The sequence below is a fragment of the Thunnus albacares genome, chromosome 16, assembly GCF_914725855.1.
Source record: "Thunnus albacares chromosome 16, fThuAlb1.1, whole genome shotgun sequence".
Lineage (NCBI taxonomy): Eukaryota > Metazoa > Chordata > Actinopteri > Scombriformes > Scombridae > Thunnus > Thunnus albacares.
Window position 1 is genome coordinate 17104469 of NC_058121.1, and position 57862 is coordinate 17162330.

The following is a 57862-nucleotide window of genomic DNA, read 5'->3' on the forward strand; positions in this document are numbered from 1 at the left end:
CACAAGCAAAACTGGCATATCTTAACAACTCCACAGTCCTGCTGAGCGCCACACAGTTCAGGTTTCTTACATTACAGTCAATTCACCAACAAGACCTCGCCATTTGTACAGTATATATAAAATAGTTTATTTGGTTTGATGAGGGTCATGTATAGTGGGATAATTTAGGGTCCAGAAGAGGAATGAAGGGGGTTGAGTGAGAGGGGGAAATGGGGGTTGTGATTTGTCTGGAACATAAAGAAACCCAGGGAGCGAGACTCAGCATGGGGGCATGTCTTGATGAGCTTCAGCTTTATCATCCCTCTGTGGTGCCTGTATTGAGAGAGAAGAAGAAAATTGTTTTGGGGGGGAGGGTTGTAAGGAGAGACAAACGAGAGAGAAAGGGCTTAGTCACACCTATAAAGGTAGACACAGATTATTGAAATAGGGAGAGAGGCGTGGTCTTGTTCCTGAATCTCAGTTATAATAACTCCATGAAGTGAGTTGATCTGATTTAGCTTGAAGGCTCAGAGGTGCACTTCTTGAGTACTCTCTCACTAAAACTGTATAAAATCTGTTTCCATGGAAATATTAAAAATAGTCTCATTAACCGTCTGTACAGGGATGCTGGTTAGGAGGATGAAAAGGCAAGTCATGCTGAATAAAACTGGTAAAGTTAGCGTGAGTGTTTGCCTTTAAGGATTGTGCTGAGAGTTGCTGAGAGTTGCTGACTGTCCTCCCTCACCAAATAAGGATTTGTCACCACTTGGTCTTTCTGACCCTTCACTCCCTACCATCCTCTCAGCAGTGTAAACACAACCAGAGTTGAGTTGTTTCCATCTCAGCTCAGCAAGTCGCGATGTCAAAACACATTCAGGTCACCAAGATGTAGTGCAGTGACAACGCCGGTTAGAAACCATTTTCCATCTTAGTCAGTGAGTCGACATCCTGGGCTCATTTAAACCAAATAGTGTTCATATCACAAAGTATTTACAAGAAAATGGCCTTTAAAGTATTTAAGACCTGACCTTATGGTTAAAATATTCTAAGGGCAACCAGTGTCTCTCGGAGAGTTGGCTGGTAGTCAAATGTGGTTCGTAGAATACAGTTTTAGAACATTTTTTCTGGGAAAACAGCAGATGGCATTTGACTCGAATTAATGAAATTGCTCTTGGCAAGCTATAAATCCATGTAATGTAAAATGTACTTCATAAATGCTTTAGATTACTGGGTTGGCAGACATAAAATGAGTATATTTAGTTTAATTAGTTTATACAACCATAAAAATATACTTTCAAGTATGTGAGCATATATGTGAATAAAGCATTTGCTGCTCTGGTGGCTGAGACTTCACCATCATACTATCAATATCATATATGAGTTTGCTCCCAGTTAATGATGATTGCTGTTTTATGTACTCATCTCTCATTCTAATTTAATTCACCTCTGCTTGCAGAATATTATCTAATAAAGCAGAAATTACATTAAATGTCCTCATGCAGCCAGCTGAGTTTCATATCATTATTTGGCCGGCTCCAACTGGTTGGGCTTTGCCTTTGTGTTATTATTGTGATGTATTTCAGTAATTGCTAAAGCTGAGAGTCACTGGTTGGAAACACAACAGCGCCGCATGCTGGCTGTCGAGGTACATCACAACACACTGTGGGCAACTGAAAAATAACAGTTGGAAAAAGTGTGTGCGCAGGATTTTCTGAGCACAGACCCAAAGTATGGCAGTCCAGAGACAAAGAAGATAAAAGTACGTGTCTATCCACATGCACTCACCACTCACTTGCCTCTGCGTGAGCACTGGCACGATTCATTGGCCGGAATAATGAAGTACGTATGTGTACTTTGGTGAATACTTGTGTGAGTGTGCACACATATTTCCCAGGCTCTCTACCACTTCCTCCTCTCCTGGCCAAGGCATTTCTAAATAAGGAAGACAACCTCTATCTCTCTCTCACTACTGTATTTTCTCTTTTTCCTTCTTCTAAACACACATTAAAACTTCTTAACTTAATGGCCAAGATACATGGACGAAAGTTGGTAAGATATACATTGAGATTTATGTTTTTCTGCAGCACATTTTTTTCATGTCTTCAAGAGCAACAGTCATAAAAGTATTGAGACCACACACACAAAAAACACAAAGAGCCACATGACAAGTATAGATCAAACATTTACTCTTTTCCATACAATATCTTTATCACAACTTTCAGTAAAGAATGCATTTTGATTAGAAAATTTAAACCATCTTTTCATCAAGTCTTGATATGAAATACAAAGGAGAAATTTCTACCCTCACTGGCAACTACAGGCACCTCAGTTTTTTTGTTTTTTTCTTTCAGCTTCACACCACAGAGACCATTAAAACTGTATTCACACAGCAGAGTAGAGAGAACTTTCGCAGTCACACGCGCGCCAGCCAGGTGACAGAGGATTTCGCACCCGAGAAGGCGCAGAGAGAGAGATTACCGACTTGCGGGAGCGAGGAGAGCCCCAACGAGCCGGGCTTGTGCGATATCAGGATGAGCCTCTTCCATCCCGGTAGTTCATTAACATTCATGACAGGCCCGGTGTTCCTGTCAGACTTGATCTTCTTTCAGAGAGCAACAAGGATCCGTGTGGTTTCATTTCACATTTTACAATCACCTACTACAAATCAGGCTTTGGTACTAGAAGAACTGAATCTTGTTATTTCAGACAGAATTAAAACCGTAATTCTGAGTCACAATGTTATTTTTTTTTGTTATTCATCAGCTGGAATTCATTGATAAGTCTGTACCATATGTTTAAAGACATCATCAGATGCAACCGTCGACAGGACAAAAAGGGGAAAAAAATCTATTAACAGACACTGAGTAAAACCATGCTTCAACCTGAGGTTCGTCAAAACATACAGATACTGGAGGTCTTGTTAACGGTCACTTGAAACAAACTGACGGTTTAAATGTACCACAAACTTTCTACTCAAAAAGCTAAAAGCTATCAAAAGCAACTAGGTGAATGGCAGCATTCAGCACTGTAAATCTCAACGGCTACACTGATACAGAAGATACACTACACATACATGACTTAAAAGTCAGACCCTTCTTGTGTATAAATGTTGACAAATCCCAGTTTGTCACATTTTCTACCATTAATGACTCTGGACTTGATCAATTGGCAAAATGTCGACTTCAACACTGGCTCTGTCTTTTGATGCTACATCTCATCTGATTTCTAATTTTACAACCGAGTCTGAGTTATTCATGTCAAGAAAATCTAATTTCCTTTGACAACATCCAGTATTCAGACAGAAGTTTGAAAAAAAGCAATAGAAGTCAGACATGTTGGCCGACACTAACTGTGACTGATACTGCCCATATACAGTAATAACCCCATTGTTTCATAACTTTGGGTTTACAGTAAAAGTTCAGTCCTGTTTCTTAATACAGTCAACATTTCATTTTACCTCCTATGATATTTTTGGCCAACCAGACAGTTGATATGATTATCCACAAATCAACAAAACACAGCAAAACAAAACATCAGAGAAGAGATAAAATTCCTACCCTTTTACATTCATTTTACACCTATTCAAGGCTGTTTCTCGCTCTGCTTACATCCACCTCCCACCTTTTTTCAGTCTGTCCTCTCAGGGCCATATATAGGTAAGAGTTTAAAGCACTACTAAAGCCGTGCTGCTGCTCCCTCTTTCAAACTAAGAAACGGTGACTGTAAATATGTATGAGTGCCTTGCAAAACCTCATTGTAGTGGGATGCCCAAAATGGGAAAGATAAGCTTGTGCTCAGTGACAGTTAAAGGTGGGTAACATGGCCTCCTCTTGAACTGTTTTATCTGCAGCTCTGCAGCGTCACACACTTTGACCTTGCCGCCTTTGCTGTTGGCCCCAGGACCTGTCCATCAAACCGCCTGACGATTGGGACTGGCTCAGGCTGAACGAGAGGGCGGTGTGCGGCCTTCCCAATACTTCTGATATGCCGCTTGGAACATGTCCTTGCATCGCAGCTTTGCATGCAGCCGGGAGCAGATGAGGAACGAGCCGCCCATCTTGCGGTGCAGTGAGTACGTCTCCTCGGGAGGCGGCGTTAGCCGATGCCTGAGCATCACAGGGATGAGGTTGTGGATTCTCTCGGTGGTGGACTGGGCACCAAAGTCGAAGGGCTCTTCAGAGGCGAAGGCCTCACCAAGGATCATCACCGCATCCACATGGGCGTTCACCATCGCCTGAACATGGAAAGTAGAAAACACGCTGCATGACCAACTACACTAAAAGGTGACACTTTTATGGAGTATTTGCTTCAGAAGAAGAGCCTCACACATAAAGGTTATTGCAGCAAAGCAAACAAGTTAAAAGATTTGAGACACGGATGTTTTTGTTGTGCGAGTTTTGTCACCACCACATCCTATTTCACAAGCTTGTGGTTGCCACTTTTAATTTTCAAGGCAGCCCACTGATATGAAACATAGCCTTGACATAAAACAGACAGATAAAGTACAAAGAGATGTTTACCTTGGACTCATACCCAGTCAGGAACCTCATCTCAATAGATTTCTTCAGAACTCCCTCTCTGTCGCCCTCAGCAGCTGACCGGATAAGCTACAATCACAGACAGGTCATGAATGTCACTAACATTGTTTTAATCCCTTATCCAAAATTTGGTAATTTATAGTTTTTTCAAAAGTTTTGACTTGACAGTAAGATTTTCACAATGACGGTTCAATGTGAGACAAACTACACTACAGCATGTTTCCACCTTAGATTACAAAATGTCTTTTTCTGCAACAAAACAAAAACGAACAACAGCAGAAGTGGCAGTAACTTCCCAGGCAGCTTGTTTTAATTACAAAATACAGATTTAACACAGAGAAAAACTAACCTTTTTCGGTATTCATTATTATACGGTAATGCTGGAATACATGAAATTACATGACAATAAAGCTGATGGGTCTTACCTCTATGTAGACATCAGTGAAACTTTGATCAAATCCTCTGGTGGCTCCAAAGTCCAACAGTGCCACCTAGAGAAAAACAAACCAATGATCAACTATCACCTTCATTACTCTCAAATCTCGGTGTTGTATCTGTATTATTTAGACTGAAGACAGACTCACCTTGTGTGTCTGTGGATCATAGAAGAAGTTGGACCAGTTCGGGTCGGTCTGCATGTACCTGAACTCAAACAGCTCTCTGAGGCACAACACCAAGATGTTCTGACAGATCTGAAACAGAGACAAAGATATATAGATCCTATTGTTGTTCACTGGTATTAATAATATATTAATTTGGGGACATTTTAAAGCTGCAAAATGCCAATGAAGTTCAATGCACTGAGGTCAACTAGGAAACAGAGAAATGTTAAGGGGTGAGGGGAGCAGGGAGATATGGGAGGGAACAAGACAAGAGGGAAGAAAACTGTGTAAAAGGGATGCAGTTCTCTTTCCCGCCACTAGAGGCCCATCTTTCTATCCAGATATGAAAGTTTCTACAAGGAACATTCATTTTGTGTTGATTTTAGCAGCCCCTGCTGACAAAATCGGTGGTGTTTTCCTGGAATGAAGACTACATTTCCCATGAGCACCACTGCCTCATGTCATAAAGATCTTGGGTAGCGCGTGCGTTTGTTTTGGAAGTGAGTGAAAGAAAGACACTACTTGCTTTTAATGCTATTTTTCCGCATAGTGACGAGGTAATATATCTGTTTATGGCTATGTAAGATTAATAATTGTAATATGATGATGGTGACGCAAAGTAAACTTTGTTTTAGTATCATTCATACATCTGTAAGGCTGCATTCACACCAAATCCAGCAATGCGGCATCTTCCCGGAAGCTTGTGCGGAGGTGTGAGCGTGTTTATTTGTGCTTTAGAGCGTAACTGCTGTGAAACAATCAGAAAGTAACGTGTCATTTCTCTGATTTACACCTTTGCTCTTGCTACATCGCCACTCACTCTCTTCATTCACTCTCTAGCTTGCTCAACCACCACTTCTCAGCTCGTTCATACTCTCTCTCCTTTTTCTCTCATCTTTGTTAATATGAGTGAGGAAGCCAACAACAAGTCTAACTTTACTTTTAACGTTATTAAATGAAGAATGATGCCCTCCCCTCGTCCTAGTAACGTCTTTGTTCTCCCTCATGCTAATGTTACATGTAATGTAAACATTGGCTCTTCCAGTCTGCGTGCCGTTAATTGTTTCATCTGATTTTGCGGGGAATTTAGAATAACTGTATGGAAAAAGCTGATCTTCTCGCTGATGGTCTCATTTGCTTATGTTGGTCATATAGAGGCATCAGAGGCATCATGAGACTCTCTCAAAACCAGTTAAAAGCTCCTAGTAGTAACTTTAATTGGAAAAAAATATTTCTTTGTCGTCACACACATCCCTCTGAACACATTAACTGCTGTGTTTATTCCCAGCTCACTGCACCCATTAGTCAGCTAAATTCCTATCCATGTGTATATTAGTCATACCTCTTCCTTCAGCTCCTGTGTGAGGTTCTCCGCCTGGTCCAGAGGAAACCCAGAGACAAGCTCAGTAGTCAGGACATGGCTGCTGCTCAGCTCCTGGATCACCTCTGGTACATAGAAGAACGGATGGTCCTTCAACAGCTCCCTGGATTAAGGAGATGAGGGTAATCCGTAAACAGTATCAAATCTATATGGTTGATTTGTGGTAGCACTAAAGAAACTAATTTGGGAGACTTTCTAGATTGTGGCAGATAAGCACTCAGACACTTGCAACATATTGCTCACCTAAATTTATTTGCACACTTGGCTTCTCTGATATAGTCGCACTCCAGTGCTAGCTCCTTTCTCATCACATCTATCATGTGCTCTGGAAACAGACCTAAAGAGACAGAAAGACACAAACAGAAGGGGAGACAGTGAAAGACGAGCCTTCACGTGCCAAAAACAGGTGGAAGAAGATAAGAGAAGCGTACAGGACAATAAAACAGGAGCAGATGGAGAGGTGAAGGCACAAGAGAATTGAAGTGAATGAGACAAACAGTAACAGGCAGTGTTGAGTAACACTGAGTGTGTTTGTGCACGTGTGTGTCGTCTGTGTAGAAATAAGAAGGTGGAGCATGTTTGTGTTTGCATACATGTATGTGACTGTACCTTCAGGTAGGGCATTGCTCATATTTAACACCGTCATCAGGTTGTTGACATCACTGTTGATACTCTGAGCCACACCGGGATACTGGCGATGAGCAGACAGAACAACAGAAGAAGAGGAAAGGAAAGAAAAACCTTTTTTAAATTTAATTGTAATCATAAAATAAGGGGGAAAAAAGCTGTTAGCATTTTGTTATTAATGTCACTTGAAGGTTTTTCTAAATGTCTTCACAGTATAATGAAATCATAACTTTGGGCTGTAATTATCATCTATAATGAGATAATTATAATACCATTACAACACATTTTACTGGCATATCCTTTATAAGATCTAAAAAGATTTATTTCTAACAACTGAGATGGCAATTAGACACATAAATTCTGTAAAGTCATAAAATAACATTTGCTCAGATGTTTCTCAGAGAGAAACCACATGCAACTGATTTGTCTCCGTTCTGATCTGTAAACAAAGTCTATAAACAGACCAGAGAGATCAGATTCTGCATGGTTTCTCTCTGCATGTGTGTATGAGCACATGAGAAAGAGAGACAAACAAATGTGAGACACACTCTCCGGTTACAGTGTTTGTCTTCATAACATGGGAATGCTCTGTGTACACACACACACACACACACACACACACACATGCTCAAAGCCAACCTGTATTTTCATGGCCACCTCCCTGCCGTCCTTCATCCTCGCCAGGTGAACTTGGCCAATGGACGCCGCTGCAAACGGACGCTCTTCAAATGACTCGAGCTTGTCTCTCCAATTAGGACCCAAGTCACTGTTTAATGCTTTCTGTAGAAGGTCAGACACATGAACAGAAGAGTGTAAATACGGGTACGTTGACAGGTGTTTTATAATTTTTTTCAAGCCTGGCCAACTTGGATTCAAGTCAGTTGTTTTAGTATTATTTTTAGTATTGACATATTCAACTTAACAACAATAACAACTTAATTCAATAACAACATCATCAACAACAGTCCACCTTTAGAGATAGATTTTCAGTTTCTAATTTCATCTTTTAACTGATGTTGTTATGAAGTTAAACATGAATTCAGTGTAATAATGATAATAATAATAAAATACGCCTTTATCAAATGACAACTGCCAACTGATGCAAAAGAAATGAAAAGAAAAAATCCTTACCGTCATTTGTTTGATTGGCATGAAGTCAGCACTCTGTCTCACACGCTCAAAGATCTTGGCGAGTTGAGGGTTGATGAATGCATCATCTGAAACAGGAGTGGGTTAAATAATGAAATCCTCTTATCATGTATGTGTTATCTTGTATTATGATATCAATATACTGTATATCATACTGTAATTATCTGGAGAACAAATTCAAAAACAATTTATGGAACATGAATGTCTGTTTTTGGCATCCAGTAAATTAAATAACTGACAAATCAAATTTAAATCATATCACCCAACTCTAATCTCAAACACAGAAACACACAAGGGTTTATTGAACTGAGCTGAATTAAATCAGACCAAGAGACTAACTAAGAATATCAGTCTAAAGTCAAGTGAAATCACTAAAGACTCCATGTTTAAATAATATCTTAAGAAAAAGCTAAAAATATGAGGGAGCAAAACTACAAACTGTATTCTCAGATTTAAAATAGTTTGCAACCTCTAAAGGTTAACACTATGGTAGACATGTGCTAAAGGGTACAATGGTTGGACGCATAATCATCCGGCCTATCTGAAAACAAACCTCAACTGCATTCCTGCCATAACGGATAAATGTCAGCAGTGCATATTGAAGACCACTGCAGGGATTTTTAGCCTCTAGATTTACAGCCATGTTTCCGTGTTGCCAGTTGTTGCCTATTATTAAGTCTTTTTCAACCTTTGTCCATTTCGCGTTATGTGGGAGGAGCAGCGAGGTTGTGTGTGTCCAGCTACAGAGGACTGCTGTGACCCTTTTGTATAGAATTTAAGGATCGACTTGTCACCACCTCAGAGAGAGTAAAGCTGTGACACCCTCCCCCCAAACCCAGTCAATCCACTGTGCTGAAACCTGATTATCAAACATTCTGCAGCCAATGTCCTTTTCTCCTCTACTCATGTTTTTGTGTTACATTTATCGCACTATAATGTCTGAATGCCAAGGGACAAAGGTCGCCTGCCAAAGTCAGGCAGCGGGGTCCGTAGTGATAACCAAAAATAATGATATGTTATCCGACCCGGCTGCTTTACCTCTGTGTCAGGATGTTTACTGCCATCGGATTTCCAGTCTTTGACTTCACCAGTTGTATAATCTGTCGTACGGTATGTTCAGCAACGCAAACAAGCAATAACTTACACTGCAGTTTCAAATATAAGCTGTTGCTGTTGCTGCTGCTATCTGTATGTTTGACACAGAATACAGAAAACAATCACCAGCTCACCAAAACTGTAGCATCAGGAAAAACACTGTATCCGTGCTTAGTAAATCAACTGCAGCTTATTGGCACAGAACAGCTGACACAAACTGATAATCACTGACCAGCAAAAACCAGACTTCTGTGCCAGCTTTCTTCACTGATAGTTGTCTGTGATGCAGGGTTTACTGTGCTGTACAATTTCTGCTTGAAACACAGTGCAGGGATAGAGCACTTTCTAATTATACATGAGGATTAGTGGCCTCTACGGCTGGTGGAAGCAGTACGTGTATGTGTGTAATTTTTTGGACTGTGTTTCCTCACTGGATGGTTGGCATATCAAGACTGTTGCTGCACAATATCAAAGTAAGAATTTCAGAAGCTCTACCGCAACACGCATTAATGAATTTATATGCTTCTTCTTCTGCTTTCCTTACTTTCTCCCTCACCACCCTTCTCTCTTTCATTTGTTTCCACTTTGACTCTCATCTTTTCCTTTTCTTTTATTTGTGTACGTGTGGGTTCGTCACTCACCTTGAATGCTGAGCATCTGTCCGAGTTTTAATGCCGCTCCTCTGACTTTGCACAAAGTTCTGACGATGCGTTCGGCGTTGGCCTCGGACAGAAACGGGCTTGAGTCCAGAACAGACTTTTTATTTTCACCTGCAGCAGCATAAAACAAGCGCAGGAAAGTTTAGGTTTCATACAAAATGGTTCCTGTTACATACAATGCCTGTTTTTAAAGCACCATCTCAACACTCTGCAGGGTGTTTTGACATCGAAAACAAACTTTTTTCTGTTTTATGTTTGTGTAAAGTCTTTTAGCATCAATCAAAATCCATATCAGTAGTTTTAGGTTCAGGTTCATATACAGCATGTGCATGTGCTTACGTATATAACCACAGTGAGCATCTGTGTGTATATGTGTCAGTAGGTCGTCAGGTAGTGTGGTTGGGTATGTCTGAAGCAGACTTCAGAGGCTTTAACAGAGATTTACCACACACACACACACTTATGAGTGTGTTCAGAGTGTCCCTGCTGGATTAAAGCACACACACACACACACACACACACACACCAGCAAACAGACGCACAAATGCCACCGATTTACGCCTGTACGCTCTGTTTCAGCTTAGCTCCGTTTTTTGGATTAGCAGGCTCAAAGTGCAGAGCAGGAATGTCTGTTTAGGTGGCAGGTTGGTGAGGGAGGCATACAAAAAGAATGTAGTGGCTGCATGTATCTGCCTACATGTTACGACAGGCATGGAGGATAGTTCTGCAAACAAATAATGTTCACTTGCATAATAGCGCTATTAATCAGGAGGCAATTGCAAAATATCTACTTGTTCTTACCATCTTATCTTATCTTACAGACACAAAAGTATTCTGAATTTATCTCTCTGATGAGGCCTTATTACTTTAATAGCACATTTACATGATGATCCTAACATTTCCTGTACACGCAAATATATTTCAATGCACTCAGAAAGAAACAACTATAATCTCAGCAACATAGTATCATAACTAGCCACATGATTTAGCACTAAAGAGAATTAATACTTGAGTATCACAAAAATACCTGAATATCAATGTTAACAGTAAACCTTGCTGTATATTTCTTCTATACACAACAAGATAAGGCTGTAAAAGCTATTCATTGTACATAGGCTGTGTGTGTGCAAGTGTGTGTGTTTGTGTGTTACCTGCTGCAGCGGCACCAGTGTGTCTCATGGTCTTCTTAGCGACTTCTGCCAGCGCTCCAATACCCAAACCTACAGCTAAACCTGGAGCAAAAACACAGACAGACCAACAACACAATTAAAGAATATTATAAAAACTCTAATGTAGCAATGTGCTCATCGTGTAACAGGACATTAAACTTTGTAAAATGGTGTATATTTGTGAGTAATATCACAAAAACTTAAAAGAAACATAAAAGCACACAGTTGCACAGTGAGACTGTAAAAACATCCATTCAGTGAGTCAATTGGTCAGTGTGTGTGTGTGAATGTCCCATTCAGGCAGCTGTCTGAATGGGACATTCACACCATAAACTTGTCAGAATATTCCACCAGTGCTCGGCGATGTCTCTGTGTGTGCATAAATAAATATATGGAAGCCATCTGTTGTCTCTGAAGAACATCACTTGCATCAACATAACATATGCAAAAGATAATGTGAGACAAATAAAAGATAAACACTGATTAACTCAGCATTGTGTGATGACAGAACTGTAACAGCTGCACTTCTGCCATTCAAACAGAGCAGAAGGAAATTAAATCATGTGGCAATTAGTCTTCTGAAATACTGTCTGAAATAAATATTCTAGCTGATGAAGAAAAGGAAAAGGGCAAGACTGTGAGAGTTGTTGTCTGTAAGCGAGTTCCTCAGATCCCCGTCTCCACCTTACATAACTCAGCATTACATAATCAGTTAGTCAGCGGTCTCTGAAGCCACAAATCTGAAATGCAACAGCAGACGGACAAATCAAGACAGTGTGGCTCTGTGTCCTGTATACAAGTTGACTAAGCATTCCTTCATTGGTCAAAAACACGTTGGAGACGGCTTGGCTCCGAAGGAACGAGGCAGTGCGCCACACTTTCCGGAAAATGTGTTGGCATCTTTGTTCGGTATACAGTATGTGTGTTTGTGTGTCTGTGTTTCCTTCTGTAACCTGACAAAGTATAATCTTTCTTTTCCATGACCCACGTACTTTGTCATCTTACAGCATTTGTGTTCCTGCTTTAAGTGGGGATTTCAAATGTGCAGCAGTTGGTAGCAACTTGCACACATAAACACTTGCACAGCAGATGAGCCATCATCGTGTCACTCTATATATATAAATATATACAAACTAGCTGCCAAACAGAGATCAGCGTTTCCTGCTGAATCTCTGAGTGACACAAATTTTTTTCCAGACCGAGCACAAGTGTCTGTCTATCATTTGAGACAGCCGTGTGTTCAAACTGTGGCTGCTGGACACTATTTACACAAGACTTTTAAAAGAGAGAGTTCTTTTTTCCATCATTTGGTATTCAGAACCTCAGCAAACCTTTGAAGGCAGTGATATGCATGACAACAGAAAGGACACACCTAAGCAAGGTTGTTGTAATCTGTTGCCAGAGAGCCTGCCAACAGATTTATGATACTATAAATCACTTTTGCTGCTTCTTCTCAAACTTAAGTGTCTGAAATCTGCATTCCTTCTCTCCACTTGCAGCTGTGAATAAAACATGACCAGGCAAAAAGAAAGAATAACCTGTATAACTTTGTCAACAAACATTGCAGGAGAGTGAAGGACAGACCGAGGCCACATTCCTCCACCCCCTCTCTTCCCCTCCCTTCCCCTCTCCACTCCTCTCCAACACCTTCTAAATATTACAACTGTCAACATACAGAACCAACGCAGCCCTGCCCTTTGCGTTTCACTATAGCCTGTATAACTCATAGTCGTTTGGTATGTGCTGCGGCTTAATTCTGCTGCATATATTTTTGTTGGCAGTCCAGTATGACTCATCTGTTCTGAGTATACTTTGACACACAGTTATGTTTTTCCTCTCTCTGTCCTTCTCTGTCCCACTTTATTCCACCTGTTAACTGATCCATCAACCCTCTGTAATGAGGCTCCAAGCTGCTGATCTACGAGCTCTGGCGTGTCACATTAAACTACACCCGAGGCAGGTTGTGAACATTTCACTAAGCTTGTGTGACCATTTTCACACTGAAAAAAAACAAAAACAAAGACACATCCTGTCTAGATAAGACTTAGAGACTAGAACATGCTTTCATCAGATAAGATGTCACCTTCACACTAAATATTTTGCAATGTTAAGCAATACACACTGTAAATTATACCAAAACTAACCACAATGTACAAGGCATGCGCGGCATTGCTAAGTCGGCACCATGACTAAGTTACAACTGCTAGTTTTCCTACAATTGAAGGCTTTGTTGTACATTTATTATTTAAGAAAATCACTGCAGAGACCTTGAGAGGGTCATTCAGTGTCATAAGACGAACTACCTTAAACCCAGTGACCCCGGCTTAAAGGGGGGTGGGAGGTAACAATCAGAGTGAAGATTACAAGGTTAAGATAACTTTTCAAATCCTCAACAAGTCCATTTCATGTCACATTACACATTATTAGAAATTTAGTTGACTAGTTGTAAAATGTGATTCAGTGGTTGATTATTATTCATCACCATGATGTAATATTATGTAAACACAAATAGTTTTTCATGATTCGCATATCCACTGTGTTTTGCTGGCATTACTTAAAGGAGCAGTGTGTGGGATCTAGTGGCATCTAAGGCATCATTGCAGATTTTAACCCCTCACCCCTCCCTTTCTAGTGCATAGGAGACTAGCGTAGTGTAGGAAACTCGTGGAAGGCCCTCTCTAGGCCATTGTTTGGTTTGTCCATTCTGGGCTACTGTAGAAACATGGTGGTGCAACAAGGCGGCATCCATGGAAGAGGACCCACTCCCTTTGTAGATATAAAGGGCTCATTCTAAAGTAATGAAAACACAATGATTCTTATTTTCATGACATTATACACTAATTAAATGCTAAATGCCACTAAATTCTACACACTGCACCTTTATGGCTTATCTGTCTGATTTACTAGAACGACCAACCAAACAAGGCTTTATTTTACAATGTTATACTGTTTGTATTGACAGACAGAAAGACGGAGAGGTGTACTTGCACACAGGCACACATACCTACTGTCACAGACAGACAAAGAGCCAAGATTCAGTAAGAGTAAGAGTTGTGTTACCTCCAAAGTTGGCCAGTCTGCTAAGCCGGGTCACTGGTACTTTCCTCTCTCTGGCTCTCTCGCTCAACTAAAGAAGACAGAGCAGTAAAGATTCATTTCTATGTACATGTCATAAGTGTGAACAGAAAGGTATGTGGTTTACGTCCGTGTTTATGCGTGTGTTTGGGAATAGGAACTGAGAAATAGGAATTACCATCTGTTTGTGTGGTTTGGTCTCAGCCCTCTTGCCCTGTCTGGCTTTATCGATGTCTTCGGCTGTCAGCCCTCCAACTGTGGACGGGTCCTGATGGTAGCTCCTAACTTGTTTGATCGAATGCTGACAGTGAAGCTGTCCCCACATATGCCTGTTCAGATTGTGGTTGTAGAGATGATGATTTCCTACGAAACGCCTGACATGCACACAGCAAAAATGATTAACTTCATCCTCGAAAGAGCAGAAAAATCTCTGAAAAAACTGCAGTTTGTAATTGAATAAGAGACTTTTTATACCTGGAGTCATGGTGGTAAGATCTGGTCTGTTTAAACTGGTTGCTAGGATCTTTGTATCCTTCAAACAACGACTGTTTCCCACTAACATGGCTCCCTTCTGCTGCACTGTGCTTGGTGGCTCCCTCATCACTGCTTCCTTTGTGATCTGTCATAAAGTCTGCACCTTCCTCCTTGAACTCATCGTTAGGAAAGTCGAAGTCTGACTCTGAGGAAGAGGCTTGCTGCTGGCCAGATAGCTCCTGGACAGAAAAAACACATAAACACTCTTACAAAATGAAAAGATACTCACAGTATACTCTTGATATTTAATGCAATATACAGCTCTTTACGACTCTGTACTCCCAATTCACGTTATTAAACATACACATAAGCACGCGCACCTGCATTTTCATCATGGCAGCAGAGAGGCCTTGCTCAGCAGCCGATTGGACGCTTTGAACAGCAGCACCAACACCTGGAACTAAATATCAAAGAAGACTCTTGTTAGCTCTTCAGTACAATAGAAACTAACTATACAGAAAGAAATATCAATGTTAGTGCCCATTATAAGTGCAAGACAATAAAAATATGGTGGAATTTATTTAAACTGCGGTATGTCAATGTATCACATTTAGCTTGCTAGCTACCATGAACTTACAATTAGGTGACAGAAGATGCTAATTTGGTTTACTCCACAGTGGCTTACTAGCACTAGTCCTTCCAAAACATGCTACAAACACTAACATTTTCATTTATAGTCCTTTATATTTATGGAAGTCTAGTATATTTGTACATTATCAAGTCTTTCATATACAAAAATAGCTTGCTAGCATTTACCTCTCAACCAAAATATAAATGCCAAAGACAAATGCCAAAACTTTTATTTCCATAATGTGACAATGACCTGTGGAAGATAAATAATTGCTGGAGAAACACGCTGTATTTTTCTAATTTAGGAAGTAAATGTTGAACTCACCTGTCCCATTGCGCAGGGTGTTGCTCTGTGTTTCTATCACTGCCTGGCTGAGCTTAGCTAAGCCTCGCATCAATAACATCATATCACCTGCCATGATGGACTAGAGATAGAGACAGAGAGAGAGAGGGAGGAAAAGAAAAAACAACAACAACAAAAAAAAACACATTAGTTACATTATATCTCCATACAAAGCAGGCCTGGTAATGTGGAGGGGTTCATGCTGTACACTGACAATAAAGAGACAGACAGAATGAGAGGTCACATATCTAAATGTGTGTCATGAACAAGCGGCAACCTCAGGGGCTGAAAAATGAAGCCAACACACAGGTGCCAAAAACTCCTCCCCAGTTCTATAGCAGAAATAAACATGTTTACAGCCTGGTCTTGTTCAGCGCTTGGTTGTACTAAAAGTACTATTCAGTTTTTCTGGTAAGTACATTTTCTTTTAATGGCTTTAAGCCTGTTTTTCAGTAGTGAAAATTAGCATTAGCATTATCACAGCTAAGCAGAGACTGTAAATGCACTGTGCTAACCAAGCTAGCAGCTAGCATTAGGGTCAGCTCCACCCTCTTGTCCAAATATGGTCACTTCTGGCTCAAAAAAATCCAAGATGGCGACGGTCAAAATGCAAAGGCTTCAAAACAGGAATCTAGAAACCAATTGGTGACGTCATGGGGGCGACGTCCATTATTATTTACAGTCTATGGTCATGAACATGTCAGGAAAGATGAGAGGAACACCGAGAGAAATATATACAGATAGACAAGAAAGCAAATGGAACGAGAAGTAAAACCTGTCGTCAACACGCTTTGCGCTGCCAAGTAGAAACAAGCACACTCACCAGCGCACAGCTGTCACATCTTGAAACGACTTTAATACTTTGTCTAAAAATACTCGTGACTTCCAATCCTTGAGTGTGCACACACATGAAAGGTGAGGGGAATGCTGTGCATGCGTGACAGCTGTGGATGTATGTGTATGTGATCCAGACCTGGATCTGAAAATATCACTGCAAACTAAGAGGGAGAAGTTCGAGAGCTGCTGGCTGTTGCCTGCTCCAGCTATTTCTGTGCACGAGCTAATGTGGGTGCACGTGTTTGGTTCATGTACCTCTCTCTATTTCTCTCTGCTGATATGACTGTGAGATTGTTTTCTACTAAGGCCAATCTAAAAATATTCCACAATTTAATTCCAAGAGTTAATCTGGTGTATCTTTTACAAATAGTTATGACAAGATGAAATAGTTGGCACTATACCCGCACATTTACTTTAGCTTGAATATACTGTTAAGTCCATTTAGGACACAAAGAGAAGGTCATTTCACTCCTTTCATCTCTCCGACATTTATCTAATCGTAGCTCCCGATGCATTCTTCTCTGTTACAATCTGTAGCGTTACTGTGGGTTTTTGTTAGTGTGTTACAGGTGTTGTTGAGTGGGTGTGACAACATGCTTCAACACAGCTCAGCTGGGATTCAGGCCAGTGGAAAAAGCTGGTGCTGAAAGAGTCAAAGCAATATGTCTGTGTGTGTGTGTGGGGTTGTGTATGTGAGCTGCAGCACACATACACACACTGAGTCAGTAAGTGGGTCATCTGTCCTCCTTCAGGGCAGCTCTGTGTTTTCAGATGGTGGACATAAGACCAGGGGTTGGCATAATTGTGACACGAAGTAACAGCATGATCTCATGGGATATATATTTATATATATATACACACACACACACACACACACACACACACACACACACACACATATATATATATATATATTTGTGGAAATAGAAACATTACACAAATTGACTTGTGCCTTATTTTTATTAATTGATTTATTTAATTGCTGTTGTTTTTTGCATGTTGTAACCAAATAAATCTATCCAAGTAGAGTTATTACTCCCAACCCCTATCTAGCAAAATCCTGCAAGATCTCCTGCTAGGCAGGAAATTTATATATGAAGTTAGTACTGAAGCAAAAATTAAACTTTCTAATGCATGCCTGTACACAAATGTCTTGGCGCACATACAGTATAAGCAACAGCCTCTCCCATCATCCCTGCATTCTTGCACTTTGATGCACGCAACTCTTCATTGACAACCAAGAAATAGTGTGATTATTTTTTATTGGGTAATAAGTTATGTCTGCCTATGTTGTGCTGCTGATACCATGCACTGATTGTTTCTTTTTCCCCACGATATACCGAACACAAACCACACCAACTTTGATCGTGTGGCCTTTAAATTGAAGAGAAAGCTGAAAAAATGCATATCAACGGTCATGGAAAATATAAAATCTTGTGCTTCATACACGGCTACAACAAACACACTTCAATCAATGCGCAGTTCTGCACTGGTTGAATAAATTTCACTTGCAAAAATCAGATACCATCAGGGAGAAGTTACTGTTTACAGCAAAATGTAATCTACAGTATTGAGCAACTTCCTATTAGTCAATGTGGGTGTGTGCTCTGTCTAGATGCTTGTATGCACCTAGACAGATGAGAGGACACAATCTCTCTGAAAAGCTAGGAATAATGTAGAGAAGAGAGGGGAGCAGAAGAGAGGAGCTAAAAATTATGATGCCCAGTGACAGAGAGATCACTACAAGGTTTTTTTGTGAAAGCGCACTGACTGTGATTAAGCACGGTATTGTATAGCGAACGCACGCACCTAATCCTCAGCTGCTGTCTGGGCTCTACTGCTGTACCTCCACAAGCTGTTGACTCACTGCTATGGAAATAGCCTGCAGTCTGTATCAGCATGTGTGTGTGAACGCTGGCTTACCGATAGGCTCTCGTCACTGCCCTTGACTACTGATCCTGAGCCAGAAAGTGGGAAATGTTTCCCTTGTTAGTGTGCAGTGGTGAACCACCACAGCAGCGACGTCACCACCGTTAACAGGGGAGACGTGAATAAAGTCACATTTCCTACAAGACTACAAAACAGGGGAGGTCCTGCCTTTGAGTATTTTACTGAAGGACCAAAAAACTTCTTGTGCCAAAACCTCTACCATGTACTGTAACCTGTAGAGTAGAAATACATAATCTATGTGTGACATTATATTGACAATGGGAAAGAAATCTTAAAACAATTACCCTTTACTGTCTTTTTCATATTTTTGGCAATTGCAAGAATACTGTTCTCAGTTATTGTAGGTTATTGAGGTGTTGGACCTGTAATTCCAGTTCTTGGTTCGTCTAATGTTTATATGTAAAAACTGAAATTCCTCCAATTACAATTCATTCATGCATTCACATACTTCCCATACTTGCAAACGGGTAAAAGAAATAGAGCCTGCAGTATAATATTAACCCTTAAATCAGCCCCGATTATATACTGGTCGATCTTAGCTATTTGTAGACATATCGGCATCTGTGCATATGTCAGCCGATAATTGATAACCAGCGTCAGTACAGAAATACTCCAGATATGTTACTTTAAAAACAAGTGTCTCCATTACAGCTTGTCCTCCAGGGACCGCTGACAAAAACATTTTTGAAACTCAAATATGAATAGTCTATAAAACTGTATTGGTCTGGCTAAAGTATACAGTTAATAAAACTCATATAACAAGGACAGTTCAGACTGATATTGATCATTTTAAACATAGACTAAAAACCATCTGTTGAGTCTGGCTTTCATGTAGTGTTTTATAATTGTATTATTATATACATCTTATTTATTATCATCATTATTATTTGTTTTGTTCTATTTTATATTATTAACATTTTCATTTTGTATTATCATCTATTTAATTTGTGTAGTATTTTATCATTTTATTGTTGCCTTATTCAATAAACTCTTTTGCTTTTTCATTTTTTTGGTATGCATTAGTCTCCAAATCCATATTTACCATCCTGTCAACAACTTGTAAAGCACTTTGAACTGCATTTTACTTCCTGATTGCTTGACTGATTGATTGATTGATTGATTGAAAGTTAGCCAAAAGGTTATTCCTCGACAGATACTCACCCTAAGGATATAAAAAGGTACAAACACAATTGGTACATATTGTAAACATGTTGTCAGTATATTATGAGAGTATTCAACGTGTTTTCAGGTAAAGTTTAGTTGAAATTACATAACCTATTGATAATCAGCCAAAAGCAGTTAGTTTATGTTTTATAGCTACATTACATAACATCCCTTCACACACAAACTTCTAAATACTCCATCATACATGCAGTTGTTGTAGTATTATTAAACTTTAAGACAGTTATGTCACAAAAATCCTCTAAATGACCAGTTTCATATATGTGCTACCAGCACTGTGTCCCATCTGAAATCTATGTTTATTAGTGAACTTCCTCGTGGGGGTGTAACCACACGGCTGCGACAACACGCGCCCTCAGCAACGTTGTTGACTGATAATTATTCAAACTAACCTCACAACTGCTAGAAAAAAGATGACTGAGATTTACAAGTGTGCAGCTAAAATACTTTTCGGGACTAATTCACTGCTGCGTTGGCGGGTCGGTGAAGTTCAGCAGAAGTGGGGCGGCCATGGACGGAGGGCGCGTCAGCACGCCGCCTGCAGAGGGTCTATTATTTATTTATTTATTTGTTTATCTATCAGCACGCTTTAAGCTAGTCTGAGCTCGAGGCAACTGTGAACAAGGCAAACTTTAAAAAAAATAAGCTGATGCACGACAATCTGTCGCAGTGTACTCACCAGCAGCTGTTATGCAGGGTCTGTCCTGCTTGTTTGTCCAACTCTGTCTGAAGAGGTCAAACGCGACAGAAACAATCACTCTATTTTATTACATCAAATTAACATCGCTCTTTTTTTTTACAGGACACAGTTATGTTGCAGCATGTGTTGCAGGTAGTCTGTCGGTCGACCTCCTACTCTTCTTCCTCCTGCTGCTGTTGCTGACAGTGTTTAATCCAGTTTGTCTCTCTCTCTCTCTCCACCACGAGGTCAAACCTTATTTACCAACTTCACAGAGCAGCCAGAGCCGTGAATCGACACAACCCACTCATCTGACCCTCACTGCTGTTTGTAGCATACACAAGCTCTCGTGTTCACACAAACATGCACATTTTGTACAATCTCTTACATATAATTGTATTTTCTTGAACTGTATTTTAATAGTTAAGTTAAATATCGTTTCTGCATGTGTACGTGTACTTATTACACCCGTTTGCACTTATTTTCTCTCTGTTTTCTATGCAATTTCCCTTTCTTCCCATCTGGATTCATGAAAACACCTTCAAAATCTAACCTGGCCTCATTTTACAATCTTTAAGTAGGCATAACAGTTTATTTCACCCCACAAACATGCACCCAGCTGCTTAGCTAAACTGGATTTATGCACGGCTCTGGTTTTGCGCTTCTGTCCCGCCCATTCTCTCTTCCTATTGGTTGTCGTCGTCTGTTGACAGGAGGTGGAGGCTGGAACGCGGTTTCTCATTGGTTCATCGCCGCAACAAAAACAAAGTGCAGGTTTTAATTCCGTATTGTTGAGAACAAATTAAACTTTTACAGAGGCTACCCTCGGTCAAGAAGCACATCCAAACACAAAGACCACACAGCTGCCGAACATAGAAATAAACTGTATGTCGACGGTTAAATGAGCCTCTGCTGCCACCTGCTGGTAGTAAGAGGAAAGCACCTATACTGCAAGTACTACTGAAATTAATTAAAATGGGTTTTCAAAGTCTGAGACTGTGGGCCTCTCCGCAAACGGCGGCAAACGGCATCCCTTCAGTCTTGGTTTACTTGCTTAGTTTCGCTCAATTCCTGGATGCCTGTGGGATCATGATTATGTTATTTGATCCCATTGACACTCAACAACTGAGCCAAGATAGCCTGATATTGCTGCTTGACATACTTCAGACTACACCAAATACATAAAAAAAAGGTTTGTCTGAAGGCATTTATTTGTTTCTGACTCTGGGAAAGTGGGAAGAACAGTACAAACTCCCAAAACTACTGTATCTCTGAACTATCTCTTTAACCAAATCACACACATTTAGGTTATTCTATGCGACCTCCTTTTGATAACTAATGTAATAACTAATGTAGTGTTTTTTCACTTCCATTCACTGAGCCTCCTGTGAAACTGTTTGGAGCCCCCCTGGGGAAGCCCACCTCCCACTTTGAAAACCTCTGAATTAAGAGAAAAAAATATAACGTGAATTATGTTATGATTTGACAATTAATCTCAAATACAAAACTGAACAGATTGTTTAATGTGCTTTAAAACAAACATTTACTGTAATACAATATTCAAGTGGACAAATAAAAACTACAACTGTTGTAAATATAAATAATTATGATTCAAAAGCCATTATACACACAAAAATATTGACAACTTTCCTTTTTTTAACTTGATACAAATTTGGGTCCTGACTTTGACTTTCTGAGACGGATGTTTTTGCAGTGTCAGTAAAGTGACAGCAGAGTGCGCCATAGATCCACACAGACCATGTTACATTATGTTTTGTAAAGGAGGTAATAAAGTTTTCCTAGACTAAACACATTAAATGGTCCTGTTAACTGAACACATTTCCTGTTAAGCAAGGACAAGTTGAAACAGAGGTCGATAGCAACCCAGTTTACATGTAAGGGATTTAAAATAAGGGAAAAAACTAACCAAAATGTATCCCTTACTTAAATTAAGACTCAAGTTTTACCATAAAGGGACCCACCAAATGCAAGGAGCAATGTGGGGGGAGCATTTTAATTATTATATGAATCAGAAAAAAAAATCCTCTAATAAAGAAATCCTTGCTTTCTAACCAAAAAAAAAAAACACACAAAAGGAAAAATGAGTGGCCAAAGCATACTGTAGCTAAATAGTTGGTGACACTTTGTAGAAGCTTCATGTTCAAAAAGACCTAAAAAACAGTAGTGGAGGAAGGATTCAGATCCTTTACTTACGTAAAAGTACCAACTAAGCAAAGTAAAAATACTCCATTACGAGTAAAAGAGCTTGATGTAGTTAAAGTGTTGCAGTAAAAGTAATGGTTTGGTCCCTCTGACTGATATATTATTGTATATGACATCATTAGACTATTAATACTGAAATATCAGTGTGTAAACAGCATGTTACTGTTGTAGCTGCGGGGGTGGAGCTAGTTTGAACTACTTTATATACAGTTAGCTAGTTTAGTTCAGTGGTTCCCAACCCAAGGGAGGGGCCCCTCCAAAGGGTCAGCAGATAAATCTGAGGGGTCTTGAGATGATTAATGGGAGAGAAATAAGAAAAAACAAAGTTCTGATACACAAATGTGTTTTCAGTCTTTGGACTTTTTCTCTTATCTTTGTTTTTTGGTGAAATATTGGATCGTTTGACCTTTTATTGAAATGAAAACATGTAAGAAGTTTAGAGGGAAAAATCACTGTTTGTCAAGTCAAGTCTGTTTTATTTATATAGTGCTAAATCACAACAACATAGAGCAGGTCAAGACCATACTCTGTAGCCTCTTAACATCCACCTTTTTTTTTTTTTTTAATTTTTTAACCTTAATAGAAAAGCTCATAACAGAAGAACTGTGAGGCCAAAAAGCACGTATTAGGTTTCATTTGAAAGGTAACACCTTCTGGTTTCTGGAAATGTACGTTTTTAGCACGTGGCTAAAACACAACCAAAACTACATCAGTTCAAATAAGGATCAAAAAAGTGTTTTTGCTCCCGGTCTATAATGAGTCATATTTGTATAACAATAACTAGGACTTTGCTTTATGCCAGAACAATGCAAATCACCACATACCTTCTATATCTTGTCAACCACAGCTGTATAAAATTCCAGACCTCAAGACCTAAACTTATCAGATCTAGGGAGTTTTTAGTTTGTGGTGCCACTGGTGTTCCTGAACTTCTCCAAAACGTCTCCAAGTGGCCAAGTTGTGTCAGTTGCTTTTACTCATTACTGTGTGATGCTAAGCTGCTTACAACTGGCTTAAGCGGGTCGCCGGCGACCCAGTGGATGTTAAGAGGTTAATTTTTGACAGCAGTAAGGAAAAACTCCCTTTTAATGGGAAGTACCCTCGAGCAGAGCCGAGCTCTAGGTGGGCGGCCATCTGCCTTGATCATAGACATCTGAAATGTGACTCCAACTACACACTGCTTTTTTTAGACATCAAAACCAAAAAGGTTGGAAACCACTGGTTTCATCTTAAACAATGTGTTGTATTTTTATATTATCCATTGTGTCAAATCTTCATCTGAAAAGTAACTTAAGTCAAATAAATGTAGTGGAATAGCAAATACAATATTTCCCTCTGAAATGTAGTGGACTGGAAGTATAAATTAGCATCAAATTGAAATACTCAATTAAAGTACAAGCACCTCAAAATTGTACTTAAAGTACAGTACTTGAGTAATGTACTTAGTTACTTTCTACCACTGTCTAAAAAGCTCAACGTCACCCTCCGTAAAATGAAAAATACATACATCTGACTGCCCTTTCTCAGCCTTTCTCTCCCACCAGCTCCGGATGCTGCTGTTGTGGAAAGGTGGGGATTTGAATGGCAAATGAGCATGATGCAAACACAGCAATCGATGTGGCCAAGAAGCAGCAGAGGCGTGGGGTCAATGTGGGATTTCTCAGGTCAGGTGAAAGAGGTTGTGTCCTCACAGGTGAAAGCAACACTCTGTAAGGATTTACTGACTCCAGCTTTGATGACTGTTTAAAAAATTTTCTTATGATTTTGAGGTTAAGATTGTTCAGACTCTTGAATAACAAATTTATATTGTCTTGACATTTAACAGATATTTAGACAGATGCACAGAAACTCAGACATATGATTTGATACCAGAATTCAAAGAAATCACACGTGGAAGCAGGTCTTTTTTTTTTTTTGTTTTGTTTTTTGTTCACCAAATACACACTTTTTTAAAAGGAACAATCCAAATAAATACACAAGCCGGCAAAACCAGAACAAATATGATACCTACTATTGTAACAAACAGCTGTAAGTGCACATTGGGGAGCATAAGCAAAAGCTAAGATGGTTGGTCTTACAGGAATGTTCAACATTTGGGGAAATACCCTTATTCGCTTCCTTACTGCAAGTTACAGAAGATCAATACAATTTTCATAACTGTACATTACAGCCATCAACTGGTTAGCTTAGCTTAGCATAAACACTGGTAAAGACTGGGGGTAGCCTGACTCTGTCCAAAGGTAACAAAATCCCCCTGACAGCACCTCAAACGCTCACTAATTAACACATTATATCTTGTTTGTGTAATCTGTGCAAAAACTTGTTTAATTAAACAAACAAGATATCACACGTTCATTAGTTAATTCCCCCGGTTTCCTGCTTTTGTGCTAAGCTAAGCTAACCGGCTGCTAGTGAATGCTTCATATTTAGCGTTGAGAGTGGTATCAATCTTCTCATCTAACTCTCGAAAAGAAAGCGAATAATTGCATTTCCCAAAATGCCAAAGTATTTCTTTAAGAAGGCACTGCATGGAATTACAATCAGTCTCTTTCTCTGTCTACCATCGCTGCAAACACCAACTGAACACTACGGCATTTTAAATATATGGTAGAGAAAAACAAGCTGTTGAGTTTTATTGATCATCAATGTTACATTATGAGTAAGTAAAAGTTTTTTGCCTTTCTCCTTCCTCTGTCCAACCAACATCTAAATAACAGCTGGAATTCCCTGCCAAAATTAATGCGTTAGCTGAACAACATCAATCTTTTCTTTAGCCATATCCTCTGGTTTGAAGACGGGATGTCCACAGTGTCAGCCAGCTGCCCTACAGTTTGACTTTCCCTCATGTTGTAACACATGCTTGAAGAAAAAACAACAACAGAACAGCCCAAAGTTCAAAATGTCACAGTATCCCATATATAATGTTATAAATAAAACAGAGTGAGCTACCAAACTTAGAGGATAATAAACATGCACCCATGTAAGACTAAAAGTAAGAAACGGACAGTTAAGACTAGCAGAAAAATCCATTGTAACATTTAAAAAGTAAGAACGTATTTTCAGTTGTCTGACTTGGCTTTGTAATGTCAAGGCACTGTATAGCTTAAATAAGATTGTTCATGGCTGTAAGTGTTCCACAGGATTTTGAGTACACTAAAATTATGTTACAAAAAAAAAACTACATAATAACTCTAGCTTACTGTACATTGTGAACTATCACACCAACAAAGTGTGAGAGGGGGTGACAAGTGTTTGGCTAGGGAAGCACTATGGACGCCATGTTAGCTGCAAATATGTCACATATGAAACAATGCCCTCCAATAACATACTGTAACTCCTGTGTGATTTCTAATTTAGCTCCACCTAACTGCCAGTTATAACCAGATTATTGTGGAGAAAACATGGCTGCCATCGAAAACCTCAATAACCAACTTACAGTTTTTAAACTCTGTCTACGGCTCTGAGTGTGAATGCTCAAACAGAAGTGAAAAACCGCTAAAAAAAGACTAGTTTTGTTTTCTGCCGTAAAACACGACTAAATAATGTTTTGATGAGTTAAAAACACACAGAAATTGTACAATCTCGAACAGTGGAAAAGTAATTAAGTGCAGACATGTTTTTGAAATTGTGATCAAACAGAAAAAAAGTCCAATAAATTGGAGTTCAGATCTGTAGTACAGAAGTACAATTTCACTCTGATTCAAGTGAGAATCAGGGATAAATTGTATTTCTTCTATTATATCTCTATTAGAGTCTAAAGGAGCTGGGAACAAGACAGTCTATTTAAAATTAAATAGGCCCCAAACCATTGGCAAGGTCAAGTACGGGAGTTTTGAATTTTTTTTTTAAAATTATATGTGTATACTTTCTATGTGATTACAACATCTTTCAAATTATGGTGGCTAATTGTTGTGCTTTAAGTGCTTATTTCTAGAAAAATTAGACGAACACAGTGTCTTTTTTGATACGACCACTAGTAGAAAATTCCTCATATAGTGGCTTTAATATAGTGGCTATGTCAAGTGATATTCTGTATTTTTCTTATTATCAGCAAATTCCATGAAAATACCAAAACCAATGATGAATGTATCCCATTAAGAAGTCTTAATGTAGCCAGTCATGTTCCTCTGTGCACCATTTAATCCTGTTTGAGTAATGTTACAGTGCCCAACTGTTGAAGAAAATTATTTAGCTTTTTTTTTAAAAAAACAAAAACAAAACTATATATTCATGACCTGAATTAATAAATTGATGGTTTTGGTCTTTTCAGGGGATTTTTTCACAATAATAAAAATATAGAATATCCCCAACCTTCTCACTTAATTTGGATTAAGCAATGTATGTTTTCTAGTTTCAAATGGAGAATTCTTTCAGTAAAAAAGGTTATAATGCATGTAAAAGAAGACCCTTTTGACAGCTGACATTTTGACGTGTCATTGCAGGAAAAGCACAGGTGTAATTAATAACACTAATGATATTGTGCATGCTGGCCCATGGCCAATTGAGACACTTAATGTAACTGAGCCCTCGTTAATGTTATTAGCAACCTGTGCTTTCCCTGCTATTGCAAGTTAAAATGTCTGCCATGAAAAAGGCCTATTATGCCCTGCCCTTTAGAGGTTAAGGACAATAAAAAGGTTATGAATGGGGAAGAACTAGCTCTTGAATCTCCACTGAATATGAAAAAAGAGACGGCATCCATCATTGGGATTCGGCCACGTATTGTTACGGAATGATGCGGTTTTCCAACAAGAGGACAAGCATCTGAGAAGAAGTCCTTGAGGAAGTCCAAAGTGTTCACCATAGAAATAAAGACTGAATTGGAAGTGGTTGTGTGTCCAAATGTTCACTTGGATTTAGAAACTCCTCAGACTTCAAGTCTCAGAGTTCACCATGCATGAAATGATGTCCACCAAACTATCAAGTCCAAAAAGGTAGCCATCTTCTCTGTTCCCTTCGCACCATGACGCTCGGTGGGTTAGTTCCTCTCCATCAGGAAGTGGAGTGGTTTTACCAAAGTCGATCATCCAGACTTTGGCCCGTCCTTTACTGTCATGAACGAATAACAAAGAGCTGCCAATCACCTGCAGAGACAGATGAAAACAATAAAAAGAATAAAAAAACAGAAACTGAATTACTAAAACTGTTTTACATTTTTTGCTGAACTATGTGCATCTATGTGTATCTTTTAAAAACATCATTTCACTTCCTGTTTTGACACACCAACTTCTTCTTACATTCACGTCTGTTTAGTTTGTTTGTTTGTGTGTGTGTGCAAGTGTGTGAGTGAGAAACTGAATGTGTGCATGTGTGGTCAGCGCTGCTGCTGTCCAGTTTCCATGACGTGAACAGCTATTTGCGTATATGTTGCTGTGAACTGGTGTGTTTGCTTCACACACCGATAAATTACACTTAATCACTACATCAATACATTACAAATTTATGCACAGTGATACCAGATAGACATTAACCAATTAACCCAATAAAAATATGTAAAACATGCTGTTTAATTAAGTGAATACAGTCTACAGAGCATAAAAATTCTGAATTGAGCCCAGTTCTGCAAGAATCAAGAAGTTGCAGTAAGGCAAATCCCAAAAATATTGTAAAAATGCTTAAAGATTGCTTAAGGTTTGTTGGTTATTTATGGAAAATCTCAACAGTTTGACTTTACATGGCCATTATGAAGCCTAAAATGCATTTTTGTGTGTATAATTTACATGCCACTAGACAATATCATTTCACCACAACGTGACACTGCAGAAAAAGTGAAAACAAAGCTGGATATGACTTTGCATCTATTAAAACCCACTCACAGACTAGTTGGTACATATTTTTCACATCATTTCTTTGTGAATAAAAGTTTTAATTGTTTGACTTTTCAGATAAATTTATAAACAACATATATGGTCAGGTTTATTTTCACTTTATATGTATGTGTTGCAATGGAACCATGATGTGCAGCAACTGTGCAGAGACCAGCAGAGCAACAGTTTCCATCACTGGAACTGTGTCTTTACCTCATGGGTTTTGAAGAACGGGGAGATCTCCAGAGTGTCTCTGATTTCCTTCAGCCGGGCTAGATAAACGTTCTGGAAAAAAAAAAAAACAACACATACGAGCTTTTATATCTTGTTCACGCAGTTCTTTCCAGTTCTGATGCAGCCAGTTTGGTTGGCAGCTGAATTAATCAACTACTCACTACTCACCAGTGTGCTCCACTTTTAATAGCTTTTACAATCAAATGTGTGATAGATATATTTCAAACACCGAATACTGAAAGTCTGTCTTGATGTTGTTATTTTATCTCTGATTTCAAATGAGTTTTCAACACAACAAACACACTCACAAATGAATGCGCATCGCTTTCAAATACTAAGTGTGGGTGTGTGTGTGTGTGTGTGTAAAGAGTCCCAGGGAGTTCCCGAGGACTTCCTTTTTCTTCTGGCCCAGGACACTTAAGGTCACAGTGTACGTATGCGTGTGTTTTCCATGAGCTTATTAACACTGTGCAAAACAGCTCTATCAGTTCCTATTGAGGCTACACACACACAGACACACAGTGAACTACAAACACACTCACCAGTATGTCTTTCTTTCCTTTGACGAAGTCGTGGAAGGCTCCAGTGACTTGCTCTCTCGTCTTTGTCTTCTTAAAATCTCTGTTCACTGTCCCATCCTCCTTCTAGAGAAGAAAGGAGAAAATCTGCATGAAAACTGACTTAAAGTGAGAGTTCAACTTGACTTTTATTTGATCTAGTAGTATATAACCATGCAGTATTGTTGGGGTCATTAGGGTGTGCATGAAGTAAATGTTTATATTTAGTATATCTTCATTCTGTCCTCATAAACTGCAACTTCCAGGCTTTTTGTACAGTAGAGACGCAAAGGGCAGGGGCTAGGCAGAGGACAGGAAAGGAACACTGAATCCAGAAAGGAAGGAAGGAGAAGGAGCAGAGGAGAGGATGGACAAGAAAACTAGAACAAACAATGGTAGAAAAAAAAGAGAGAGGGAGGGAAAGATATTTTTAGAGATTTAGCCATAAAGCAGGGAACAGTCTTTCACTGTTTATGGACCAGAGCCATTTACAAAAATCTGACTTTCTTGACTGTTTCTGCATCATTTCACCAATTTTGATTCTGGTTCGCAAGTCATTTTGAACAGACTTGTATTTCTCTTTGTTACACTAACTAGATTAAACTCTAACAGTAAATCAGAGTTAATGAGCTCATTATGTTTTGCAAAATGGCTTTAGCTTTAGCCTGCTTTAATCTGTTTTTGACATTTACTCATTATTTATGACTGTAGTGAAAAACACCAGTTGTTTTATGTTAGTGATCCTGCGGACATTTTCAGCAGAAATTTTTATAGATGGGCCTGAGGGCATCACATGACCTGCAGCTCTGGTCTTAGTTTTGCTAATATACCAAAATCAACTCAATGCACAGCTCTGTCCCTGGGGTCTTAGGAACTAGAGCTTTTAGTTATTTCCCTGTAAAATGCAGTGGAACACAAGCGGTAAGCTTCCCAGAAGGATGTAAAAAAAAAAAAATGTAAAAAAAGTAAAAGCTGTATTTAAATGTGGTAAATTTGCTTACTGTGGTTACTTTCCACCCAGAGTAATAACGAAATCAAAGAAGTAGTACTTGTAATAGATCTAGTAAAAGCAGTAGTGGAACTAGTGCCTGAGTTATAGCATTAACAGTGCATGTACAGTAGTAGTGGCGTTATAGTAGATGAGCAGCAGAAGCAGCACCAGCAGTGGTAACCAACTAGTTGGTTGGTTCAGAGTGGAATAAATGAGCCTTTCATGTTCTGCTGGCTGCCAAGCAACAAGGTATTATTTGGAGACAGAACTATTTTTCCCTTTATGGTTCAGGTCTGAGAACAGCTCGGGCTCTTTCACACATACACGTAGACACACACACACACACACACACACACACACACACACACACACACACACACATACACACCATACTGATTACCAAACACTTTTCACATACATAAGAGCTTATAAAGAAATGCACACATACTGCAGTTACAAAAACACACTAATTTGCATTTACATAAACATAGATTTAAACAATACTTCTCTCTCTCTCTCTCTCTCTCACACACACACACATACACACACACACACACACACACACACACTGTGTTTCTGGGGATAACCCTCAGTGTCATGGCAACAGACCACCGGGAGGCTGTGAATGTCCTTATATAGCCATGACCCTCAAATAAAGACAGAGACGGAGAGATTTGTGTGTGTATGTGTGTGTGTGTGTGTGTGTGTGTACAGTGTCAGTGCCAGATGCCGCGGCCTATAGAGCTGCCACAGACAGGCCTCTTGTACGACAAAGGAACTGATGTACAAACATATACTTCAGAGGAAGTTTCTGTTAAAAACAGGAAGTTAGATCATGCCCCTGAAGGACACAAACACACCCACACCCACACGGGGACGAACACATGATGCTGGAAGAAAGGAGGGAAGGAAAGCCGCGCACACACACACACACACACACATACACACACAAACACCTTTCTCTTTGTGAGTCTTACCTTGACTCCCTCTATCCTAAATCCCAAGGTGGCTGTGGAGCTTATGGTCTCTCTCCACTGCATGTATCTGGGCTTGGTCACCGCTTTCTTGTCGTTCTCCTCTGGCATCGGCGCAGCAGGATCAACCTCGATCATTTTCTGATACATGTCCGGTCTCGGAGAGGGCTTCTTACGAGCCTTGGTCAATTCCTCCTCGAGGTAGGTCCTAAAGGATAAGACAAAAACAAGTGGTAGGCGGTGAAGAACAGAGGAGGAGAAGAAAGGGTGGGCAAAAGACATGAGCAGAGCAGGTAGGAGGAAGAGGTAGAGATGAGGAGAGAACGTGAGAAAGAATGTGTGAAGAATAACAGAACAGAAACAGAATGACACAGCTGTTCACAGCGGCCTGCAAGATCTCGCTGTTAATAGTTTAATCTAGAGCTACTGGCCCTCAGTCCTATCAGTAATAATAACATTGCGCTCTCCAAGTTAACTGCTGAGATCTGGGAACGCAGAAACATCCCTAAAAAAGTCTGACTGGACAAGAAACATGAGCGGTGAAACGATCACACGACTTTTAAACAAACGCTCAGGTTAACCACACGTCTTTGGAAGAGAAAACAAAGGTGGATGGTAAAATTATTACCTGAATTATGAATTATTACAGGCTGACTTCCTAGCTCAGATTTGACTTACTGTACGTGCCGTAGTTCACGCATAGTTTTCGTGTGTAATGAGGTATCACAGCAATTACTCTGTGAGCACAATGTTATCATAACTGATATAAATGATAGGCAAAACTATGAAACAAGACCCAAGCTGTAATAAACCAAAATTATTCCAGTAGAGAGGAAGAAACACAAAACAGTCTGTGGTTTATTGTAAATGTCATTCCTTTTAGCTCCAAAATTCAGGCTATCACAATAAAGGACATTAAAGTGAATTTATGTGATGTCATGTCATGTGACGTCTTCTCACCTCACTCCCATCTTACAGTCCATCACACACGGGAAGTCGAACTCCGCCAGCAGATCCTCCATCTGGTTGTATTTCTGGCCGTCTTTCTCTACATCTCCATGGTAACCGGGGACGAACGGGCGCAGCACGTCCCTCATCAGGAGGGACAAACAGCGCTGCTCACATTCACAGTGTTTCTGAAGGATATTGTGAACATTTTATTAGTGTTTTATACTGTTAACTAGGGGCAACATTGAGAAAGTAGGTCGTGATTGTTGTGAACTTACTTTTAATATGCGGCCGTTGGCTCCTGCCTTGAAGCTCCCTGTAAAGAAACACTGTTACTGTGAAGCAGCCGCAGCACATAAATCAGAGTCACTGGTGATATCTCACCTTAGGTTAGTAAGGTACAGTCAGTACACTAGCTTTACACAAATGAACTGCATGGTCTTTGAACTTTCAAGACACCAGCAGTACCTTTCCCCATTCGTGTTGCTCTCATTTCACACACACACCAACCCGGCCTCAGAGAGCTAGCACTAACATGTGTCACCTCATATCTTGTAAAAGCCTTTGAACATGTTGAAAAGGCAACACCTGCTGACCAGCTGATCACCGATATGCACATATGTTCTGCATCTGTGTGAAAGGTAATTAGTAGTGCATGTTTCCTGCTTCTAACGCTGCTTCCACATGTTCAGACAGCCCGAATACTGCTGATTAGGGTCGTGTCAGGACTTTTAAGATCCTGCTTTGACCCCGTGTGACTTCCTGTCAGTCACACGGGGTTGACTTTATTTTATTTATTTTTTATTGGTATGAACCATGTTTGTGTGTCCAAATACCTGCGTGCCCAGCCAGTTGTATCCAGGGATATTTCTTCTTGAAGGACATGACAAAAGGCGACCAGTGGACCATGTTCTTGATCTTCTTCCAGGACTTGTGCTACAGCCACACACAGACAGATATATGTGATTAGTCTTCGCAAACATGTCTCGCCAACTACATTATGTGTGCTTTTGAGTGATGAATTTAATTTAACCACAAGCTCCACTATAATCTTCTCTGTGTGTTACTGCAATGTTGTAATTTAATCATTATCTGTATTCGTGGTCATTTGATTGAACGCTCAACCATCCATAAATAAAAAAACATTTTTTAAATTGATGTAGGTCAATCTGATAATAACGGCTGCTTCTGGTTATGCAAACAAGTTAGCCAGTCGAACTTTATGACTTCTGGATTCAGCTGAGTCATCTAGAGCTGCAACAGTTAGTCAATAAATCGATTAGTGAACTATTTTGATAACCAAATAATCGTTTTAGTAATTTTTTAAACATAAATGCCAAACATTTGCTGGTTTCAGCTTCTCAAATGTGATGATTGAATGCATTTTACAGACAAAACGATTGATCGATAATGAAAATAAACGTTCCTTGCAGCCCTACAGTTATAGAAGTGTGCGACCAGCTTACCATCCCCCAAGGAACAGAGTACTTGTAGTCTGAGTTCCCCTCTGAAGCTTTTGGCTCATCCCGTGCTTTTTTTTTTTTTTTTTTTACATGCTTTGTTTAATGGCCATGAGCAAAACAAGTCTTTAAAACACAGGCACGCACACACACACAGTGGGGCATCCCTGACCCTAGGGGGCTTCTCTTCAATCTCTCTCTGCCAGCTTCTCTTACACTCCCTCTCCCTTTTTTTTTTTTTCTCTGGCTGTTTTCAGAACATTTTAACTCAACTTGGGAGTACCGAGCTGGGGTTTCCCCTGGTAACAAACGCACACACTCACCAAAACACACACAGTCACGCATACACACACACAGTGATTCTCCAAGGGCTCTCCCTGTCCCCTGGCAAGGACACATTGAACTGAGGGACTCCTGCCATACACACACACACACACACACACACACACACACACACACACAGTCATTCACAAACAGAGACTGTTTTCTCTGACACACAAACACGCACGGAAAGTTGTGTCAAGATCAACAGGTTTTCTCTCAGCGACCACCGACTGACTCAAGTCAAGACATGTACTGTATGTTCCCTGCAGAACAATAACTGTTATTTTTACCAGATAAGGACATGCCAGAAAAAATATTTGTAGAATAAGTAAAACTTATCAGAAGTGTCACTATCAAGAAGCAAAGTTGATTTTCTTGACTATAACCCTTAAAAATGAACTATCCACTATCCATAACCAAAATAAAGACATAATACTTCAAAAAATACTCTTATCTCTAAGCCCAGATGTTCCCGTAAATTGTCCTGTTAGTAGTTTCAGAATTAGTACATGTATGTGTGGATGTATTTTTCTGCGTGTTGCAACAACTCACTGAAGCTTAAATAAATAACACTCTAGTTGAGTAGACTATTCAAACCCCAAACACCATTTTTATGCCTGCAGCATTACATCAGATGGAAAAATTCCAGATGTCTTGTTCTGTGGGTTTAAACAATGCTTGGCTGTGAAACATTTTGTTGGAACAACCAGTTTAGAGCTTTCCCTTTAAAACACGATAGAAAATACTTCATGAAACAAGACACTTGAACCCACTTTACTTTATAATACATTAAATTCACCCAAGTCAGTTACTGAATCTTATTTAATATAATATTTACACTGAAATTTCCTGTCTTAAATCGCACACAGGTGCAAATGACCTACTTTCCTCATGTTAAACACAGAGGAGATTTCCTCTGGTCCGCAAAAGCCTGAAGAAATAATATTATGTCTACAAATAACCCGGAGAAGAGAAGACGGGAGGAGGAGAGGGGAGGAGAGGAGAGGAGGAGAGGATGGGTAAGATAAGAGAAGAGGACCATAGAAGGCGATATATAACTCATGTCACATAAGCTGGACCTGCTGAAAATTCATAAGCTGATAACATGACTATCTATGGTTAGATGTGTTCACACACACACACCTTCTGACACACACATTTTCTCAACCTCCCCCCCCATCTCTCTCTTTCTGTCTCTCTGTTTCAGACAGTGAGGAGTCACATGAGGGGTTTTCTCTGCACCACTGAAGTAGAGCAAAAGGAAAAAAAATCACCCCGTACATACACACACACACACACACACACATATATACAGATCACATGGTGGAAACTGACTTCAAGGTAGGTCAGCTGAAATGGGTCTCAGCGAGAGGCAATTCTTGAGTCAGAGTCTTGACCCTGGGATATCATAGGGTTTATTAACGCTCGTCTTTGTTGCATTTTCAGCTAGTGTAGCTAGTCTGAAACACAGAAATGACTGAGTGAAAGTAGGTGTTATTTGAAATGGTAACATCCAGTAGAGGCTTTCACTAGAAACGTTTGAAAAGTTAGATAAATAAAGGTTGAAATGAGACAAAATGACACTCACGATTTCAATTTGTCTGCCGATTCAATGTCACTTTCACATTTTAATCAGATTTCAATCACTGTTTCTGGCTTCTTATTTAAGGAAATGCAACACTGATTGAGTTATGAGGGCTATCAGACAAGAAGGCAAGGTATTCCCCTTTTCATTTTTTCCACCATCTTTAGCCAGTTAGCAAGAGAGCAAGAGTATCAGGCTACAGCTTGGTAAGTGGCCAGGGTCTGCACTTTCTCCATCACCTCAGACTGTCATCCATCTACCATGTTGCCCACTTACAGCTGGTGTATGTGAGAACTGGGGAGGGTAAGTAAGAGAGAGAAATAGAAAGTCTGGACTATCTCAAGAGTGAGTAATAACAGACCATGTCACACTGTGTAGATTTAAGAGCTAGAGACATTAAAATGCGATCAGAGGAGAGGGGTTGGTTTGTGTGTAACTAAAAAAGCTAGTTATCACACTGATATTATTATTGAGCGTCATTACTGCTCAATAAAACCTGAGAACAAAAGTAGAGCTGTCAAACATCACAAAACAAGGACTAAATCCAGATTTTAAAAGTACTCTGCGACAGTATAAGCAAGACTTGAACTGAAAAAGTAACCCTGGCGGTGTGGGTGACAGTACCTGGAGGTGGCTAATGCGGAGGTGGATGATGATAATAATAAGGACGGCTCCGACTGACACAACAACACTCCACAGTGAACACAGCCACGCAGCCCACACCATGACCGAGCTCTCCTGTCCTGCAACACACGCAAACTCTCGTCTCTCTCTGCTTTAAAAACAAGCACCTCAGGCTCACATACTCCTTTTTCTGTGCTCCACTTAATTTACACGTGTGTGTGTGTGTGTTTGTGTGGGTAAACAACTAGGGATTATTTGATTGGCAAAACAGGACAAACATAATCTGGGCATGCAAATCTCCACAAGTCACAGGATTTGAAGGACACAGACAGAGCTAAATGTGTGTGAATGAGTGTGTGAGTGTGAATGTTTATCAAGTGCTGGTAAAATGGGATGGCTTTGTGGAACAAGTAAGCAAATATGTGTTTTATTAAGGCGTTTGTATGGGTTTATATATTTATACTGATGTTTGAGTATGCATGTATGACCGTGTAAGTATGCTTGAAAATCTTCGGTCTTTTGTGACTATAGCAGTCTCCCTATGTTTGTGTGAGACACCAAAAGATTGTGACAGAAGTTGCAACATAAGCTAACATAGACAAAAGGAAACAGTCCATAACACCACGCTCTATGGTGAGCTGATGAAGCTACTGGAACATACCTACAACCTCTGCCTCAGTGCCGCTGGGTGCAACACTTTATCATTAACTACATCTGAGTTTTAATACAGTGAAAACTAGTCATGCACATGAATAAATTTGGACATTTTCTACATGGGATCTACATATTTTAAAACATATTTTTGAGTCTACTGAAAGTCTTTTTACATCCAAAAAGGGTCTAAAAAAATTCTCAGCTTGTGAGAAAATAATTTCACAGCTGGCAGATGTACTTTGCCTTTTCTGAACCTGTGAAAAAAAAAATAAATTGCATGAATGTGTCTGTAGAAAAAACACGGAAAGTAAAGTTTGTGAATGTGCCAAAAAAATTTGTGCCAACAGAAATTATATGTCTATTTTTAGAAACACTTAGAATGAAATGATTGCATAATTTATCTCAACCATGAGATTACACAACAAGGTCTGAGGAGAAAAAAGAGCACCTTTGTGGATTTCTAAGCACAACAATCAAGAAGTTTGAGCTTGTCTTCACATCTGACTCTGAGTAGCCAATGAGAACACTGCATACTTAATATCCAATCAGAAATCTAGTTTTACATTCCAGTAAAAGTCAAACTGTTTAACTCCTTTGCTGTCATTTCTGGCTCACTGATATAATTTAAGATAAATTCTGGTGATTTTTTTTAAAGTTCATAGTCACTCCTGATTGTCTTGCAAACTAGTTGAAAATATTTCCACCTGCACAGAAAGATATTTGCTGCTGTGCACTATAAAAACCAAGTTCTACACACTTGCCTGTGTTACATTTAGTCCATGTAGACAATGTTTTATGTGCTCTTTTTTACAGTAAAATTGCAGGAATTGGGGAAAAGTCACAGGCAAAGGAAAATAATATGATTTTTTTTTAAACTGCTATCAATGAAGAGTCATATGTAATCACTTCCTGTGCACTGCGATGATGCAAGTTACAGTTCGTCCATATAACAAGCAGTCTGTTGATTTGGCCAATTCATGCAGAAAAGTTGCAGTAATTTAGCAGAATTGCAAGCTCTCACGTTAATTATAACATTTGCAAAATCCCAATTTCCTGTTTAGTGTGGAGAAATTGCAGGAATTTTGCAAAATTGCAAGCCCCCACAAATATTGCAGAGATTGGTTATTATATTATTGTATTGATATTAGTATATGATCCATCACAACATACATACAGCCTTAATTTGCTATTGCCAGTGTCTCTGTTTTAGTGTTTTTCCTTCTCAGTGCGTGCATTGTTTTACACTGTGCTACTGTCAATCATCAGACAACCACAGGAAGAAATGGACGTCTCCACCAGGAAATAATTCCTCAAAAAATTGACGTTCAAACTGAAGCTCTTCAGTTTCATGAGAATCAAGTGTTTTATGGTCACACACATCTTACTGCATTTTTTATTTTTTTTTGCTTGTTTGGAGGGAAGCTAATTTCGTGTTTTTGATGGTAAGTAAGTATGCGTTTTAAAAACTATGAAAAATGAACATTGTTTTTAAAAAGCTGGACCTGAATGGGGCCATGAAAGACATTTCAAGGAGGTCTTTGAATTGTCTAAAGTGTGCATACTCTCTTCCCTCAAAGTCAGCCTCTCTGTCTTTTTCTCATCTTTTTCTGGCTCATTGCTCTCTGGCGGTCTCTCCTATCTCTATCCCCAGACCAGCTGGATGACAAGAGGAGAGCAGGAAAAACAGTTAAGTTTCCATTGAGAGAGAGAGAGAGAGAGAGAGAGAGAGAGAGAGAGAGAGAAAGAGAGAGAGAGAGAAAGAGAGAGAGAGAGGGAGGAAATGGTAAGCGAAGGAACTTCTTGCAGACAGGAAGTGGGGGGGGTTGCCGCTTGCCTCAGCGACAGTATTTTCCACATCCGCCGCTGACTACAAACAAAAGAAAGAAGAAAAAAAAAAGGCCTTGCCCTCTGTAAACAACAGAAAGAGCACAGAGGGAAAAAGAAGCACTGAGGCAAAGAGTTTTTATTGGCCTCTTGATTATCATCTCTAGAAGTGCACCACACATCTGCAGACATGATTTTATCCAACATTCATTTACTTAAAGATAGGCTACTCATCAAATTATCCAATCACCAAATTGGGTAATAAAAAAGGGTGTTGCAAACAGTACACTTAGATGTATGGAAATTTGACGATTAGATTACATTGGACGACCAGATATCACTCATTTGCATGCAGGGGAGGAGTGGAGAGAGGCGGAGAGTGGTGAGAATGGTTAAAACTTGGGGCAAAGGGTAACGCCGGGTTACAAATGTGTAATGTGAACAAGCAGGGGAAACACTGATGCGCGCTGATGTTTTCGACGGAGAAGCACTGAGGAAACAACAACCCTGATATAGCTCACCACAAGGTCCCCTTGCAGATACAAATATTGCAACTGTCTGAGTCTGCAAAGTTTAGACTGAGAGAAAACACACACACACACACACACACAACAACTAAACACATTCAAAATTGAACTGCGGGGAGTGTGGTGCAGGCTAAACAACATGCTTAGAGAGTGCAAGATAAATCTCTTAGCAACCAACTTTGGTCAGTGGAAAATTAGCTTTGCGAAACTGACAGATGTATACAAGGTAGAAAAAGGGACACCTCAAAAAGAAAAAGGTTGCATGTTTGTGATGTGGCAGCTCAGTTATGTTGTAAGCGGTCCGATAAGGAAGACTTGTTTCCAAATTGAGGTCACTATGGAACATTAAAGCGCATATCTCACTTTAGATCTAACCTATCCTCCTAAGCACCCTGAATTAAACTAAACAAACAGAGGTGTTTCGGGGGTTTTCTTAGCTTCCTCACTAAGCTGCAGAATAACTTATGAAGGCATGTTCATGTCAGCATATAACAATGAAATCTAATATCTAAAAAACACACAGAAAATAACCACTTCTGCTAATATAGCCATTACATTTAGAAGTAAAACCTGTGGATCCCCAGTTTGCTGCCAAAAGCCATAAGATGTATAATACATCCCTTTTTTTTTGCAGAAACACATCACATCCAGCAGGGTTTCCCCAATGTGTCACTGACATCTCTGAAAGCATGTGAAACCACACTTCTGCACCGAATCCAATTCTAGAGATACTCTTTCAGCCAAAATGTCAGCTTCACTCTGTGTGCCGCCCTGACTCCTCCGTGGAGGACAGGGCAACTTGAACACGCACATGCACGCATTCTCACACAGTAACACCAAATAAAGAATTGACCGGTGTTTCTCCTCTCGCAGTAAACCAAGCAGGCAGACACACACCGACAAGCGTTAGACACGCACACACCCATAAACTTACAGACTCTCTGTCACACACACACACACACACACACACACATACAGCTGTGAGAGGGAAACTCGGTTTGACGTCACAGGGTTGCTAGGTAACTGGCCGCCGTGGTAGTGAAGATTTTCCACTGCAGTAGAAACACAGTGTATGTGTGTGTGTGTGTGTGTGTGTGTGTGTGTGTGTGTGTGTGCCGACCCACATGAGTTACAGTTGTGGACATAAAAATGAGTTTTCGTCCCATCCAGAACACTACAAGAACTCTTTTTTTGGTATTAAAATTGAGGTTAGATTCACGGTTGGATTAGAGGAGGATAAACCTGGAATGGTGAAGATTAATGTTTGGGTCTGAGTGTGACCACATTTCAAAGGATCATAAAAAAAAAAGAGATGTGAGTCAATGTGCCATAAGTTGTGTTTGTGAAAGAAAAACAGCTTGTGTGAGTGAACAGTCGCGTGTGTTGGTCGAAAAAGTTGAAATGGTGGTATAAATGTGGTGTGTACAGAGGGTGTGTCAGCGTTAGTGTGTGTGTGTGTGTCTTTTACAGTTGAGCAGTATTTATGGGTGCAGTCTTCATTCCAAAAGACACATCTGTGTACATAATGGATGCATCTTTTCAAGGATCAAAGGTGCATCGAAACGTGTCCAAATACGTGATTCCTCCCGAGCTTTACTTACAGCACAGGCACCACAATTAACAACACACCCTCTGCATCATTTATAGCGAGGCCTTCGTAAGTCCTGCCCCACTTCCGTTCTACTGTAGCTTCTGCTCCACTAGCCTCTGTTTCTTTCATCATTCTCTCTGAAAAGCTGAAACATGATGCTGGAGTTTTCTTTTCATAGTCTGGGTTTAAATACAGCTGTGGTAAAGCTCCCGCTAAGTTTTAACAACATGTTTACATCAGTAACAACTCAAAACTGTAGCTGCAGAATGTGAAAAAAAAAATGCTGTTAAATCTTTAATTCTCAATTTTTTAAATTAATCTATTAATCATTTTGATTATAACATGTGAAAAAAGTAGTAATCATCATATTTAACCAAAGCTTAAGGTAAAAGATATTCAATTAACTGAGATAAAACAGAGAAAAGCAGCAAATCATCATATTTGGGAAGTTAAAACCAGCAAATGTTGAAACAAGTGAAACAATGAATCAATTATCAAAATAATTGGCAGTTAATTCTGAAAATCTTTGACAAAATAATGGATTTAGGTGATTTTGTTTTATCAGCACATGAAGTACAGAAGATATGTCTAAATGTGCTAATAAGTTCCATGAATCTTGCTGTTTATTGGTGTTTTTAAACTTGTTTCTACATGTATTCTTAAATTTTAATGATATTTAAAACACTACACGCTTAAAGTCATTTACCAAAAAAAAAAATGCCAAGAACTTTTCGGTTTCAGTGCTTCAAATGCAAATAACTGCTGCTTTTCTCTGTTTTATGAAATTACAAACTGAATATCTTTCTGTGTTTATAGCCGACAGATCAATCAGTAATAAAGAGAAATGTTATTTGCAGCCATGGTTGGAGACTGTTAAGACGGGTGTGGAGCTGATGGTTGAAGGCATTTTACAAAGAAAAGCAAACAACTGTGTCAGTCTACCAGAGACACGTCTGCTGCCAGATTCTCGTCTTTTCAATCCGCAGAACTCAACTGAAATTTTGTTGAGAGAAAAATAGCACTGATGCCAATCTATCGCAGGTGCCCTTTTGCTGCCAATTTACTAGAACTAGGAAAACACTGGCAGCACATATGTGCCTTCTAACCTTGGAAAGATGCCCAGCAGTCAAAAGATCAGCCAAATAGTGTCTATATATGGCTCTATTCAGATTCCAGCCTCCACCCGTTCAGCTTGTACGCTGTTAAAATACAAGTTGATATAATCCAAAAGCTAATGACCATAGCAGAGCAGATGTGTTTGACTGTGTTTAAACAAAAATGGAAATGTGACGCTTACTCAGGTGGATAATATTACAAAGAATAATTAAAAACCCCTGTGTTTTGGTAAGTGATCAGGATAACAAATGCATCCACAGTGAACCACTGAGCTTTTTTATACCCTCATATAAAATGTTAATCTGTAACCCTGGTTTTATACTTGTTATTTTTTCCTGTGCTGGAACATGTTTTTCTTTCTCGTCTTTCTCTTGGTGATTACTTTATATAGTAATGCCAAAGTGATAAAAGCCTCTTAACTTGCTGTATGCCAGATAAAGTCAAGTAGCTCCAACATTAAATAGCCATGAAAAGAACAGATATGTATCCAGTCTCCCTTCAGATCGATTTAAAAAGACGTGACTACAGTACACACTGTACAACTTTTCCTCTCGAGCTGTCTCTCTCTGCCAACATTACTCTCTTGCTCACTCTGTTCTTTTCTCTTCTTCCTCTCTCAGTATCACTCCTCATCTCTCTCCCTCTCCTCTCTCCTACATACCACCCACACGATCAAGCATGCTTTATGTGTTTCTGCATGTTTGCCTTTTGCACAAATATACCAGGTTTCCTTAAAATAAAGATCAGGAAATATGACAAGCCACAGACAAGAATAAGAATAATTGTCACGTTTGACATCTTTGCGCTACGATGGTGGAAATCCAGATTATCACTAGTAACTATAAATCTTTGTTCAACTGCAACCACCTGCAGGAGTTTCTGTCTCTCTCTTTGCCTGGATAAAGTGAAAAACAATGTCTGGAAATATGCAAACAGCAATACAAACACTATTCAAATCCATCAACCAAATTCATTTAAACAAATAGTTTGTAATCCACCTGGGAGAGTTGGGATATTGGTTTAGGGCTAGGTCAGGTGAATATTTGATTTTTTTTTCTGTTGCTGCTGCTTCTCATAATGAAAGCAAACATGGAAAGTTAAGTTTTAATGATTTCGGTGACCACGTCTCCAAAGTATGTGTGGAACTATGCAGCAGCAGTTGGAAATTACAGCAGTTGCCGTATTGATTGCAGAGCGATGGAGTATTCAAATGCTTGTATTGGCTTGCACAGTCAAAGGGGGAACACCGCTCAGTTTTAAAGCTTATATATGATTCATGACAGTTCAACTGATAAGACGTGAATATGAGCACTTTCCTCCTAAAGCCAGAAACCTAAGAAGTTGACACTTTTTTGAACAGGCACAATGTTTAAGAAACTGGCAAAAATCAGTTATACAATCCTGCGTCAAATTGTGTTTCAAAGTAGAAGTGAGATGGCCTCATGAACTTATGCTGGCTACAAATAAAAACACATCCACCCACCCACCTACACACACACACACACACACACACTCACACACACACAAAAACAGGCCTCAGCCTCCTCTTTGAACAGCGTCCAAATGCAGGCAAAGCCTAAGTGTGTGTGACAGGCAATTTCTCTTGCTTTCCCTTTTTCTATCACCCCCGCTCTCGCTCACACACACACACACACACACACCCTCACATTACCCACACACACACCAAAACACACCTAAACGCACACACAGGTCAGGGCACAGAGCTGGCTTTGTTACTGTGAATGTCAACCATTACTCAGGGAGAGAGCTCAGGCCAATTTGTCACAGGAGCACCCGACAACATGCACAGGCATATTCACACACACACACACACACACACACACACATAAGCCGACAGACAAACATTTTGAGGTACGACTGGTAACGGAGACCCACATCAAGACAAACGGTTTCCAAGATCTGGCAGGATTTGCTGCAAAAGCAACCATTCTGAAATAGTTACTGCAGGTTTTCAGGTTTCATACGTGACCTTTACTAGTGTGAACCCTTCATATTATTTAAAATGATCAAAAATATCAGAGTTTTCCCTTTTTCAAGATTTCCCACTTCACCACAAGTGTGGATTCTTCCTTAAAAACTGTGTTCCTGTCTGTATGATGTATGGCAAATCCCAGCAAAGACATTTTCCAAAGGTCATTGCCATTTAAAACTACAAAAGGTCTACTGAATCGCAAGCAGGCTGTAGATACAGCCACACAAACTGGCCCACACTTTCAAACTTGGCACTACTTACTGCTTTCTGTTGAGAACTGAGGAGCGCGGGGTTGAGAAGCTGCTCCCCTTTCTCCGTATCGCTGGAAATATCCTCCTCCGACTCCTCCCAAGACGAGGAGAAACCAGCCGAGGAGGCCGAGGAGGATGACAGCTTCCTGAGGGAACGGGTGGAGGAGTTTGGCCCGGGGATAGGGCTAGAACTGGGGCTAGGGGTGCAGCATAGTCCCTGGTCTGAGCCAGGGCCTTCAGAGGTTTGAGGCTGGTTTTCCAAACCGTGGTCAGTTATTATGACTGCAGGGATGGAGGGAGGGATGGAGGGAGAGTGGTTGGAGGTTTGATCGGTGATATCCAGCAAAGAAGAGGAGCTCTCGCTGCTTGGAGGTAAAGCAGGGGTTTCTGGGTTAACTTCCAACCTGTCTGCTTCTGTCTGGAGCAGCATATAAGGACACAACCGGTCCTCTTTCTCACCTCTTACATCTCTCGCCGTCCATTCTCTTTTGTCTCCCAGCATTTGTTTGTTTTCTTTCTCCCTTGTGTCTTTTTCTCCCTCCTTTTCTCTCAGCCTTTCTCCCTCTTCTTTCTCTCTGTCTGTTGCTGCATCTGGGTCTAATGTCTCAAGGGAACCCTGAACAACAACCAGTCCATCCAAACAGGGAGTTTGCATTTTTGCTTCTGAGTGGCGGCCATTTTGACCAATCAGTGTCTTGTTTTCCATGTTTGTTTTATTAGCATTGCTGCTTCCTTCTCTCCTTTCTCTTTCCACTGTTTCATCCTCCTTTTCTCTTCCATTCTGGACAACAGAAGGAACTTTAGTCTCTTGTGGTTGGGTCATTGGGCATTCAGGGGTTGTGTTTTGTTGGCCGGGATGGGAAGGGGCTTGGATCGTCGTACGTCTTGGCGACCGAGGGCTGCGTTGGAGCTCGTTGTTCAGCACCTGGGCACGAATCCCGGATATGTGGGCCTCGAAAATGCCCACTTTTCCCCTGACCTGAAAGACACAGAGAAAGTGGATAAGGGTTAAAATGCAGCTACAGTTCAGTTCCCTTGAACTAACATTAGAGAAGTTTACTTCGATGCATGTTTTGCTTAATTTAGCAAGAAGCAAAAGATAAACACAAACCTAAATTTAAACCAATAGCACTGCTTCAGTAAAATCATGAGATAAGATCAGAGAGAAATGCGGTATAATAATCAATACCAAACCTTAAAACACATGTAAGTCTATCTTTAGTTTATTATTGCATAATAATTTACATTGCACAAGGAAACACAATCCAAGATAAGAGAACAAGAGTCACATGGACTCACAAACTTGATCACTGGATAGATTGTAATCTGACTAAGTACAAAACAGTACAAAGCCCTTAAGCCCTTTCATCGAAATGACAGACACCGAAAGTACAAATTTCCAGCTTTACAAATAGAAATAAAGGGGTAAAGCCTTCAGTGTTAGAATAAATTGCTTTAAACCTCCATGTGATTGCATGTTTAGATATAGTCAGACAGACAAATAGAGGTAGCCAGTTAGAGAGAGACAAAAAAAGGCACAGAGGAAGAGAGAGATGAAGTAGACAAAGAAGGGAGGCACGTGTAGTATCACCTCAACGTTCTGCAGCTCTCTGTGAATCTGCAGCAGCTGTGCCTGGCGTCTCCTGTCCTCTCGCCTCTCTCCTCCTCCCGTCTCTCCTCCCCTCTCCTCCTGCACCTCTCCTTCCCCGCTCTCCTCACCGCCGGGTGAGCTCAGTCGTCGAACCCGCTGGCCCACATTGACTCCCAGGAGCTCCGGGCTTCTCGGGGAAGGGGAGCGAGCGCGAGGAGGGGTGCGGCTGGGGGAGAGTGAGGATGAAGGGGGGAAGACAAAGGTTCGACCCAGCGCCCGGGGGCTCGTCTAGGGGCAGACACACAAGACAGGATCAGGGGAACTCCAAAACACTTATTATATAAGCTAATATATAGGTTGAGAGAACATCAAAAATGACTAATACAAACAAAAACAGTGATTTATTTTTCCTTCTTTTTTGATCTCTATATTTTCTTCAAAGCACTCTACTGTATCCTAATACACATATATCAGTTTGGTACTGTTTATTATGTAAAATGTGAATTGAGAATTGAAAACATTATTTAGGTTCCTGGGCCATGTTAATTTCTTATATTGATGATTGACTGCTTAAATGCCCAACAAAATCCAAATTGAATGACAGCAACAACAAAAAGAAACTTTTGTGGATGGAAAACACGTAAATGGCATTTTCTAATTTATGTCCATCATTGTGGACACGGCCAACAACTCGACCTGAGATACCTTGGGGCTGGTTGGACTGTAGAGACCTCCACTCAGTGCTCCCCCACCCAGTAACTGGCAATAGGTGGTCCGATCAGGAACCGGCAGCACAGGTCGGCCGACCGGGCTGGTTCTAGCTCGGGAGGTGGTACTAGAGGAGCCTGGCTGGGTGTGAAACTGATTACTGCTGTGGGGAGCGGAGAAGAGGAGAGGCAAGGAAGATTAATATCACATAATAAAACATCCTGTCTGAGCATTGAGGCTAGAAATTGGAGGGGATGCGAGAAATCTGATTACAACAAACCAATCATTTCAATTAATGGTGACACGCTCCAAAAACTTAGGTTGCAGATGAAAGGAAGAGTTACTTGCTTTCTGAATAACTAAAAAATGTTTAAAGAGAGATTTTTATGCATCCCTACAAGTGATTAGACAATGTTTTAATGTAAATCATTCACCTGTTGGACAGCAGGATGACTTTCTGTGATGTATTACAAATAAAGTAATCTTACTGGTCAGCCGCAGCAGACTGACCAAACACATTCTCTGTCACAAAAACTCAGCAGGACAACACTGTTAAAAACTGACCTGTTCATGACTCCGAGGCCGTTCAGGTTCAGGGCAGAGGCTGCCATCCCCGCGGCCAGGCCAGGGGCTCTGAGTGCTGGGTACACATCTGACAATCTCCCCTGAAGCTGCAGGGAGGTCTGGAGAACAGCTTTCAGTGTTTCTTCTGCATTCAGTCGGCAGCAGCAGCAGCTCCACACTGCAAGAAAATCTGCACCCGACACTGAAAAAAATGAAAAGGCTGGGTTAGGGTTAACCTCCCTAATTATTAAAAAGAAAATAACTGAAAATTAGTTAAGTAGCAAATACGCATTAAAACGAGAATCATTCTTCAAGATGAAAATAAGCCCTTTTCTTAAACGACAGATACTGGAACTCCAATTTTCCATTCCTGGAAAGTCATCCCTAACTGCGTCATGGACAAAGAAGATTATTCATGTAGTCCTGCTGTTAGTCCAAAATAAAAGATATCATTGTTCGTACTAGGAATGAAACTAAATAAATGAAAAATAACCAAGAGAAAGTGAAATGGAGAGAAAAGGAGACAGACGTAGAGAGAAATAGAGGGATGAATGTTGAAAAAAATGAGCAAGGGAAATGTTTTCCTCACTGGAAATAATTAGCCTTTTCTCCTGTCAACGTTTCATGAAATCTGAGATTTTTATAAAGCTCATTTGAATGGTTTATGCTGGTTTATGACAGAGCACTGTGACCATAGATTTTATATCTATGACAATGACTGCCCTTTTCAGTGGCGATCATCTTCCTCCTGTTCAACTAAATAACAATTTACAATAATTCTGCTCCAGACTGTTTTTGAAACCTGATAGAGTTTTACATATTCAAGTGTATGAACCTGATCCTGCTCGTTTCATGGTCGTACCAAACATGTCTTTGTTCTACAAAAGCAGCAACAACATGATGTCCAAAGTTCAGCCAGACCAAACTCTCATAATCTTTTGCTCTACATGATCTCAGAGCACACTGTTTGTTTGAAACTGTGGGGTCTAAAGATAAAAAAAACTTGAAGGTAACATTCTTTCAGTGGCAAAATGAGGGAGGCAAGCAGAAAAGGGCAGAAAGATGGAGATATAAACTTGCAGAGAGGGAGAATTGAAAAAGGGCAGGAGGTGGAAGGAAAGTGAGACATGACATATAACACCGAGGGGTAAAGACAAAAAGATGGAAAGCTAAACAGCAGGAAAATGAGGCAGAAAACCTCTATGGAATCTCCTCACTTTGAAGTGAACCAGATAAAGACATGTAGAGACACCCAGAGTCACTGAATAAGCACTTATCTTTTTGCTGCAAAAGATAGCACACTCTCAAGAGACTGTAGGTCATTGTATCTTTATTTTCTGAATGTAAGGAGGCTTAAATAGCATGCAACAAGACAGAATTAAAAAGCAACTGCAAGCATCTTGTGAGCTTTTAATTTAAAATATACTTAAATTAACTGGAAAGCTTTAAAAAAAGCTTGTTTTCAAATACAATTATGTACTGGGCTTTCTATTAAGTAGTGCATCCTGCAAGTATTCTACTATGACACAGCCCTGCACCAAGAAGGTTTTGAGGTGAAGGTGCACGAGAGTCTCCTATTTGCAGACTCACTCAGGTCCCATTCACAATAAGGCTAAATATAGTTGTCAATCCTCATTTTAATGCTTTATGTGGTTAAGCTCACACTCAGTATATTAATGAAAAAGGGTGATAGGTTGTAGTATCAAGCCCTGTTCCAAACAGGTAGTGACTGAAATCTGAAATAAGTTATGCAAATAAGCTTAGCTGTGCAACAACTGGTACCTGATGCGCAGTGGTCAACTGCGCAACACATTGCAAAAAAATGTCTCGTTTCCCAAAGGCAGATTTACAGATTGTGCTTTTAACTTAGATGCAGACGCGTATTCTTTTTAAGCTAACTACTCGTAACTAACTCTCGTCTGTGATTCTGACAGATGAGTGATTCAGTGTTCATTGACTTGTATCAGACTGCTTTGTATAACATGAGATAAACCTAAGCAGATTACTGGAGTACAAAGCTTTGAACAATCAGTTCACACAACTACAAACTTGAGATGAGATGTCACCAAAACCTGTTTCATGGTCAACTTTTTTTTTCATACTTGAGTAAAATATTTCTGTCCACTGACTTTAGTTCAGTTTAGTTTAGTTTAGTTTAGTTTTTCAACTTATACCACTCAAATACACGTGTAAATAAATAATAAATAAATAATAATAAGTCAAACCAAAGCAAGTTTATACTGACTGAAAAGGCGCAGACTGAACCTCAGCTTATTACAGCTAACCTTTTTATATTCATGATTTTGTACAGATCCCTTAAATTTTCAGTAAGAAGAAGAAAAATAAGAGAAAGACTATTTATGATTATTATATTGACTATTATATGTTTTATATATGTATTTTTATATATGTATATTATATATACCCAAAAGTCCCAAACAAAATTCATATATACAGTGGTGTTCATACCTCAGTTTTATATTTGTTAATCATCTTTTTTTTTTTCTTTAAATCTATGGATTGTATTACTCATTTCCTTTTCAAAGCCACAAATTAACGCCTTTCACTGATATACATCCTTGTTTTGCATTCTTTCTAATCTTTGTTTTTGTAAACATGCAAATTCCTCGTAGTTCATACTGACTCACTCTCAGTTGGATACAGTCTGGAAGCATTTTATTTTTTACTTTATACACTAATTGTGCAGTTTTTAAGTTCACTAAATCTCTAAATTTGAGAGCATGAAGAGTTTATAAATAATATGTTTGTTGGTTCATGATAATCAGCTCTGTTTACAATTCTTATAGCTCTCTTCTGTAGCATAAAAATTGGATTTGTGCTCGTTTTCCATGTGTTTCCCCAAACCTATACACAGTAGGTAATGTATGGAACTATAAAAGAACAGTACAATATATGTTAAGAAGTTAGACTTCAACATTTTTGTCTTTAAATGATTTATATGTGGTTTCTAGCGTAGTTTGTGGTCTTTCTATTTCATTATTTGTACTTGATTATTGATTTTTTTCAATATCCAAATTTAATTTAAAGTTTTCACTGAATCCAGAAGCTTCTCAAAATAAATTCATATCATCTGCAAACAAAACGAACGTTAGCAATTTGGACATGTTGCAAATATCATTAATGTATAATACAAACAACTTTGGACCCAGAACTGAACCTTGTGGAACCCCACATGTGATCCTCAGCAGGTCAGATTTATTATTGTTTATTTGCACATACTGATGTCTATTATAAAGATAGATACTAAGCCATAAGTATGCTACCCCTCTAATACTATATCTTTCGAGTTTCCTCATTAATACTCTATGATCAATAGTGTCAAATTCCTTTTTTAAAATCTATTTAAATAGTCTACAGTCTATTCCTTATTTTCTATTACTGTGGATATTTCAGTTCCATCTCTACCATTGTGGTGGATCAATTAGATCTAAAACCATATTGATGTTCACTCACTAAGTTGTGTTTTTCTATGAAATGATCAAGTCTTTGAACAAAAAGTTTTTCCAAAATTTTCAAGAACTAAGGAAGGAGAGAAAATGGTCTATAGTTTGAAAAAATTGCCTATCTCCATTTTTATAGATAGGAACGACTTTTACTATTTTCAATTTATTGGGAAATATTCCTGTTTGGAGTGACTGGTTACAGATGTGGGTCAGTGGTTTCGCTCAATACTCTATAATATTTTTTTTAACAAATGTCAATATCAGAACAATCAGTGGATTTTTTTATTCTTAAAACTGTATACTGCATGTCAATTAGTTTCTTCTCTTCAATTCTCTTCAGAAATATGGTTTTGGAATTTATATCAGTAATCTCATCATCTACACCCTCCTTCATTATTGGGTCCAACAATATCATTTGCTAAATTATAGCCAACATTCACAAAGTAATAATTAAATTCATTGGTAATCTCTTTATGATTGGTTGATTATTTTTAATTAAGTAATGTGGATGATCTGATTTGTCCTGTGCCCTTTTAATTATGCTGTTAAGAACTTTCCATGGACCTTGTGTTGCTTCCATGCTGCACCAATAGTTTGTTGTAATAATCCTTCTTGAGTCTCATTATACTTGTTAATTTTTTTCTATATTTTTTATATTTATTTTCTGCTTCCACTGTTCTATATTTTAAGAACTGCTTATATTGTATTTTTTTCTTTTTACAGGCATTTTTTAGTCCCCTGGTGATCCAGGACTTGTCTTCATATGTGTGCTTCTTTTGTGTTCATATGGGACAGTGATTGTCATATAAGGTGGTTAAAGCAGACAGAAATTCATGAGCTTTGTTTGGATCATTGTTTAAATAAACCTCATTCCATCTTTGCCTCTTTGAGTCCCCCTTAACAGCACCTATGACTTCTGGTGTTCTGTGTTGAATAAATTTATAAGTATCAGAATTTCTTTGTGTTTTTATCTTTAAAAAGTTCTGTAAGGTTGCAAAAACAAGAAGGTGGTCACTTATGTCAGTAAAGAGCAGTCCACTTCCTACTCCCACTCCCAATTTCATTGGTAAAACTGTTATTTATTAATGTAGCACTGTCACTTGTTATTCTAGTTGGTTTTAAGATAGTAGGAAATAGACTTATACTGTACATTGTATCAATAAAATCTCATTTGGGTTTAATAAATAAAATACATTTCAACCATCTTATGTGTCAAGATAGGATCCTGGATTCTTAGATTTCTCCACATTTATTTGTACAGTAATACAATCCATATTTTCTATTGTTGCTGACATTCTTTCTACTATTTTGCATTTGAATTAATTATTCACCAACAAGGCAACTCATCCTCCCTTTTTGTTCGTTCTATTAATAGTACTGTAAATAGTTTGAAGCCCTCAAGTTCAACATCAGCTCCCTTCTCTTTACTGAGCCAAGTCTCTAATACAGCAATTACATTGAACATGGTGAAATAGCACTTCATTTTAAAAAATCACTATACAGACTTCTACCGTCGAAGTGTATTATCGACAACGTACGGTCCATTATTATATTGCTTTTGAATTGTTCATCTGTATAATACTCACAGCTGCAGTTCATGTTGTTTTAGAGGTGATTTTTAGGATGAATGTCATTCTCAGTTTCATACATTTTGTGTTCTATAAAGTCAAGTTCACCTTTCCATAGTTCTCATGTCGAGGTAAACTGTTACCCACACAGTCTGATGATCCCATTTCTCCAAACTCAACATCATCCATGTCATTGAATGGAAAGGAATAATCTTGTCAGGTCTCATCGCAGCAGTCATAGTTTATTCAAGTATTTCCAAACAGAAACAGTCTTGTCTTGGCCATTTAAATAATTCCACACACACTTCATGCCAGTGCTGTTCATCAACATCATTGCCTATTGATGACTCCTGTTCCATGAGACAGAGCTAATTGTATTTCATCATCTGTAAAGATCTAGATTTTAGCTCTCTTACCATAATCACTTTTCAGGAGATCCATTCAGCCAAATCAAAACTTTGCAATTTCTTGTCCAAGTAGTAAATGGTAAATGAACTGCATTTATACAGCGCCTTTATAGTCTTCCTACCACTCAAAGCACTTTACACCACATGTCACAGTCACCCATTCACACACACATTCATATGCTGATGGCAGAGTTTGCCATGCAAGGTGCCAACCTGCTTATCAGGAAGAGTTTCTAATCATTCACACACACACACATTCACACGCACACACGCACTCACACACCGATGCCACAGCCCTCTGTAGCAATTTGGGGTTCAGTATTTTGCCCAAGGACGCTTCTGCACTTCGACATGTGGACTGGAAGAGCCAGGGGTCAAACCGCCGATCTTCCGATTAGTGGGCGACCCGCTCTACCACCTGTGCCACAGCCGCCCGACAGCTTGTAGTGGCTTGTATTTTGTTTCGCTTCTGGAGAATGCGTGCCTGCCTGGCAATGTCAGCATTCTTTTCGGTGAGGTGTTCATTCGGATACACTCCCATCAAAGTCAGCTTCCTAGTCTGTCAATATAGCTCAATCTTGCTCTTTCGATTCACAAAACAAAATATAATAGCCGGCTTTACTCTTCTGCCCTTTTGGGGAAGTGTTTGACAAGCTGTGATGTTGTTGCTTTCAATGGACGTGTTCTGTCTCTCAAAAAAAACAATGACTTGTTGTTCCAGTGTTAGTATCTCATCTCTCAGGGGCATCCTCACCTTTGTCTGTGACTGACACCGCCCTGGCAGTCCGATTGTAATCAGGTCTTCCATTCGTGTGTTATTGTTCCATGTCATCGATTCTTTTCTCCAAGTCTTCAGTCTTCTCATCCTCCTCCTTAATAAGCATTTTATCCATTACTTCTATAAGTTTGGTTTGTTGTTTGGTGACTTTACTTATATCCTCCGACATAAAGCTCAAGGATTTCCTGATTTCCTACATTTCTTCATTCCATTGCAGTGTTGTTTTGTTGTTTGGTCTTTGGTGGCATTTTTCTTTTGTTTCAGTGCTTTGAAATTAATTAATATTCATTAATTTCTCAGAAAGGGCTTCTTTCTAGAGCCGCCAAAGTCAAATCAATCTGTGTGTGTTGCAGAGTAGCACAGCAAAACAGACACACAAAACAAACTGTATATCTTTTCACACCAGTTTGTCACCTCTGTCTTGCAGAACGATCAGCAAAACTAAACTGCAACTCCTACTGTATATCAAGTAAACAAGAGCTTTTCAAAGCCCTCCCAGTCCAGTTCTGGGTCTCATTTAAGCATGCTGGTATTCTTGTCATGCTCTGACTGAGCTGCCAGAGACTGCCTTGGGATGTGTTTTGATTCCAGATGAGTTAAGACATCAGGTCATAAACTACGGGGTAAACATGGGATTTCCTTGTAGGGGAGTGACGCAGTTACTGTAGAGGGAGGCAGGAAACAATCTGAATGGGCCATCTCTCTAGTAGCTTACTAACCGCCAGTGCAGCTTTTTTCACGCTGAATAATCACTTCTCTCTGCTTCAACACAAAATTTAAATGAAAACAACACAAAGTCACGCAGATGATGAGGAAAGTTTGAGAAAGAAAGAGGGAGAAAATGAGACAGTGCAGGACTGAGGGAGACTACAGAGAAAGACAGAAGAGTGAGGAAGGGAAAAATGGTGTTTGCAGGCTATTTTTAGGTTGATTGTCTATTCTGAATCTTTCATGCAGAATTAGTGGATTTACTTTCTGTGAGACGGCTCGGTTGCTGTAATGAAGCAGCACTGGGCACCAGGAACCCTTTTCACACTGCATGTTGCACATGGTTAGCTGCATCCCAAAGACTTTTTTTTTTTTGTCGCACTACAGGACAGCTCTCCAGATTCTGTGCTCTCCAAAATATCCAATTATCCCAAAGGGATCATCAAAGTATCGTCAATTAAATGGCGCAAAAAAGGACATTGTCTAAAAATTATTTAAACCCTGACTGAACTTTTAGCTGTGGTCTGTGCAGCACTTAAAGGTGCATCGCAAGAGATTAGCCTTCACACTAGAACTGCATATATCAGAGGGAATCCATTGCAACCGCACCAGCTTTAAGATATGGGGAATACTTCTTGTGACAAAACAGAAAGAAGTTAGAAAAGACAAAATATGTTTTGTCTTTCAATGCCACTCTGGTGCCTACATGTCTTCACCTCCCTTAAAGATAATATTGCCCGACAAGATAGCAGAAAATATGCTAAACTGTCCATGAACATGAACTGTCCATGTCCAACAGCCAACAGCACTCCAAATATTTTAAAGAGACCATTAAGCAACAATTACCAACAGTCATGAAGCAGAATAATTAAGTAAACCATGACCCTGACGTGAACTGCACTGATGCCACACACACAACTTTTTAATGCAGCACACAAAAATACCGCCTTTAACACACCAAATACACTCAAATACAAACAAATACTGGGTGATTCCAGCACAACCGCACATGTAAACTACCTCAGTCAGAGTGTTGTCTGTGTTTCAGCGCAGCCTGATGTCAGATTGAGTGGGACTGTGTGAGTATTAAAACTGCCCACTTGCCCACACAAGTGGGCAATAAACCTACACGCTTTAAAAAAAATGAAAATTTACATAAGCAGATGATAGGGCATGACAATATAATGATATACAGAGCTACAACAATTAGTCCATTAGTTGATTGACAGAAAATTAAATCGCAACAGTATTGACGACTGAATAATTGTTTTAGTCTTTTTTTTTCTTTTTTTTTTGAGCAAAAATAGCCCAAATTTACAAGTTTCAGCTTTTTAAATGTGATGATTTTATGCTTTTCTGTGTCTTACATGATAGTAAACTGAATATATTTGGATTTTGGACAGTTGGTCGTACGAAACAAGACATTTGAAGACATCACCGTGGGTCTAAGAAATTATAACATGCATGTTTCACTAGTTTCTGACATTTTATAGACAAAAAGATTAATCGAGAAAATAATGAGCAGATTAATCGATACTGAAAAGAATCATTAGTTTCAGCTCATTAAATGTGCAGTGAGACAACTTGTCTGATTGATTGTGCAAGACTGTTTATACTGTGGTAGCTATACATATGATATTATTAGGTCATTGTGGGCGATGTTGCACATCAATAAGCAGGACTAATTTATGGTAATAGTGGAATTTTATATGATTTTTTTTCATCTGTGTGATTAATATGATGATGTACATTTATTTGTCATGTGTTAACTTCACTAAATTTCCCAAAAACAGACATTTCTGCGTGGTTATCTATTTCCATAAACAGTTTCTTCATAGAAACTTGATAATGAAATTAAATATACCACACTAGAAGATTTTATCAATTTTGCCCACTGATAGCAGACGGGATACTCAAAGTACACAGCACCACGCTTATAGCTCAGAGTAAAGGCCTCAAGCGGGGCCCTGAGGGAGACCCAAACCAAATTAGAAATTACCTGAAATCTAATGTAATCTCATTATATATAAGGCTTCATATAGCGGATTCCATTTTGGATCCAGTTTGGTGAAATAATTTAAGCCCCAAATCTAACAAATCTCTTATCAAATCTTCTGTTGTCCCCTCCTCTTTTTATGAGTAAAGCGAGATGTACAAAACATTCAGGAGGACATTTAACAAAAGTGCAAATTTGAACAAAATCTGGAAAAACCTGATTTTTAGTTTGTTGTTTAGTTATCTGAAACGCAAATATTATATGTCAATATTTGAATTTTTCTTCTTCAGCATCTACCTCTGTACATACAACTGCTGAAAGTTAAACCTAAAGAGATAAGATAAGCTTTGATAAGCAGATTCAACTGTGAATTCACTGCTGCCCAACTCAAACCTTATCTAAGTGACATCATGGATGATAATGAGTATACAGTATTATATTGTATATCATTGGAAAGCTGCTGTTAGTTTAGCCTATCTAAGAATACATCTGTAACCACAAAACATATGTTGTGGGGCAATTCAAAACTCATTAAGTGATAAAGATACAATTGTTTAATTGCACACACTATTCAAACACTTTGCTTAACCATTATATCAGTCACTAAAGGATATCTAGGCCTATAATCCTCACAACTTTCACTGTAACCTGTCCCACCTACACATGGAGTGGTGGTATGAGAGTGTAATAAACTATATCCAACAACAATAATCTGGATGGAGGTCCTGACATGACAGCAGGCCCTGTGTGATCTTACCTCAGCGTCCTCTGCGAGGCTTGTCCGGGACACTTTTACCGCTCAGAGTTAATATTACAGCCTGATATCAGCAACAATAACCCGAGGATGATTCTTGTGTGTGCGTCTGACACACAAAACGCCCAAAGACGCGTCTTCTTGTGCAGCCAAATAACTTATTCACTACTCCTCTTATGTGTTTTTGGCTTCTTCCATAGACGAACTTGTTCGACGCTGCCGCCGGTCCCTTTTTGCTTCTTCACCTTTTCACCAAAAAAAAAAAAAAAAAAAATCCTCCTCCTCCTCCACAGAAGAAGATTTCAAAATGTCTTTCTCCACCACGATTTTTTTCTCTTTCTCCCCCTCTCTCTGGTTATTTCAGGAAAACTTTAAGGAATTCCGGAGCGAGCAGTGAGGTCCTCTCGCAGTTTCGCTCCCGGGATAAATAGTTTTTAAAGAGGTTTCTGTTGTCATGCGTGCTGCTCGACACCTCTCTGCTCGTAGTAAAGCGTTGTTTGTCTGTATGTTTGAAGCCGGAAGCGACAAGACAGTCTCTCTCTCTCTCTCTCTCTCTCTCTCTCTCTCTCTCTCTCTCTCTCACACACACACACACACACACACACACACACACACACACACACACACACACTGCCTCTCTCTCTCTCTCACTCTCGGTTCACTGGATAAAAAAACTGAAAGGCTGTACACGCACTACAGTGTGTGTACACGCGCATTGTGGGGGAGCGTGCGCATACACATGAAGCGCGTGCGTAAACTCAATTAGAGGGAACAACAGTCAGTCAGATTAAAAACTGGAATAATACTGTCCATTAACAATAATAGAGACTCTCCAAACCTTTAGTGGTATTTAGTGGTTCGTTTGTACTGCCCATGGACCCCACACCTACATGGGGCCAAAAAGTCCACTATTTTATTTGCATTTTGGTAATTTACTACTTGCCCATCCCCTCCAGGCATGTTGTAAGATGCACAGAAAAGACTCTGCTTGGAATAACAACCCTAGGCATATGTAACACAACTTTTGTTCCTGGGTAGTAAGTGTTATTTCCTAATTGCTTATGCCTAAAAAGTATAGAAAAAGGCTTCAAGACCACCTGCTGTCCCCTTGGGTCAGCTCGAAGCCTAATACTACCACTATTATTATTAGTCATATTTGCCCACTGCTACCACTATGACATTTCCATCGTCGTTGCTGTTGTTGTTATTGTTGCTATGCTTCTCTGTCTGTCTGTCTCTCTTCTCCCCCTCCTTCTTTTTCTCTCAACCCAG

The 57862-nt window shown here is 39.5% G+C and overlaps 2 protein-coding genes across 3 annotated transcripts; both read right to left on the reverse strand.

The window, feature by feature from the left end:
* Positions 1-2143: 2143 nt before the first annotated feature.
* Positions 2144-20608, reverse strand: coq8aa (coenzyme Q8A, genome duplicate a). Its single transcript, XM_044376676.1, has 17 exons — positions 20370-20608; positions 15704-15803; positions 15129-15208; positions 14749-14987; positions 14453-14648; positions 14260-14326; positions 11182-11262; positions 10013-10141; positions 8259-8344; positions 7767-7907; positions 7110-7191; positions 6744-6837; positions 6462-6603; positions 5102-5209; positions 4943-5008; positions 4500-4586; positions 2144-4213 (listed from the first exon to the last, which is right to left on the reverse strand). The coding sequence occupies exons 2-17, from the start codon at positions 15795-15797 to the stop codon at positions 3917-3919; spliced, it is 1989 nt and encodes a 662-aa protein (XP_044232611.1). The 5' UTR covers positions 15798-15803; positions 20370-20608; the 3' UTR covers positions 2144-3916.
* Positions 20609-24380: 3772 nt separating this feature from the next.
* Positions 24381-57146, reverse strand: itpkb (inositol-trisphosphate 3-kinase B). 2 transcript variants are annotated; one of them, XM_044377308.1, is made up of 12 exons: positions 56594-57146; positions 46916-47117; positions 46349-46511; positions 45644-45931; positions 44063-45031; positions 32940-33039; positions 32382-32419; positions 32116-32291; positions 31159-31363; positions 29176-29277; positions 28613-28684; positions 24381-27676 (listed from the first exon to the last, which is right to left on the reverse strand). In XM_044377308.1, exons 2-12 carry the CDS (start codon positions 46960-46962, stop codon positions 27467-27469), a joined length of 2370 nt encoding a protein of 789 aa, XP_044233243.1. In that variant the 5' UTR covers positions 46963-47117; positions 56594-57146; the 3' UTR covers positions 24381-27466. The 2 variants fall into 2 exon arrangements, with proteins under 2 accessions (XP_044233243.1, XP_044233242.1); XM_044377307.1 differs by having other exon boundaries at positions 46349-46514.
* Positions 57147-57862: the final 716 nt, after the last annotated feature.

Coding starts and splice junctions, on each gene's coding strand:
- itpkb (XM_044377307.1), bottom strand. CDS start 46,962: ATGGCAGCCTCTGCCCTGAACCTGAACGGCCTCGGAGTCATGAACAG. Junction 45,032..45,643: donor GAGAGCTGCAGAACGTTGAG/GTGATACTACAC, acceptor TGTGTCTTTCAG/GTCAGGGGAAAAGTGGGCAT. Junction 27,677..28,612: donor CGTTCTTCAAAACCCATGAG/GTAAAGACACAG, acceptor CTGTCTCTGCAG/GTGATTGGCAGCTCTTTGTT.
- coq8aa (XM_044376676.1), bottom strand. CDS start 15,797: ATGGCAGGTGATATGATGTTATTGATGCGAGGCTTAGCTAAGCTCAGC. Junction 7,908..8,258: donor TGCCAATCAAACAAATGACG/GTAAGGATTTTT, acceptor GACCTTCTACAG/AAAGCATTAAACAGTGACTT. Junction 5,210..6,461: donor CACAGGAGCTGAAGGAAGAG/GTATGACTAATA, acceptor TCTCTGTTTCAG/ATCTGTCAGAACATCTTGGT.